Source organism: Musca autumnalis, unplaced genomic scaffold, assembly GCF_047663935.1.
Source record: "Musca autumnalis isolate F117 unplaced genomic scaffold, ASM4766393v1 scaffold_5, whole genome shotgun sequence".
Taxonomy (NCBI): Eukaryota; Metazoa; Arthropoda; class Insecta; order Diptera; family Muscidae; genus Musca; species Musca autumnalis.
The window spans coordinates 25,908,932-25,981,020 of NW_027412088.1; the positions used below are offsets into that span (position 1 = coordinate 25,908,932).

The 72,089-nt window shown below is 36.1% G+C and overlaps 5 protein-coding genes and 1 long non-coding RNA gene across 16 annotated transcripts in view; 3 read left to right on the plus strand and 3 right to left on the minus strand.

Moving 5' to 3' along the window:
* LOC141405562 (uncharacterized) overlaps positions 1 to 315 on the minus strand; it is a 9,758-nt gene extending 9,443 nt beyond the window's left edge. Inside the window, exon 1 of the long non-coding RNA XR_012413226.1 lies at positions 1 to 315. This exon is cut by the window's left edge and continues 410 nt beyond it. This is a non-coding gene — a long non-coding RNA (uncharacterized lncRNA).
* An 8,202-nt stretch (positions 316 to 8,517) lies between these two features.
* Positions 8,518 to 47,104, minus strand: ATPCL (ATP-citrate synthase). Of its 11 annotated transcripts, none has more exons than XM_073990050.1 (9): positions 46,940 to 47,104; positions 37,004 to 37,271; positions 23,837 to 24,022; positions 23,318 to 23,767; positions 22,672 to 23,257; positions 17,519 to 17,717; positions 10,537 to 11,770; positions 9,493 to 9,833; positions 8,518 to 9,417 (listed from the first exon to the last, which is right to left on the minus strand). In XM_073990050.1, exons 2-9 carry the CDS (start codon positions 37,160 to 37,162, stop codon positions 9,249 to 9,251), a joined length of 3,324 nt encoding a protein of 1,107 aa, XP_073846151.1. In that variant the 5' UTR covers positions 37,163 to 37,271; positions 46,940 to 47,104; the 3' UTR covers positions 8,518 to 9,248. The 11 variants fall into 11 exon arrangements, with proteins under 11 accessions (XP_073846151.1, XP_073846157.1, XP_073846161.1 ...); XM_073990056.1 differs by having other exon boundaries at positions 17,519 to 17,660; positions 46,940 to 47,072; XM_073990060.1 differs by having other exon boundaries at positions 17,519 to 17,660; positions 46,802 to 46,950.
* Positions 47,105 to 53,807: 6,703 nt separating this feature from the next.
* On the plus strand, positions 53,808 to 55,953 carry LOC141405560 (probable methylthioribulose-1-phosphate dehydratase). The gene is made up of 5 exons (XM_073990062.1): positions 53,808 to 53,971; positions 54,304 to 54,398; positions 54,470 to 54,583; positions 54,641 to 54,997; positions 55,723 to 55,953. Exons 1-5 carry the CDS (start codon positions 53,939 to 53,941, stop codon positions 55,808 to 55,810), a joined length of 687 nt encoding a protein of 228 aa, XP_073846163.1. The 5' UTR covers positions 53,808 to 53,938; the 3' UTR covers positions 55,811 to 55,953.
* Positions 55,954 to 56,089: 136 nt separating this feature from the next.
* Positions 56,090 to 57,028, minus strand: LOC141405561 (transmembrane protein 208). The gene is made up of 4 exons (XM_073990063.1): positions 56,880 to 57,028; positions 56,664 to 56,819; positions 56,464 to 56,600; positions 56,090 to 56,406 (listed from the first exon to the last, which is right to left on the minus strand). The coding sequence occupies exons 1-4, from the start codon at positions 56,883 to 56,885 to the stop codon at positions 56,184 to 56,186; spliced, it is 522 nt and encodes a 173-aa protein (XP_073846164.1). The 5' UTR covers positions 56,886 to 57,028; the 3' UTR covers positions 56,090 to 56,183.
* An 8,719-nt stretch (positions 57,029 to 65,747) lies between these two features.
* Positions 65,748 to 66,982, plus strand: Pex11ab (peroxisomal biogenesis factor 11ab). Its single transcript, XM_073989270.1, has 3 exons — positions 65,748 to 66,012; positions 66,101 to 66,216; positions 66,285 to 66,982. Exons 1-3 carry the CDS (start codon positions 65,951 to 65,953, stop codon positions 66,836 to 66,838), a joined length of 732 nt encoding a protein of 243 aa, XP_073845371.1. The 5' UTR covers positions 65,748 to 65,950; the 3' UTR covers positions 66,839 to 66,982.
* A 3,004-nt stretch (positions 66,983 to 69,986) lies between these two features.
* LOC141405837 (palmitoyltransferase ZDHHC3) overlaps positions 69,987 to 72,089 on the plus strand; it is a 9,105-nt gene continuing 7,002 nt past the window's right edge. Inside the window, exons 1-2 of the mRNA XM_073990581.1 lie at positions 69,987 to 70,442; positions 70,532 to 70,753. Coding sequence (XP_073846682.1) covers positions 70,176 to 70,442; positions 70,532 to 70,753 — 489 coding nt within the window. The 5' untranslated portion in view covers positions 69,987 to 70,175. The remainder of the gene's footprint in view (positions 70,443 to 70,531; positions 70,754 to 72,089) is intronic.

The following is a 72,089-nucleotide window of genomic DNA, read 5'->3' on the forward strand; positions in this document are numbered from 1 at the left end:
ATTGTCCATTTCGGTGATCAGCACTACACACACATCCAATTTCAGTAATGATTTCCATTTAATTTACGTTAAATTATTCGTATGGCCTTTATGTATGTTTAATTGCGCTTTATACTTTTTATAATACAGCTGAAGCTTTGCAGAATTAATTGGCCCAGAATTATCTTTCTATCAATTAATTTCACTTACTTTAGCTTATATTGGTCTGGCCTTGTGAGAGAACAAATGAGAATGAATTTCTTTTCTATGCCAGGGATATAGATATCAACAGGAATACCGATTTAAAGAAAAGATATTCAGTATTCGGTTTATAACAGGGTGATTCAGAGACTATCTAACTTCCCACTGACACCAAAGAAAAGAACGTTCGAACTGTGTTCTGAATATATACATATGTATCTTTCAAAAAAAAAAAAAAAAACCGCACATTTTTCCCTCCCATCCTTTGACAGGGATGTTTCAAGGATGGTTGGGTTTGTCCTGTGCGTTTCAAATTGTAATAGCGCCATCTATAGGACAATAGCAACATATAACCAGCTGACTTCTATGGTCACTTGACAGTTCGGACTAAAGTTTTATTTACATTCTGGACGTCAAGATGGTCTCCGTCGGAAGTTCTGAGATGACATGAGGGAAAAGAAACCTTCTTTTAGTGTAGAAGACAAAAAAATCTTTCCTTTTTATTCGATCTCTCAAGGCAGCCGGAGGTGAGCCATAGAAGGAAGTCATAACCAGTGGTCACCATTTCTACCAAGCAATTGAATTTCATAGAGAAGGAGATCTAGCAACATACCTGAATTCCCATGTGAAACGCAATGGAACTGAATTCGTAATAAAAAAGGCAATACATTTTTTTTTTTGATTGCTTTATTGATCTGTGCTGAAAAATAAAGTATTTAACAATTAAAAGAAACGAGTGCTAATTATTATCAGTCATTTGCTAATAACCATAAGCACTAAACAAACAAGCATAAAGACTATAATTAAATTATTGAAAGTAAAAATAAAATTTTGAATTAAGAAAGAACTATAAAAACTAGAACTGAATTAAGATTTAATAAAAACTCAAATCAAGTGAAATACTTCGAGTACTTGTTGCGGTCTAACTGCCGTCATCGCGCGGGCTCATCTCCCCTGCTGCAACGTTGGACCAACAATTTGTCAACACCTGCCAGCCGCGGTGTCCAGGTATCCTGTCATCATACACATACTTACACACTTACTTTTACACTTACATTTGACTCCTGAACTGACGAACGCACTTTATCTATAAATAAAAGTAAAAAAAAAAAAAGAAAAAAAAATTAACAGATTGGAAAAAGGTAGGCATTTTAGCATAACGTCCCTTATAAAATCCGTTTTGTTGCGGATTAGTCCCTTTCGCCACAGCGTGAGCTCAAGCTAGCCCGATAGGAATCCAAATAAACCTCAGGTGGTAGTGCCCTGATTGGTTGAAATGCCATCCTTCCTGGCTTAAATGTTGCCCCTAGAAAAAAGAAAAAGAAATACACTTTTATTATAGATTTAAACACTTAACTTACCTAAAATATACTTACATTTACTTAACCTATACTTACCTTCCCCAAACGGACATAAAAACCTCTAAGCGGCGCCTGCGGAATTCACCCAGCTGCGAGATCCTGTAAAGAAAGAAATTATTGAAATAAACATGAAATTTAAAGTAATCTATATGAATCTACTAGATGTAAAAGTAATATAAAGCCGTTTCTTAAAGACCCTGTGGGGTATTATATCAAATAAATTCCAATTTTTGTAATGTTTGAAGAAAATTATAAGATGTTGTCATTGGAGTAGAGGGAAGGGGATGAAGGGATAGGAAGGGGAACAAGGATGAAGAGGTAGGTATGGGGCACTTCATTACATTTAAGGTGCTACGGTGGAACCTAGCTTCCAGTGGGAGGGAATATCTCGGCATTTCATCAGCCGAGGTCGTATATGATTCCTAATAACGATATAAGTTGTGGTGCATATCAGGTGTTTGTTTATTTTATTCCTCTTTTTGGGCTTCAATTTTTTTTTTAGTTGTTTTTTTGTTTATAACAGCTCTACATAAAGCCTGGCATGAATGATTATTTTTGCTATTGTGCAACTGTGGTTAGTTGTCAAAAGGACCCCCCCATCCGGCGAGTACTAGCCGCGTATACGCCAGCATGCCAGCAGAGACAACAGACCTCACAAAACAGATTTAGTTCTTCACATTCCGACCCCGCACAGTACACAGATGCTGAAGAAATCCTACCAGAATTAGATAACGACATTACCATAAGCAATACAAGCTCCGAAGATGCGCATGAGGAAGAAGATTCTGAGTATTACTCTGATGAAACGGATTGCTCGCCATTAGCTGGTATTGATAATGGATCTGATAGAAATTCCGCTGGTCCATCTGGAACTAAAATCACATCACCACCAAATTTAAGACGGTCACTAAGAATTCCAAAGCCTGTAAAAAGACATGAATACGTATACAATGCTAAAGATACAAAGTAAGAACCCAAGACGGTGAAAGAGGCATTAGAAGGAACCTATAAAGAACAATGGAAAAAGGCAATGAACGATGAACTGAAAGCTCTGAATGAAAACAATACCTGGACTCTCACCAATTTACCAGAAGGGAAAAAGCCAATTGACAACAAATGGTGTATTAAGATTTAACGAGACTCAAAAGGTGATATCGAGAGAATTAAGGTAAGGCTTGTTATTAAAGGATACTCTCAGAAGTATGGTGTCGATTATGAGGAAACCTTTTCACCTGTTGTCCGATATTCCTCCATACGTTTGTTACTGAGCTTGGCAGTTCATCACGATTTGGATATTGACCAAATTGTCGTAGTGACTGCTTTCCTTCAAAGTGATTTGGATGAGGAAATATTTATGAAAATTCCTGAAGGACTTCAAAACTCTAATGTCCAATTTACATTAGCAACTTTTTCGTCATTTGGAGCTGTTTCGTCATTTATTTGCTAAAACAGGCAACATTTTGCGTCATTTACCATACAAAAATAAATGACAATAGCTGCGTCATTTATTCTAAACAACGCACGAAAACACCATACTATTATAAGCAGCCCAGTTTTTTTGTCATAAACTACCAAAAAATGCAACTGTTTTATGATGTCTTTGTTTGTTTGTGTGTGTTGTAGAAAAACAAAAATACTCAAACGATGACAAAAGTGAAAATAAATGTTTAAAAACTTGCAAAAATTATGTTTTTTGTTTTTAGAATTATTTAAGTTATTTGATACACATTTGTGCTGTGAAATTCCTATTTCTCTGAATAAATATATTGTGTGCGTGTGTTTGTGTTATTGTATAAGTGTGTATGTGCGATTGTGAGGAAGAAATGAGGAAGAAATTACATACGTAGACGACATCTTGATATTTACAAATAATGAAGAATCCAAACTTTTTATTAAGAAAAGCCTTTCAACAAATTTCAAGATGAAAGATATAGGTCAAGCTCATTATATCTTGGGAATGAGAGAAACTCGATATCGTAAAAATGGGAAGCTTTGGTTGGATCAGGAACTCTACATTCGTAACATTCTGCAGAGGTTCAACATGATAGACTGCAACCCTTTTTCGACGCCGTTAGATGTTAACCAGAAATTGTCAAAGCAGATGTGCCCAACAACAGAAGAAGATATAGAAGAAATGAGAAAAGTTCCATATCAAGAAGCCATTGGAAACTTACTCTATGCAGCACAAGTCAGCCGTCCAGATATTTCTTATGCAGTGGGGGTTTTGTCCAGATACAACAATAACCCTGGAAAAGCACATTGGCAAGCTGTCAAAAGAATTATGAGGTATCTCAAAGGTACTGTTGAATATAAGCTTCAGTTTGAAAAATCAGATAAAGAATATCTAAAGGGATTTTCTGACGCTGATTGAGCTGGTGATCTCGACGAAAGAAAATCGACCTCAGAATATGTCTTCAAAGTGGCGGCATTTCTTGGAATTCAAAAAAGCAAGAGACTACAGCATTGTCAACGACCGAAGCAGAATATATGGCTTTGTCTGCGTGTGTACAAGAAGCCTTATGATTAACATCTTTGTTTTATGAACTGGAAAAAGCATCACCGGTCAAAATTAAATGTGACAATAAAAGCGCGCTATTAATTTAACCGTAAACAGCCTACCATGCCAGATCAAAACATATCGACATTAGACATCATTTCATAAGAGAACTTGTGAAAAATGGAAAGATAAATGTTGAATATCTGTGTACAGAGGATATGGTCGCAGATGCACTTACCAAACCCTTGACAAGATTGAAACATGCTCATTGTTGTGAACTTATGGCATTGGGAGTACAATCTAGTGGGGGTGTTGAAGAGTGATATGAACTCCCAAAATAATACTTTGCTATATTAAATATTGTAACATCAATATATATTTGTATTCTAAGTTTTCAATTGAAAAATAAAATTTATTACTTCCGTTAAAACTTTTAACACAATAACATAATAATAAAATAAATTATTTAATAAATAAATAAAATTAAATAAAAATTTCAACGTCGATGCCAGGAAAGACCCGGTCCACACTACAATGATTTCAATTTAAAAAATTGCATGAAATTAGGCGTTCTTCATGGTTTAATAAGAAAGGTTAGCTATACACAATCTTTGTATGTGTGTGTGCTGTTTGAATAATATACCAAACAATTTTAAAAGCAATCGAATTCAATGGGTTTTAAAATAGTTTTTAGAACATTTGTGTGGAATAAATTTGTCAGCTTTTCATTGAAACAAACATTTTATCATATCCACAACTCGATTATGTTGAAAAACCTTGGCCTTTCATTCATTTTTCGTGTTTTTTTTTATAAAATGCTCAACATTGGTATTGTAAACAAACCCACTTGTTGCTTTTGTGTTTACTAATTTTGATGTTTTAGGAATTCAGGCAAAACAAGGGTTCTATAGATTTTTTCCATTTAAATCTACCTCTTTACCTATACCATGGCGTTCTTGGATCGCGTTCCATACTAAAGTAATTTTAGGAAATTGCTGTTGTGGGGAACTCGATATAAGAACGCCAATTTTAAGAAATTTGTTCAGTGAAATCGCTCTTGTGTCGACCGGGACAAACAAGCAGATGGTTTCTATTCGACTAATATTGTGAAGCAGAGCATCATCCAGCGCCATTTATGTTCAAAGAGAAAAGCAAGTTTTTGAAGTACGAGGACGATTTTCTAGTTCAAAATCGGAAAAATAGTTGCATCCGATCCGATCGAGTATTTGCTCGCGAATGAATGAATAGAAATATGAAAACCTTTTCGCGCCACCTTGCGTTCTAATAAAAGCCTCGGCACATACGGTCCGTTGGTCCCATGGGATCAACATTTTCCATTCCCACGCTTTCCATATTCTCAAGGACGTGGGAACAGCAAAAAATGTGAGATGAAAATTCGAAATTAGTAACACCAAATTATTATAGCATACAGTTGAAATCGAGTGGATTTCGTAAATCTAAACCAAGCATAATACAAAATGCATATTTGCATTGAATTTACGGTTTTTGAATTAGATTAGCAAATTCACAACTCACCTAATTCAACAACCGTGCATTGATTTATGGATTTTTAAGTGAATGGAGTAAAACGTTGGGTGGTGTTGTACTAGTAAGTCCATTTTCTTCAAAATGTGCGAACCTGGGACTCAATTCTTGTTCTATGAAAATTTGAAATGGAAACTTTTATAAAGGGAAAAACGGTCAAATGAAAAAAAATTATAAAGGAAATATTTTTCATTTCAAATTTTCATAGAACAAGAATCCAGCCCCTGGTGTAAGCATTTTTTTAATTAGTCCCAATTTACATTAGGCGAGTTTACTTGCGGCAATTGTCAGTTTGTAGGTGAGAAAGGGTGCTGAGAGGCAAAGGGTTACCATATGCCTCACCTCTCCTACAAAATGACAATTGCCGCAAGTAAACTCGCCCAATGTAAATTGGGACTTAGTAGGCAAACAAATTTTTGGGGTATAAAGTAATAGGAACTTTGGCTTAAATTTCCTTTAGCGGCACCTAAGGTATGAAGACAATTTTTTCACCACAGTTAGCGCTTTCTATTCTTATTCGAAAATACGAATAATTGACAAAAATTTTACAGAAATCGGCCTAGCCGTTCTCATTTTATGAATTACTATACATTTTTTACACCATTTTTATATATATATAGATATATAAATAAATAATTTTATACATTTTTCTAGGACAATTTCATTCCGAAATTATTGCTCAAAGTATTGTTCAAAGACTTCAAGAAATTATTACATTATTTCATTCATAATTTCGTTTTTTTTTTTAATTTTTGCTGTAAAATAAACACCACCATTTTGTTTCTTTTTTCCGCAGTTTAGTTAAGAGTTTCACTCCTTGGCCCACTTCCTTAGGACCACCATTTTTTACCTTCTTATTTCTTATAGTACATTTACGAAATCGAGTGGATTTCAATTGTCAATTCCATAGCGCAAACGTCAATTAAATCCTTATGAAGTGGGTTAACCCGGCAAAAACTCGAATGTAACCGTACTATAAGCAAGGGAATTAACTGTTGATATCGAGTGGATTTCGTAAATATAAACCTAGCACTTATGCTTGGTTTACATTTACGAAATCCACTCGATTTCAACTGTCAAATCCATAGGTTAAACGTCAAATGAAATCCAGATGAGATTTCATTTGACGTTTGATCTATGGAATTGACAGTTGAAATCGAGTGGATTTCATAATGTTCTATGAAGAACACATAGGTTTTCATAGTTCGATTTATTCATTCAAGAAGCAAACACTCGATCGAATGCCAAATACCATAATTAGGCCCCTGCAAGAATCTACACATTTTTACTACGATAACAATTTTTCCTTTATGTTACCAAAAAAAAGATTCTTGGAGTTCCGGAACAAGCCAAGTGATATACAAGATAGTACTATTTTGAAGGTTTAGGAACACAACTATAGTGTTAGAACATGCTTTGGTGTAAATCAAGATATATTTACCAGTGGTGAGATTCTCTAATGGGTACTTTACACGGTATGTTTTTTACATATGAGTTGTCACTTCTCCCATACAAAAGGTATATGCAAAGTGACAACTCATATGTAAAAAACATATCGTGTAAAGTACCCATAACTAATTTTTTGAGTTACCGACAAAAATCGCTAAAAAATAAAACGCAAAATTACAGAACCAATGTTATCTCTGCCCTACCCTGTACAACATCGAACTCCAAATTGGACAAATGGTGATTGAATTTTACTTACTTTGTTCCAGAACTACGACTTTTACACAGTTTACCAGAAAACCCGTTCCCGTACACAAAAAAGTTGTAAAATGTTCACTTCTCTTTAAACAAAAATGGCGCTGAATGACGCTCTCTTTCAAATCTATTTACTCGACAAATTTGAGCGTGTAAAAAATAAGCTCTGTTCCTTTACTTTTTTAATGGTAAGAGTGGTAAAAGAGAAAAGTGTCAAAATTGTTCGAAATTGCTCTCTCATGAACATTTTTACCAGAAAAGTAAAGGAACGGAAAAATTGTAGATCCGGCAGCAATGTGAGAAAAAAACATAAAAAAATCAATTTTCGTCTTTTATTTCACAGTTTTTAATTTAGTGTTGTCAGTGTTCGACTTTTTCTTCGGTTTTTCGTCCATTTTGTGAAATAATCGTCAAACAAAAGTCGAAAAATCAGTTCTGCCATTTTCTACCTGCAGAAATTTTGCTGGTATCCTGTGGTAGAAGAGAAAGCCATTTTCGCTCTCTCTCCCCTCTCACTCTCCTAAAAATTGCTTCCAGTTTTGCCACTTTTCGGCAGGGATGCCAACTGTTCCGAGTTAAAAATCGCTACAGCCACATACGCACCATAGGTCTGTAGCGATTTTTACCTTAAAACAGTTGACATTCCTGCTTAAACGGTGGTTTTTGTACGTCAAAAATCACAAGTAGCGGGAAAAGCACCAACTTGGCACCCCTGCTTTTCGGGGCTAAGGAACGCTTTGCAGGTTAAAAATGGTAACAAATGGTAGCCTCAGGTAAGTAAAGGAACACAGCTATAGTAACATGGATGCCGGCGTCTGATTGGCTGGTACGCCGACTTTGACATTTGTTCCAGCTTTTTTGACGTTTTTCCATTTTTGCGTTACCGAACTTTTTGAAAAAACTTTTGTGTGGCAACAATTTTTTTCTCTTTCTCTCTTTTACGATTTTTACTATTAAAAAGTACAGGAACAAAGCATATATTTACAAATATGCAAAATGCGTCATAACACACTTTGCAGAAGTGATTCAAAAAAAGTTTAATGCGTTGTAACGACTGTCCCAGTTAATATTAAATACATGATGTAAATATAGCATAAGGCAAACCAGTAACACTGTTGTCAACTTTTTAAACGTTTTGCGATTTAATCTCTTTAAGTGGAGTCGTGATACTATACTTAACAAACCATTTTTATTCCGTTGGCCACTTTTCAATAACAACAATTGTTTAATAAATATGTTTTATTCTTTTTATTATTATTTATACTCTTTCCTTTATAGATTTCTTATAATTTCTTAAAATTATTATCCAGACAAATAGTTAATAAGTATTATTTTAATTATATATAGATAAGAGTCCTAATTTGTTTATATATCGCGTTTTTGTATCATTCTGTTAATCTTCTATTGAACAATTGTGCTTTAAAATTATATATTTTTTTTTGCAAGTCAACAACAGTTACAATTTTCATTATTTGTTTATAAATTTCGAGTGCACTTTTCAAAAAACTTGTTATGTGTATGTGTTTGTAGTTGTAATTAAAAATATAGTATTTATAAATTCTTGTTAATATCAATACATGCATATATAATACACATTAAATTGTGTACATCAATAAGAATTGAGAGAATGAGAGAGTTTGAATTGAGGAATTAAGTAACGAATTAGAAAAAACGTATTTAAACTTATTTGAGAAAGAATTGATTGAGTGAAAAGTTTTATATAAATGCCATGGTAAATATGTATGTATGTAAAAATAATAATATGTAAAAGTAGTGGTGGCATAAGGAAATGATTTTTTTTTTTACAAAATAAAAGGAATGAAAAATTTATGTGACGACAACATGATTTTGCTTTATGGAGATACATATTTCCTAGTGTATGAAGCAGGGAGGGAAACATATATGCTTGCTCAATGTGATGCTGTAATGATTTGTTTTTCTGTTTAGCCTTAAAGGTCGACGATTTAATTAAATTGTTCTGGCATCACATAGGAAATATCATCCCAAGGATGACGGTAAAGACCCTGTTTCAAACGTTTCTGATCCATATAATGGCCAATGAAACCTATGCTTCGACCGAGCACAAACAAGGAATTGATGGCGCCAATATTAATGTACTCCTGGGCTTCCTCGCTGAAAATAAAAGAAAAACAAAAACAAAATTAATAAGAAAATTTGCTTTGAGAGCTGATATCAATGTTTAATTACCTGGTAAATGATCCGCAATTACGTAACATATCCACAAAACAGGTGGCAATAACACCATCAACATTGAGAATCAAATTGGGTTTTTTGCTTGTTGTAATTTTTTCAACTTCTAAAGCGTATTTGAGTAGTGGGCAGGCGGGGAAATTATCCAAAACAAATTCTTTGATGATTTTTACACGTACATCGGGATTATTGATGGACTTGACACGATGACCAATACCCATAATCAATTGACCCTTCTTACGCATTTGATTAACAAATTCCATGGGGTGTAGATTCGAATCATAGGCTTCGGAGAATTGGCGAGCAGCACCATCTAAAGCACCACCGAAACGATCACCCTACAAATCAAAAAATGTTTATGTATTGAGAAGTAATTTAAATCAAGATCTCGCCCTGTCATGGATTATTTGACGTATACAATTTTTAAACAACTTTGATCAAACGAATTAGGGGGCCTATTCTCTAACTTTTTAACAATTTTACTCATTGTTTATTTTACAACAATTTCATTTGGTTGTTTTATTGTTGTAACAAAAACAAAGGAAATTTAAACAATCAGGGTTATCATGAATAAAAATTCCGCGCGGAATTTTTCCCTTTCCCCAATTTCATAATTTTTTATTTCCATATTTAAGTCCAAAAAGGGAATATTTTTGTCAATTCATCAAGAATATTGCATAATTAAGTGATTCAAGTAGTTTTCAAATTTTTAAAAAACTGATTTTAAAGTAATTTCACTTTTTAAAATTATTTTCCTCGCGGAAAATTCCGAGGGAAATATTCATGATAACCCTGAATATCAATAGTTGTTAAAAGTTACAGAATATGCCAACAGGATTGAACAGATTCTCAGATTATTCATGCCAATTTATACATGAGAGTGGATATCTGGTAATAATTAAATATTAAAACAAATATTATGGGATAAAGCCTGACTTTTTTTGGAAAAATGTTGAAAAATGTTTCTGTCCGCATGGTTTAATTTGCAGTACATTTTTCCTAACTTAAATTAAAATAATAGTAATTCCAAAATCTACTTACAATTGTCAAAAGACCACTGACAACCGATGACACCAAATCCTTGCCAGCACGGGCACAAACAATGGTATTGTGGGCTCCGGATACAGCTGGACCATGATCGGCAGTGACCATCAAACACATCTCAAAGAATTTACAAACATAGGGAGGTAAGCAACGTTGGAACCACAACAGTGATATGACACCACCAATACCAACATCCTTGTTCAACACTTCACTAATGGGCATACCGGCATAGATCAATTCTTGACCTCTCTCATCACAAATGGATGTCATAAAACTGGCTGGTTTACGAATTAAACCCAATTCACGAGCCCATGCATAATCCATGGGTACAGTTGGTGGTGGCACTTCTTCACGTGGCACAATGCGACCCGATTTCACCAACTCAGCATAGACTTGTTGCACTAAATCACCCAATGAATCGAAGGAGTCTGGTACATAAGCACCGGCTTCTCTCAAAGCTCTATTCTTAGCTGTGGCAGTTTCACGATCCGAATTGGCACATGAACCAGCATGACCAAATTGTACCTCTGATGTGAACATTGAGGCGCAGGTACCAATACACCAGGCTACCAAGGGTTTGGTTATGCGGCCATCCTTAAGGGCAGCACACACCTCATATTCCTCGGTGCCACCAACTTCACCCAAAAGGACAATCAGCTTAGCATCGGGATCATTCTGATAACGCATAATGTGATCCATAAATGTGGTACCGGGATAACGATCACCACCAATGGCAATACCCTCCAAAACACCATCTGTTGCCTTGGAAATAATGTTGTTCAATTCATTGGACATACCACCGGAGCGAGAGACATAGGCCACACTGCCAGGTCTGTAGAGTTTCGAGTGTAGGATGTTATCCAACATACCACCAGTGTTGCCAATCTTAAAGCAACCTGGCTTAACACCACCCACTGTGGCGGGACCAATAATAGCCACACCCTTCTTGTTGGCAGCTAAAATCATTTTGCGTGTCATATTTTCGGGTATACCCTCAGCAATGATGGCCACCGTGCGAATTTGTGGATATTCCAAAACTTCCAGTGTGGATTCGTAGGCAGAACGCAAAGATGCGAAATTAACCATAACATCGACTTCTTTGTGTTTATTAATGGCATCGGACATTTTCTTATAGACAGGAATCAAAATTTCAGTATGGCCCCAGTAGAATTTTTGCTTATGATCACCGGTGAAGGGGTATACCATGGCAACAACGGAGGGTTCATCACGTCTGCAAAGAAAGGGAATTACAACAATTATTAAACAATTAAATACGTCATTACTCGGCTTTGACGGGGTACGGGGGGTGACCTCTGTCGGGGAGGTACCTAAAAAGTAGACCTTTATAGAAAGTTTTTTTGGGAAATTTTCTCATGAAAGTATGGACTTGCCACCGAAAAAAATTGTACCCTGACTAGTAAACTAGGACCGCACACAAAAAATGTTGCAAAAAAAAAAAAAACGATGGCAGACGAAACCTTAAACTGCACTCTTTACAAACTTTGTGTGGTACCCGATATAGTTATGGTGACCAATGTTTTGAATGAAAATAGAGTACACCTACAAATGTGTAAAAAGTTACAGGCCAAAAAGGGGGCAGAAAACCTTTGGAGGTCTTCTAAAGAACACAGAGGATTTTTGGAGGTCTTCTAAAGTCAACTGAAGAACTTTGGAAGTCTTCTAAATACAACACAAGACTTTTGGAGGTCTTCTAAAGACAACTGAAGAATTTTGGAGGTCTTCTAAAGTCAAAAAAGGCCTTTGAATGTCTTATAAAGACAATAGAAGATTTTTGAAGGTTTTCCAAAGCCAACAGAATACCTTTGGAGGTCTTCTTAAGACAACAGAAGACCTTTGGAGGTCTTCTAAAGACAACCGAAGACCTCTGGAGGTCTTCTATAGACAGCAGAAGATTTTCGGAGGTCTTTTATAGACAACAGAAGATATATTGAGATCTTCTAAAGACAACAGAAGTCCTAATGAGGTCTTCTAAAACCCAAGAATACATTTGAAGGTCTTCTTAGGACAACAGAAGACCTTTGGAGGTCTTTTAAAGCCAACAGAAGATCTTTGGATGTCTTCTTAAGACAACAGAAGACCTTTGGATTGATTCTTAAGACAACAGAAAACCTTTGGATGCCTTCTAAAGCGAACAGACAACTTTTGGTAGACTTCTATAGGCAACATAAGACCTTTGGAGGTCTTTTTATGAACACAGAGGTCTACTAAATACAACACAAGACTTTTGGAGGTCTTCTAAAGGAAACTGAAGAACTTTGGAGGTCTTCTAAAGCCAAAAAAGGCCTTTGGATGTCTTCTAAAGACAAACGAGGTCCCCGATAGACAGTAGAAGATTTTTTGAGGTTTTTTATAGACAACCTTTGGGGGTCTTCTAAAGCCAACAGAAGACCTTTGGAGGTCTTCTAAAGCCAACAGAATACCTTTGGAGGTTTTTTAAAGACAACAGATGACATCTGGGGGTCTTCTTAAGACAACACAAGACCTCCGGGGGTCTTCTTAAGACAACAGAGGACCTTTGGAGGTCTTCTAAAGCGAACAGAAGACTTTTGGGCATCTTCTTGAGACAACAGAAGACATTTGGGCGTCTTCTATTGGCAACATAAGACCTTTGGAGGTCTTCTAAACACAACAGAAAACCTCCGGAGGTCTTTTAAAGACATCATAAAACCTCTGGAGGTCTTCTAAAGACAACAGAAGACCTCTGGGGGTCTTCTTAAGATGACAGATGACCTCTGGGGGTCTTCTTAAGACAACAGATGACCTTTGGAGATCTTCTTAAGACAACAGAATACCTTTGGAGGTCTTTTAAAGCGAACAGAAGGGGTTTGGAGGTCTTCTAAAGAAAACCGAAGACCTTTGGAAGATCAATTGAGGTCTTCTAAAGACAAGAGAAGACCTATTGAGTTCTTCTAAAGCCAACAGAGTACCTTTGGAGATCTTCTTAAGACAACAGAAGATCTTTGGAGGTCCTCTAAAGACAACAGAAGACCTTTGGTGTTCTTCTTAAGACAGCAGACGACCTTTGGAGGTTTTCTAAAGACAACAGAAGATCTTTGGAAGTCATCTAAAGACAACACAAGACCTCCGGGGGTCTTCTTAAGACAACAGAGGACCTTTGGAGGTCTTCTAAACACAACAGAAAACCTCCGGAGGTCGTTTAAAGACATCAGAAAACCTCTGGAGATTTTTTAAAGACATAGGGTTCTACATAGGGTTCATTTATTTCACTGGATTACCTAGGTATTGACATGTATTTGTAAAACAAATCAAAACAACTAAAAAAGTGTCAGTCGGCTTTGCCTACAGATATATACCCTCAGCCAATGTGAAGCGAAACTTTCACCTCCGGACAGATCGAATGTATTTAAGATCTCTTCAGAATTTTGTGGCCATTTTTGGACATTTGAACTTGCCGAATAAAATGTGGATTAGGAATTAACTGCACTAAGACACAAATGTTGAACTTTTGTAGGGCAGGTACCCTTAGGGAGGACCGATATGGGCCATTTTAGAAGTTAAACTACATTTTGATAAAATATTAGGAGATCTAAAGTTTGGACCAAATTGGTTGCCCCATTCAAGTGATATCGTCCTAGCATTTTAGTGATATTTTTTTAAAGGCTTTGTATTGCATAAATGGATTAAATAAATAAATAAATATTGGGGAGAAGTACCGAAAGTTGTGGACCGGTATTGCCCATAAAACTAAGTTTGGATATAATATGACGAAGACCAAATGTTGGACCAAATCGGGTGAACAGTTCGAGAGTTATCGTGCTCTCCGACCGCCACATATGGTGACTTAGGGTTTTTTTACACCTTTCGGGCTGTTTGCCCAAGAAATATGGACTTGCCCCTGAAAAAACTTTTATCATCGTAATGGAGGTAGCGAATGCAAATCGCTTCAACAAAAATCAAAGTGATTCGAGAGCAGGTCTTAAAGTGAACTTATCCGAAATTTTGTGTGAGAGGTACCAGAAGGAGTAGACAAATATAGTCCATATTCGAACCTGATCTATATCTGGTAGATATATTAGGATGTGGAAAGTATTGATTACATCGGTCACTCCCTTCAAAAATGATCGTGCGCAAAAATTTTCCGAATATTTTTGAAGTTTTGTGGGGGAGGTACCTGAAGGAGTGGACCGATATAGCCCATTTTCGAATTGAAACTATGTTTTGATAAAATATTTCGAAGGCCAAATTTTAGACCGAATCGACAGATCCGTTCGAGAGTTATTTTACGCTCCAACCACTACACAAGGTGTTATAGGGGCTTTTTGCACCTTTCCGGCCATTTTCTCAGGAAGTATGGACTTGCCCCTGATGAAACTTGTACCGTCATATGGGGGGAAGGGAATATAAGTTGTTACAACAAAAATCAAAGCGATTCGAGAGCAGGTCCTTAACTGAACTTATCCGAAATTTTGTGTGGGAGGTACCCGAAGGAGTGGGTCGATTGAGTCCATATTAGAACCCCATGTGCAAAGTATAGACCAAATCGGTTACTCCCTTCAAGAGTTATCATGCCCACAAATTTTCCGAACATTTTGGAACTTTAACTAAGTTTGGACAAAATATTACGAAAGCCAAAATTTGACCCGAATAGGTTTATCCGTTCCGGAGTTATCGTACGCACCAGCCAGACAGACAGACGGACGGACATTGCTAAATCAACTCCAAATTGTCTGAAACACATTTCGTCCAAACATACTTGGGGTCTAAAACCATTATTTCGATGAGGCACATTTTGCCCGCATGAAAGTGTATATACCCTCTCTAGCCTAAAGGCTGAGGCAATAAATAGAGGACATAGAGTACGCCCAACGAAAAATAGAGGACAAATAGAGTAAATCAAACAAACAAAAAATGGAGCATGGACACATCTCAGGCGGGACAAGGGAGACTTCTCTCATATCAATGAGTTCACCACGATTCATATTAGCGCAATGATATGGGGACCTACTGTTTATAGCCGAGTCCGAACGGCGTGTCCTAAGACACCACTTGTAGAGAAGTTTTACATGGCTGATATACTCAGGAAATGTCGCCAACATAACTGAGGGGAATTTTGCCTCCGTTGAAAATTTTATGTTGCCTAGCCAGGGAATCGAACCCACGACCTTCTGAGTGCACCCCGGTGGCACCCCACCTAAAATAGATTACTGTACTCTATAATAGAGTACGGTTGGTCATAATAGGTATAGTCAATATTCGGACATAGTCCGAGTCTGTAAGAAATTATACGATACGATGTACAAAGTTTGGACTAAATCGAGAGTTATCTTATCCAGTATATTTGGTGCCGCTTGATGTGAACGAGAGTTTGTGCCCAAACCTCTACTTTTGAAAATATTAAAAACGTTTTCGTTTAAATTTCGAATTTATATTGAAATCTTTTATTAATTTTCTAGTTTAGAGTTAAGCATGATGATCGAAATTTGTTGCAAGTGAAAAGGAAAGCCAAGGACTCGAACCCACACAGCCACCAAAATATGTGACCGGTTTCGCTGTTAGTTGGGCAGCACTTCAAACATATCGACTGTGGAATGGCTTCTCTGTCCTATAACTTTTGGGTTTTCAAATGCAAATGTGTTTTTATACCCTCCACCATAGTATGGAGGGTATATTAAGTTTGTTTTTCCGTTTGTAACGCATTGAAATACTCATTTGCGACCCTATAAAGTATATATATTCTTGATCAGGGTAAAATTCTGAGTCGATCTGTGCACGTCTGTCCGTCTGTGGTAATCACTCCATCCACAAAAAAGGAGATAGGACGCTGAAATTTTGGGAAAATGCGTCTTTTGTTTGCAGGCAGGTCAAGTTCGATGATGGGCTATATCGGTCCACGTTTTGGTATAGCCCCCATATAACAGTACCCCCGATTTACGGTATTTTGACGTTTTTAGCTACATTTCCGGACCGATTTAGCTATAATTTGACATTTAGGGTTCTTAAGTGTCAATAAACTTATGTTACAAAAGTTGTGGACATATGTCCACGTTTTGGTATAGCCCCCATATAACGGTACCCCTGATTTACGGTATTTTGCCGTTTTTGGCTACATTTTCAGACCGATTTAGCTATAATTTGACATTTAGTGCTCTTAAGCGTCACTAAACTTATATAATAAAACTTGTGGACATAGGTCCACGTTTTGGTATAGCACCCATATAACGGTACCACCCGATTTACGGTATTTTGACGTTTTTAGCTACATTTTCAGACCGATGTAGCTATAATTTGACATTTAGAGTTCTTATGTGTCAATAAACTTACATAACAAAAGTTGTGGACATAGGTTCACGTTTTGGTATAGCCCCCATATAACGGTACCCCCCATTTACGGTATTTTGACGTTTTTAGCTACATTTTCAGACCGATTTAGCTATAAATTGACAATTAGGGTTCTTAAGTGTCAATAAACTTATATAACAAAACTAGTGGACATAGATCAATGTTTTTGAATAGCCCCCATATAACGTTACCGCCCGATTTCAGGTATTTTGACATTAAAGGCTCCCATCAAAAACTATCAACATAGGTCCATGTTTTATTATAACCCCTATATAACGGTAGCTCCCAATTTCTAGCCCACCGAAAATTGTCAACATACATAGTTAGATATAGGCACCATAAAAAAGGGCCTACCGAATGAAACATTTTATGTACATTATCTGACATTTTAACGTACCCACTTAAAGTTGGGGACAGGAATGAAAACTAATTATTCCATTTTAGTTCAGAATATTTTATGGTGGAGGGTATGAAAAGTTCGGCCCGGCCGAACTTAACGCTTTTTTACTTGTTTTTATATAATTACGGATATTTGGCCGTCAAATTGCTTTTTCTTCATGACAAACGCCTTTTTGCGCTGCCTTTGAGGTTATGAGTTTGGCTTTGAACTCTATTGAAATCATTTCTGTTCACATTTCCATTTTGTAACACCACTTACCTGCAAATGAAATCGAAATCCAACATCGATTGCACTGCTCTCTGCTGCATACCCCAGACGAAGGCTTTAGTCTTATTGGTGAAGAATTTGCGGGTTACATTAACGCAACCATCAGCAACGTCATTGTTGATTTTACCATCATCTGCCGAGATAGGTGGGAGTTTAATCGTTTGTTGGGGTGAACCTAAAGCTTTTTGTTCTTTTTTTGGAATTTGTTTCAATTAGGGTGTAGAGGTGTGTTTTTTTGGTGATTGATTTTGATATGATTTTGAACATTACCATACACAAAAATGAATGATTGTTGCAAAATAATTTTGTTTGAAGGGTATTAAAAAAGATTTGTTTTTTTGTATTGTTTTGCAGGCACACAACGCAGTTGTAGTATTGGACAATCACGATCAGACGTACACACGAGGAGACAACACGGCATTAAACGACAGGATTTGATACGATACATACCACGACGAACGATACCAAATAACGTAGGAGAAATGATGATGATAACAGTTGATTCAACAATTCATCAAACACACGGTAGTGGTGGTGGTGGTGGTAGGGAGGTAGGAGACAACATACACATAGATGGGAATAAAAGGTGGTACCAAAATAATAATCATAAGAAACAAATCAAAGGAACAAAACAAAATATAGACGAATAAAAAACACACAAAATGATCACAAGGGAATGGTTAGTATGATGAAGAATGGAATTGTTATGTAGGGGTAGATAATAAAATGGGAGTTGTTATCATAAAGGTAGTAGAAAAGAAACAATTATCACAAAATAAATTTGCCAAATTACAGAGTAATAGAAAGAAAAAATTCATAAATCAATTACATAAAACAAGAGGATACACATATAATATTTTCGTTCCAAAACATGTGAGAAATAGACGAAAAAGATGAAAAGAAATGTTACAATATATTCTGTATGTTATATGTATAAAAAAAGAGAGAATACATATTTTAGGGGAAATTATGTTTGATAAGAGAGCTTAATGAAAAGATTTCATGCCATTTTTAAATAAAATGTCCTCCTGGAAGACTAAGCGAGAAAGCAACTGCTTTCTATTTACTATTCACTTTCAAAATATCTTTATTTCCACACAGAACCATTAAACCACATAAAAGAGAGGTACGAAGGGTGCCACCCACTACATCAATTGATGTTCAAACAAGTAAGGAAGTATCAGTGTGCCCCAAGGAGGGGTGCTCTCACCGTTACTGTGGCTACTTGTTATAAACAATATTTTGACTGATCTGGACAATCAAGGTATAAAAATTGTTGCCTATGCGGACGACGTTGTACTACTGATTTCCGGTAAGTTTCCGTCAACCATTTCGGAGCTTATGCAAGGAGCATTATCGACGCTGTCGCGCTGGGCTAAGGCCAATGGCCTTGGAGTAAACCCTACCAAGACAGAACTGGTAATGTTCACGAGAAAGCGTAAGCTCGGCGTATTTGTACCACCAACACTGGTTGAAGTGCAGATTCAGCTCTCGCCCGAGGCAAAATACCTTGGCACAATCCTGGACTGTCAATTGCGAGGGAACAGGAATGCTGTGGAAAGGGCGAATTGCACTTTATTCATGTAAGAATTCTATTGGGAAAAGTTGGGGTCTAAACCCATCGATTATACACTGGTTGTATAACACCGTGGATAGACCCATCTTATCCTATGGTGCTCTTGTTTGGTGGCACTCACAGCGCCAAAAATCGACATCCGGTAGGCTCATAACTGGAGCCACCAGGAGCACACCACGGGCTGCTCTGAACGCAATGCTGAACTTAAAACCACTGAATCTCAGCATTAAGTGTCAGGCAACTCGCAGTGCCCTACGGCTGCATGAACAGGATCTATGGCGCGTTTGTACCTATGGGCATGGATGTATCCTGAACGAATCAGGCATAAATGTGAACCAACGCGGAAAACTGAGCGACTATATATCACCAGTCCTGAGATTTGACGATATAGACGTCGTTATACCTAGTAGGGACGACTGGAACCGCAGTAACCCCCCTCTGGACGGTCTGGCTTTTTATACATACAGGTTCCAAGATGGAGGAAGGTAGCGGGGCTGGCGTCTACTGTGAAAGGCTATCTCTTGAGTATACCTACAGGCTAGACAGCAACTGTAGTGTTTTCCAGGCTAAAATCTTCGCGATTTGGAAGGCAGCGGAATTGATAAAAAGTTTGAATGCAGAAATCTTTGAACCGGTGACTATCTTTGTGGATAGTCAAGCTCTTAAAGCCATCAAATCCTGCAACATCAAATCCGATGTCGTCCTTAAGTGTAGATCAGCCTTGGAAACGCTAACTAACGGCTTCCGGCTATGCTGGGTACCAGGACACCGCGACTATTTGGGTAATGAAAGAGCAGACGAATTAGCTAGACGAGGATCGCAGTCTACAGATCTATCTATCGCTGACTCTATCAAACCACCCATTTGTCATTTCTTTAAAAAAATTGAAACGTTCTCTGACGAAAGGGCCAGTGAATTGTGGCAAGATCCATATGGCCGTCTCTGTCAATCAAAAGAACGAACTCTCTGTTGAACCTGAGTAAAGCTGAAGTTAGAGTAACGACGGGAGTCATTACTGGATACTGCTATATCAGGGCCCATACCATCAAATTTGATGAGGATGTTACTGACTACTGCAGACTCTGTGAGGATGAGGAAGAGTTAGAGACGATCGAGCGCATCCTGTGTCGTTGTCCAGCCTTGGCTCGCAGACGGCATAGGTTAGTAGGTGTTCACTTTCCTCCGTGTCTAACTTTCTACTCAACTGTGGAACCTGCTGTGATCTACAACATCATCAAAAATCTGAAGTGGCTGGGACAGCGCAACCTGAACGCGTAAATTAATTCAACTATTCTGCCTACCATTAAAAAAATAAATTTTTTTCCTCCTCTAAAACTTTCTTGTAATTTATTCGTTCTTTACTTTACTAACAACTTCCCCTTTTTATTTCTTCCCCCTCTCCTCTCTTTTCCATCTCCTCTTTTCTTGCAGCTTTTTTCTACTGGATGATCAGAATGGACCGGAAGATCTCCGAGTGACGCTGTCACAAGTTAGTGGCTGCACATCCCCTAACCTAACCTAATCAGTGAGCTGTGTCGACAGAGATATACCCTCGGCCTCGGACCTAAAGTAAAGAAGTAAACACAACATTTTTGAGGTCTATAGGGTTTTTGTACCGTCGTAACTAGGACCCAGGCGAGCCCTAAAGGGCACTTTTTGCAATCTTTGTATGCGAGGAACCCGAAAGAGTGTTCCGATGTAGTCCATATTCGAAAATACTGCGCTGTAAGAAAAAATATGAGCTGCAGCGTTTATCCAAATCGGTTTCTCCTTTCGAAGTTTATCTTACATACTACCCAGTTTAGTTGGTGCCGGCAGTCTTTTTAGAGATTTTGGGCCATTATCGAAGGAAGCATGGACATGTTCCCCTACAAAATTACGCCGTTGAAACAGGCTGCTGCACTTTCCCTTAAAGTTGTGTGGGAGGTACACAAAGGACTGGAGCGATATGATTCACATTCCATCCTGACATTACTAGATAAAATAATACGATGTGCAAAGTTTGGATCAATAAAAAACTCCCTGCAAGAATTATCCTGCGGAGAGTTATCACTTAATCGCTTTGTGTGGGAGGTACCCAAAGGAGTGGATCGATATAGTCCATACTCAAACCCGATCTATGCCTGGAAGTGACATTACCACAAAAAAAGTTATGACCAATTCGATTACTCGCTTCGAGAGTTGTCGTGCGCACCATTTTAGCGAAATTTGTTGAACTTTTGTGGGGGAGGTGCCGGAAGGAGTGGACCGATATGGCCCATCTTCGAATTTACACTATTTTTGGGAAAAATATTACGAAGTGCAAAATTTGATTCGTATCCGTTGATCCGTTCGAGAGTTATCGTGTGCAGCAACCAGACAGGGGTAAATAAAAATTCGTGTGAATATCCCCAAAGAGGAGACTTTTCTCATAATAACCGCGTTATATGTGGCCAACAAGATTTTTATATCTGCATCCCAAGTGGTGCAGGGTAGGAACATGAGGACCGTGTTCCTTCCAGGCAGTCGAATGTGACCGCTATAAACTTGGGGTAGTTGGTGGTAGGAATTCTGTTACCATCGACCAGGATATTCAGTTCCAAGTTCGTCTAGCAGTAAATGCCGGGAACAAAGTTGGCGTAGATTTGATTTATTGATCGATGTTTTTATATTCCTTGCTCGGGAAAAAGTGATAAGATTGGCTAAATATGAGTTCAGCTTTTCACAAAAGACATATATAATTGATTGTCCAACACTTCAAAACTTCATTGACAGTATCAAAAGCTTTTAATAAGTCGAGCACCAAAGCAGTCCTTTCGCACGGCCTGTTCTGGTTGGGTAATCGACTAATAGGTGTGGAAATGGGGTACAGCACAGTTAAAGTTCTGTTTACGAAACCATCCTGATGATAGGCATTACCATGGACATTCCTTAGGGTCCAACGCTTTAGATGATTTAGCGTTCCTTATGGTATTTGTAACATCATTCATTGTAAGTTGTGGTGGTTCCTCTTCGGCAGTACTCGACACTAGCAAGGTGCTCGACAAATTGTCTATTAAATTAAATCGCTTGTGGCGGTTTTGTTTTCATGATCTTTCTCGCTGTTTTAACTACACAAAATATTCTGAAAAAGCGTTTATAGTTTAGTTTATCACCACCTTCCTTATTTCGCGCCCAAAATACCATTTGACTTAATTCGTTTCTACTGAACTAATTCATCTGTTTGGTCCAAAAACAATCTTGAATTCCTAGAATACACTAAACTGGGAATGTGCCCAGATCAAACCTATTCATCATACTCCTGTTCCCTTCCGTTACACAAGGCTTTCAACTCATATTCTTGCGTTTCTAATTTTTTTTTTTTCATTTACTCCCATCTCAACACTTATATTAAGCAAGCATTATGGGTTTCATATGAATATTGGCAATACATTATAAGCTCCATTTGGAGCAGCACATGCTATATGATATTTCCTGTTTCCAAAATATGTATGTACATGAAATCTTTTCTTTTTATCCTTAACTAAAATTTGATTAAAAATACAAAATAAAGTCAATCATAAATTTTTAATAGCTTTCAAAAACTTACCACCATTGACACAATCACCGGTTAGAGTTCTCAGCTCTGGTTGGGCATTCTGGCCGCCAGGCAATAAAAAGTTTGCAGTTGAAAATTCAGCATTAGCAGCTGTGGGAATGGGACGTTTACCCAAGGCCATACCACAAATAGCTGTCATGTGAGTTTCAGGGCCAAAAACATGCAATGGAATACCCAAAGTGCTACCAAATTCGCGCATCTTGCGTAAGCCCTCTTGATAATTGGGACCAGCACGACGCACAAAAATGGACACATTGTGTTCTACCAATTTGGGTTGGAATTCCCGTAGGGCGGTAATAATACCACGGAAAGTGGCTGCAACATTTGTGAAATTGGCAATGCCACCACCAGTGATCAAAACCTTCCCGTCAGGATGTTTGGGTGAGGAGGTCATTAGATTCAAAATTGTTTTGGCATATTCATAGGTTTGTTGTTCCGAGGGAGCGCCACTGTATTCGCCGTAATTGGCCAATTCAGCGGCACCACCTAAATCACAAATTGTATCCGAATAAATAACACTGGCACCGCCACCAGCAACCATGGTCCAGATGCGACCATTTCTGTTTAAAATTGTAAGCTAAAAAAAATAACAACAATAAATTCCACAAATTAAACAACAAAATAGTTTTGTTTTCACCTTCAAAGAAGCACCACTCTTGGCATCCAAATCAGCAATATAGGCTTCCTCAGGAAAAGCATCACGACCGAATGGTGGGGGATATTCAATATCACCCCATTTAGGACGGCAAATGAAATCAGCGGTTGAGTCCAGCTTAGCCGCCAAATCCAATATAAACAAATCGCTATCGGTAACAACCAATGGATTAATTTCCAAATATGTAAAATACAATTCAACATAGGTCTTGTACAGGGCATTAACAAAATTAGCAACACGTTCTTTTTTAGCAGCAGGCACATGAGTTAAGAGTTTCTCATTAATATCGTTCAAAGACAGTTCAGTGTTTACGGGAACATCCAATTTTAAGGCCTTGGAATCAACATCACCAATATCAACACCGCCTTGGTGATAAAATAGAATGGTATCAGCCGTACGATGAGAGTAAATGCAAACATACATTTCTTCGGCCTGTGGACAAAAAGAAGAAACATTTTTTAAACAATATTTTAAGACAATTCTTTATTAGTTAATACTTACATCTGTGTGTGGAACAAATGGTTCTATGATAAAGTTCCTTAACTTGCCAACGGCATTGCCAATTTGTTGATCTTTGTTCATGCGTTCGCCAACCCATTGTTTAACTTCTTCAAAGTTCTTTTTAACACCAACTAAACCCAATTTTCCACGTCTTTTGATGAGTTGATCTGGTTTTACGACCAAGGGCTAAAAGTACAAAATTAAAATGGGGAAATGAGATAAAATGTACTCTCAGAGTTTGACGTCAAATAGTGTTAGTTTGTATATAAAAGATCTAACGTAATATGACAGCTATTTAAGTATGCATTTTATTAAATGCCAAATCACAACATTAATAATAACAACACTAAACAGGGAAAACAATGTCTTATCGTTGCAAATAACACATACTACTATTGACCCATATGTCCGACGCAGCACACTCACACACCCCTACTATTGCAAATGCACACATCACCTGATTTAAGTCAATAGTTTTGTGTGTTTTGTTTTTCAATTCAAAACAAATATTTTTATAAGTTAGCAGAAAGTTAGCTTATGCCCAAGGGGAGTATATAGACTTTGATACGGTGAAAAATGTGCCCCCCATTGAAACAAAAATGTGCCGCAAACCTGTTTGAGGCAATTTGGAGACTAGGATAGCTGGTAGTAAAAAGTAGTAAGATAAAAGTTGATGGCATCAACGCTCAGAATTCAGGAGACCTCTCAACTATCAATGAAAGTATCCGGATTCATATTACCTCAATAATATGAGACCTATTTTTAGAACGCCGAGTACGAGGAGTGCCTTATGGCTCCACTTGCAGTAAAAGTTATACATGCTTGAAATACTTAGCAAATGTCGCCAAAATTTCGCTGACGGGTATTTCTACCGTTGAAAACGTTGTGTTGTTTAGGCTGAGAATTGAATACGTGCATTCAGTGTGTAAGTCGTCCAGCAGTCAAGCTAAATATACAAGTAGAAAACTACAAAGTATCTGCATCTGCACCGCAAATAATTAAAACAAACGAAATCAGTTTTGAAAATAGGCGAAGAATAATGTTAGCCAACAGAAGCTACAAACTTTGGACAAAGTGAACAATTGGTGGCCTATCGCTAAACAAAAATCACATTCTACATGGACTACTTGTAACATCTGCCCTGGCGGTGAATAACGGAGTCGTATAAATCACGGTGACGTAAGGGGTGGAAGATACCAAGGAACGGTCCTGACCGGTTTTAACATGGCAAAACCCAGGATTTATCTTGGTCCCTCTTTCATCTCAAGTGGACACTGACCTCCCCGTGGTGTCACCTGGGGAACTGCCTTTAACACCCGTTAAAGGTAGTGAGCTAACTTTGGTTTGGGCGTCGGGCTAGTAACCTTCCCTAGAAAAAACAGCCTACTATGAAAAAACGAAAGAAAAGAAAAATAAACCCCTCTAAAGTTGACGAACCCCGCAAACGTTTTAAGGACCATGATCTGCGAATCTGCACCTGGAATGTTCGCACTCTTTATAGAGAAGGTGCAGTCTTCGCATTGGCAGACGTACTTGTCGTACAAGGCCGATATTACTGCCATACAGGAAATACGATGGATTGGGAAAGGCGTCACAACAACACCTAAAGGTGACGCACTGTATTATAGCTGCCATGACGTAAATCATGAGTTTGGTTGCGGATTCGTAGTTAGTCGGAGACTAAAACATCTGGTATCCAGCTTCACCCCAGTGAATGAAAGACTTGCTGCAATTCGAATAAAAGCTAAATTCTTCAACATCAGCTTTATTTGCGCTCATGCTCCCACTGAAGAAAAGGACGAACAGACCAAAGATATATTTTACGAGCGCTTAGAAAAAACATATGACCTTTGCCCTGCCCATGACATTAAAATCATTCTAAGCGATTTTAATGCCAAAATTGGAAAGGAGAATATCTTTGGCCCAACAGTCGGGAAATTCAATCTCCACAGTGAAACATCTGACAATGGTATGAGGCTGATAGACTTTGCAGCTGCAAAAAACATGGTAGTTAGCAGTACCAGATTTAATCATCTCGATATTCATAAGGGCACCTGGCTGTCTCCAGGTAAAAGAACAAGTAATCAAATTGATCATGTTGTGATAGATGGAAGATATTCATCCAGCGTGTTGGATGTACGATCGTTCCGAGGCGCAAACATTGATTCGGACCACTACCTTGTTGCAGCAAAGGTACGTACCCGTCTAAACGTTGCAAATAAAGCACGAACAGACACAACGCGGAAGTTGGACATCGATAGGCTGCAAACACAACAGATAGCCACAGCATATTCCACTCAACTAGCCCAATTGCTTAACGCGAGCACTCCTTGTCCCGATAACATAACAACACAATGGCAAAATATTGCCCACTCCATGCAAACAGCCGCAAAATCCATACTTGGATTCCAGAGACCTCCACAAAGGAATTCATGGTATGACCAGGGGTGTCGTGCTGCTACCGAAGAGAAAAATGCGGCATATAGAGCTACCTTACAATCAGTAGCAACGCGTAGCGCACGAGAGAGATATCGGGAGAAAAGGAGAGAAGAGAAACGTCTTTTCCGCAAGAAAAAGAGAGAAATGGAAAAGCGGGAGTGCGAAAAAATCGACATGTACAGGAGCCAGAATGAAGTTCGAAAATTTTACCAAAGAGTGAAACATCAAACAGATGGCTTTGGTACAGGCACATCCTCCTGTAGAGACCAGCAAGGTTATCTGGTAACCGATACAGATAGCGTGCTCAGGATATAGAAGGAACATTTCTCCAATCTGCTGGTATCCAATAGTAGCGAAGACGATGATGCCACAGATCTAATCCCAGAAGATGGTATAGAATGTATACCGCCCGGCCAAGATGAGGTAAAAACAGCAATCAACCGGCTGAAGAATAATAAAGCAGCAGGAGCCGATGGCTTACCAGCCGAGCTGTTTAAAACCGGAGGCGATGCGCTGATAAGGTGTATGCATCAGCTAGTTAGCACCATCTGGCAGGAAGAACGCGTACCCGACGATTGGAACCTGAGCATCCTATGTCCCGTCCACAAGAAAGGAGATAAGACTGTATGCTCCAACTATAGGGGCATAAGTCTTCTCCCTATTGCCTATAAGATAGTGTCAGGGATACTGTGCGAACGACTAAAGCCAATGGTCAACGAAATAATTGGATCATACCAATATGGCTTTAGACCTGGCAAGTCCACCATTGACCAGATATTTAGAGATGCAGATCGACACATATAACCTTTTTGTCGATTATAGAGCACCATTCGAGAGTCCACTCCGATCAAAGGTATTCCATGCAATGTCTGAATTTGGTATCCCCGCAACGCTCATCCGGCTTTGTAAGATGACTTTAACTGATACTAGGTCCTCAGTTAAAATTGGAAAGAACCTCTCCGAAGAATTTTGTACCAAAAGAGGTTTCAGACAAGGAGACAGCCTTTCGTGTGACCTATTCAACATTTTGCTGGAAAAGGTAATACGAGATGCAAATGTCAAAAGAAATGGCACAATTTACACCAATAGCCACATGTTACTTGCTTATGCTGATGACATAGACATCATGGGACGCAGAATCTGCGAAAGTGGGTCTGGCGGTAAACGGCGAAAAGACCAAATTGATGGTGTCGACGCGCAAAGCGTCCATAGAGCTCGGACCAAATGTGGAAGTTGGTAGCTACAATTTTGAGGTAGTTAAGAATTGTATTGGCCAACAGATGCTACTATGGTTTAAGTAAGCAATTTAAAAACAAAGCCAGAAGCTCAGAAGCATGGGTACTTGCGCAGGCAGATAAGGCAGTGCTTGGTGTGTTTGAGAGGAAAATTCTTCGAAAGATCTAGGGGCCGATTTGCGTTGACGGTGAATATCGACGTCGTATGAACCACGAGCTATATAAGCTATACAAAGACATGAATATAGTTAAACGTATCGAGATGCAACGATTGCGTTGGCTAGGCCATATCATGAGAATGAGCGATGATGAACCCGCTAAAAAGGCGTATGAATCGGCAGGCCTAAGCTTCGATGGAGAATACAAGTGGATGAAGAAATGAAAGGTGCGGTATTCCAAAAAGTCAAGCGAAAAACAGAGAGGAATGGAGATCTTTTCTTAGTTCGGTCTATGGAACAAGTGTTCTGTAATGGCCAACTAAGTAAGTAAGTAATAAATCACGAACTGAACCATACTTATACGGACCGACATTGACATAGCTAAACGCGATTTTTTTAGAGATTTTGGAACATTATGACGGGAAACATGGACTAGGCTAAAATAACATTAAAACAGACAAAAATTTCTTTCCGTAAAAAATTCAAAGCGATCCTTCAAAAGTCTTTAATTTGCTTTTAATAGAAAATTTTCAAACTCTTGAGGGAGGTATCTCAAAAGGACATTCCTGGAACTTAATGTGCAAAGTTTCAGACAGAGCGGACATTCAATTTGGACGATATTGTGCTCATTCGTCATCCTAAGCAGGGGCTTAGGACGCATTATAACAGGAAGTACGTACTTGTTCCCTAAAAACATTGTGCCATCGTAATGGGACCGCAATGACAACCTACTGCTGCTTTCACTCATTTTAGGTTTTTATTTCGTAAAAATTAAAAAATTTAGTTCTTAAAGACGACATTGAAAAAACAACCTTAACCTTTTGTTTGTTTTGTATACATTCTTGCTGTATTTTATGTAGATTATATACAATTAAAATATTTAATGACACTTCAAATATCTCATACTTTGTGATTTAGATTTCAATTTTTTAGTTTCAATGTTTTATTTAAAAAAAAAATACCTTGTCTTAGAAGGTTTAGTGGAAAGATTTTTTAAATGGCAATAATTACCAATTAAATTCACCTCATTTAATTCAACCTTGTGTATATATTAAGTACAAATTCTATTGAATTCCTGTCATTGAAAGAGGTGTTATATATAAATTGAGAAAAACAAGGCAATTGCGCATTTTTGGTACTATTAACCGTAAAAAAATAATATAAAATAAGTTGTTACAATGTCACTGATCCCTATTAACCACGTAATAAGCCGAGATTAAAAAAATTGTTTTAAAATATTTTATCTTGAATTAAGCAATTTATATTCAGCTTTTGAAGAACGTCATCGGGAACATGATTTTTATCAGTTTATTTATAGAAAAATAAACGTCATGACTGGAGCATTTAAATTTAGTAAAAAAAACATTTCAATGTTTGTTGTGTCTCTTCGGCCCAAGAGAGACTGGGCCAACAAACTCGTAAAAAATATGAAGTATATTAAAAATAAATATAAAATAAATTAGAAGAAATTCCATTTCATTTAATTTCAAACAATTAAAAAAAGAATCAGTCAGCTTTGCCGATAGGTACTACCCTCAGCCTTGATTAAACAAAAAACATGAACATTCATGAGACTGAATAATAAATATGTCCCAAAAAGATCGGAATAGCACGGGAAGACCAAGTTTCCGATTGAGACCAGTGAAAATATGGAAAGCATTTTATGTGATTTTGGAGAGATAAAATAAAATATATTCAGATTTGGTGATCTATTCTCAGTTCATCTTATGGGACAAATGTTCCGTAGCGATCCGTCTAAATAAGTAAGGTTCTTAGAAGTTTCATTTCAAAACGATTCATTGAGCAATATTCCCATTTTTGTATCTTATAAAACAACACAAAATAACTTAAAATACTTTGACAATGCATGGACCCAAAAACCTACAATTTAAAAATACTTTTGTTATCTCTAAATTTGAGTGTCATATAAATGACATTTGTTCGCACTCTAAAAACTTGCTGGGGGGTAAACTATGCCGCCAAGAAGTATAGAACATTCGCTACATTTTCATTAGTCTTATCATTTTTCACTAATTGGGATGAAACTGTTGCCATCACTGTTTGCTGATAATTATAAAATTTGCTAACATAAAAAATGGCAATTAATTAAATAAAATGATTATGTTACTGTGCGCTATGAAAAATGAGAGACACACAAATAATAAATATTTTCGCTTTTATAGTTTGGATAGTGGAACCTCGATAAAGTCAATTAATAGTCGAACTCAGATGGTATTGATGGTGCAAGAGGGGCGTGCTAACCAACCATGTGCATCACAAAGGTAACCAAAATTAAAAACCAGTAAGGAAAGGATCAAAGTCGGGCGGGGCCGACTATATGATACCCTACACCAATGTGGTGAATAGGTAAAATATATATGGGAACTAAATCCAAATGTGAACCAGATTACGATGTAATTTGGCACATACATATATTTCTAGACCAAACATCGTCACACATTCCAAATTTCATCAAAATTAGACATACATAGCGTCTTTGGTGCATCAAATACCTTAAATCGGGCGAAAATATATATGGGAGCTATATCCAAATCCGAACCGATTTCTATAAAATTTGGCACTCTTATTTCTAGACCAAATTCCGTCACACATTCCATATTTTATTGAGATCGGACATACATATTGTTACGAATGTAACTGATAGGTTTAAGTTAGTTTAGTTTAATTTCCGTTAATTTAAAAATTTGAATTGTAACGTAAAGTTTTATTACGCAGTTACTTTATTTAAGCAACAACAATTATCATGTAGAATTATCTTCATTATTCTAGATGTTCTTTACCTTTCATTAATGTGCTTTTATTTTGTTTGCCATAGTCATGTAATTATTGTTTAGTTTGTCACTTCTTTTCTTACATTTATTTGTTGTTGTAATTATGTCATTGATCATCCCCCATGTATGTATGTGAGTATGGTTGTTCGCTTAGTGCGAATGTGCGTCTGTGTGTTCGTTGTACAGATTCGAGGTGTTGCCATATGCTCTAGATATTTCTCGAACAGGGAGACTTTGGGATATAAATACAGGGGAACTGGCAAGGACGGAGGAGTTGTGTTTTAAGCGTTGAACTGAACAGATCGGTTAAAGAAGTGCTGCGTGCTAACTAGAGACAAGCTGTGTGCTAAGTAATTAAAGTCGATTCCGAATAAGTGTAATAAAGTAAATAAAGCATTGTAGAAACGTAATCTAAAACGAACCCTGTTTTATTTGGTACAAATCGTATCGGTGAATAAAACAACGTCTACACGGACATTAGTTAAATCTAATTCCGTAACAATATATAACGTGTTTCGTGCACCAAATACCAAATATCAGCCAATAATATATATTGGAGCCATATCCAAATCTCAAACGATTTTGATATAATTTGGCACACGTATTTCTAAACCAAATTCCGTCACACATTCCATATTTCATTGAGATTGGACATATATAACGTGTTTCGTGCACCAAATACCAAAAATCGGTCGAAAATGTATGTGGGAGTTATATTCAAATCTGTACCGATTTTGATATAATTTGGCACATTTTTCTATAGACCTAATTCAGTAACACATTCCAAATTTCATCAAAATTGGACAAATACAGCGTCTTTGGTGCATCAAAAATTTCAAATCGGCCGAAAATATATATGGGAGCTATATCCAAATCTGAACCGATTTTCACCAAAAGCAATAGCGTTCTTCATTAGGATAAAAAAAAAAATTATCTTCCCCAATCTTCAGCCAAATCGAACAATAAATGCGATCTGTACGTTGCGAACGGATGGACGGACATGCATAAATAGACTCAGAAAGTGATTCTATGCATATCCCTAGAAGGAACTAAGGGTCTATCTCTTTTCCTTAGGCATGTTAAATACAAATGCACAGGGTGGTGTAGGGTATAAAAATCTGCAAGAACAAAGTCGCAATGGTTTTGTCATTTTGTTCCGATTTTATATAGTGCCCTTAAAATAGAGGTTTAACTGTATTTAGATAATGTCATATTCTAAAAAAATTCCCACTCTTCTATCATCTGTTGCGTAGCTCAGAAATTAATCTAAATAAGCATAGAATAGCTGTCGTTTATACACACAAACAACAATGAATGGCACACGATTTAAAGCACAAAAGCTACAGTTCTGAGAGATAGTCAATAACATCTGTTTAATTCCGTCCGCGTCGTACATTAGTGGTGGCGTGGTATACCTTTCGATTACAATTAAGCCATAAAATTATGAGGAGACAAAGCATTCTAAAAGTTTATATATATGTACAAAGCAAAACTGTAGAATGGCAAAGCCGGCCGGTTGGCCCCATTACCATGGGACAACAATTTATGTATACGACTGCAGCATTGAAAGAAAATGACAAAAAAACTATACCGCACCCTATAATCACGAAGTAAAATAAACAAATAACCTTGAATTTGATGAGGCGAACATTGAGAGTTCAATGTGTTGTCAGCAGCAGCAACACAAGTACGTCATTCTCAGGCTCCTTATAATTATTGTTTAAAGAATAAAACACATCGATTAGATTTAATCTTTAGGTCGCAGCTATTAACATTTCAAGTAGAGACACAATGACAACAAATGCAGAATATTTAAACTTAAGCAGAAACTATGTGTGGAAATAAGGATTTTAGTTTTATTTTTCCAGACCTCATATATAGTGCAGAATAAACACGTGTGCAGTGATAGCTTACGCCTCCTTTCTGCTTCTCATAGAGTTTGCAGAAAATCAGCAAAATAAGTTGATTCCTTTGTAGTACAAGTGCATAATTCATTCTGCAGTAGGCTAATATTATCATTGCAATGCAACGTGAACAACACACGATTCCATTTTTAGACTTATCGCATCTTCAATAAAGTTAATATTTATTATTGCCCATAACAACAATGATAGGTTGTGATTACCGGTAGTATTATAATCAATTTAATGGGAAAATACAATCTTTATCTATATTTATATTTTGATATTGACCAATTGAAGCGAATCAAGTGATTTTTGGCTTAAAATATTGTCATGCTTTTTATACTAAAATGAGTCATGGACAGTTGGTAACTTGTAGGGATAGGAAGATAAGTTAGTAAGTTGACTACATTTGGGGTCAATTGAATGGAAAAATTAAAATTATTAAAAACTTTCGGAACATTATTAGAAATTATAAATCTAATATCCGAAAATGGATATTTTTTCATGTCATTACAAAAATAGCTAATTTTTCGGAAATTATGTTAAATTATGATTTTAATCACAATGACTCACACTCCTATTATTTTGATAAATCTATTTCGTTAAAAACACATAATTTCAATCGTTTTATATTTTACCGGCACCCCTCTAATTTTAAATGCAGCTGTATATATTAGCATCAAATATCATAGTCGACCTTCAATTTATTTTATTTTATTAGGATTTATTTTAAATAAGCTTTCTTCTTCTTTTAATACTTCCCTTGGACTTTAGAATGATCTAGAGTGTTGTATATTGATTTGATTTATCACAAAATCAAAGTTATTAACACAATTCACACGAATTATTATTTAAAATATGTATGATATTGTATAATATATTATAGCCTAAATATGGTTTAACGGTGGTTGGTTATTGCTTTCACTGTTGTTAATAGTACGTTTTCGTTCATTTCGTTTATTTTTTTTTTTTTGCAATAGTAAAAGAAATTTGCCCATATCTAATTGATGAGTTTTTTTGTTTTGTTTTGCGTTTTTGTCTATTTCATTGATTATTATGCAAGGTTGTTTGCGGTGGCAAATGTTATGCTTCAACACACATTCCATATATTATTGTATTGCTGCTGTTGTTGTTTCTTCACTTTTCAACTGTTAACTCATGAATCCATTATGATCGCGCTTTTTTGCATATAAATTAAAATTTATTATACATATATGGCTTTACTCATCACTTTTTTTGTCATAGTTTGATGAATGGTGGTCATTCAATCGATATTTAAAAGACATATTTTATGTAATTTTAATTTGGGGTATCTGTTACAGTCACAGTGAACTGCATCACGTCTTGTCACTGGAACAATAAAAAAAATTCATCAGGCTACGATTTATATTCAGATTGGTGGTCTTAGACACTAGGCTAATTTTGCTGTAAAATCAAAAACTGGTAGCGTCACTTAATTTTGCTGGGCAATATTGAGTGAAATAGGATTGTTAATGAACTAACTAGGAGAAGATGATACTAATCGTCTGGACATTATGGTGGAGGATTGTTAGTTTTGTTTTTCCATTGAAAAAACTCATTGGGGGTTATCATGATCGGCAATTCCCCAAAAGCGGAAAGGCAAAACTCACGGGGAAATTTCATTCATGATAACCCCCATTATGTTTTATTGTGCGAAAGCCGTAGACTTGGTTTAACGAACCCGATGCAAGGTGGTATAGAGGTTGTTGTTGTAGCAGCTTCTACAAGTACATGTAAATCTTTATTTTATTGATTCGGCTCTGCCACCATCTCCAAGTTCAGAAAGGATGCCACCTGAATATAATTCGTCCAAAGAGAGAGTGGAGTTAAGTTAGTCGGGTTTGCTGGGCAGTTAAACAGGTGCTGCGTAGTATGCGGACCGGTGCCACATGCAGGGCAGATATTCCGCTTGCCATCAATCCTGGCCCAGTAAGAATTGAGGCGGCTGCACCAACCAGATCTAAGTTGTGCCAACACGACTCTCGTTTGTCTTGACAGCTGTTGTTCTTCCGCTGCCACGGGTGGTGGATGATCGTAGAGGGCGATATTCGCACTGTAGGCTGCCAGAGCCTCTGCAACCGCATCAGTGTGAATGTCGTTAAACCTGCCTGGTATGCAGGTTGATCTAGAGGTTCTCTTTTATATCTTTGGACCTCTCTCTCCTGATGTCGATAATCCTCCCTAACATGCTTGAGCTGTAGGCTGCCAGAGCATCTGCAACCGCATCAGTGTGAATGTCCTTAAACCTGCCTGGTATGCAGGTTGATCTAGAGGTTCTCTTTTATATCTTTGGACCTCTCTCTCCAGATCTCGATAATCCTCCCTAACTTGCCTGGGGGGTTCAGGCATATCCACCAGATGGTGATTTGGTTGGTCTTGCCTATAGCATCCAAGCAAGTACTGCATCGTCAACATCCTGTTGTGACGTAAAAATTTCAAAATGTTCTATAAATTTGACATTTTTTGAGAAAGTTACCCCTAGGTGTGATCCGATAAAGACATTCCTGGAACAGTAAATCGTTTGAAAAAACATTTTCGGAAAAAATCGGATACTCAATTCGTATGTTATCGTGCTCCTCCTAAGCTATTTAAAGTGGCGTTGACAGGGGTTTTTTGAGTTTTTGGACCTTTATCTCAAGGGGTATGTACTTGTCCCCCAAAAAATTTTACCGTCGTACGAGGGCTGCTCGAAAAGTTTCCCGTACATCAAGAAAAAAGGTCGTGGTCGACGATTTTCGTCGCTAGAAGGTGCTGTTGAAGCTTTCAAGACCCTTGTTTTGGAAGCGTCTCATTCGGAGGAGAAAAAATGCTTCTTCAATTGGATTCAGCGCATGCTGGAGAATACTTTAGAAAACAATAAGACTATTTTTGATGATAAATATTCGCTTTTTCATTATTAGTCTAGAAACTTTTTGACTAGCACTCGTCATAGCGGTCGCGAGGACAACCTTAAACTGAACATTAACGAACATTTTTTTGAAATTTTGTATGTAAGGTATCCAAAGTAGTTGACCGATATAGTATATGTTTGGAAGACATATACATATTCCGGCCAAATCCGAAAAATTTTGAAATTTCGTGTGGGAGGTACCAGAAGGTCTTTGATTTATGACATTCGTCTGTGCCTAAATCCAACACTAACCTGGAATACAAACCCAATTTCCCTAAGATTTGTGTTTAATTCTTATTTTAGGTTGTTGAGCGTTGGAAATATTTCGACCACAGTTAAACCCTTCGGGCATATTGATATGGGTAACATTGTGAACCACTTAAGGTCCTAATTACAACGATACAATTCAAGTTTTTTTTCTAAGTAGCCGGCCTTCGGCCGGGGATTTAAGACTTTCTCCTATGGACAGGAGCCAATTTAGGGAACGGGAACAACATTTTTTTAATTTAAATTTTTTTCTTACTTTAACAAGGGAAATTTCGGAACTTCAGAGGCCCATATCTCGGGAAATATGGACTTCCCCCCCAACAAACTTTATATTTTTGTAATCAGGACGTTAAGATCTACCTGTGGTAAACATTTCAGATTTTTCCGCCAACTGGTAGAGTATTCAATTTATGCCCAATTCTATTCTAACATGATCCGCGTCCGGCTCTAAAACGGCCTTACACGTGTTAAATAAAAAACATTTCCTTGATTGGTCTTTAAGAAGACCCATAACTCAAGAAGTGTGGACTTTCTTAAGAAAAAACAAGTAAGAAAACGTTAAGTTCAGCCGGACCGAACTTTTTATACCCTCCACCAAAATTAAATTAAAAGAGAATGGAATAATTAGTTTCCTTTCATCTACGAAAGTACTTAGCTCCGCCTAATTACCAAATTTCAACCATTTTGGTGGGATAATGAAGCTAAAACCTTCAAAATACCGAATATTGGGAGGTACCGTTCTATGTGGGGCTATATTAAGGCGTGGACTTATACCAACAAATTTTAGGTGGAACGTTTTATATTCTCAACGAAGACTAATTACCAAATTTCAACCATTTTGATGGGATAATAAAGCTAAAACCTCCAAAATACCGAATATCGGGAGATACCGTTTTATGGGGGCTATATGAAGGCGTGAACCTATACCAACAAATTTCAGGTGGAAAATTTTATACACCCAACGATAACTAAATACCAAATTTCAGCCATTTTGGTAGGATAATGAAGCTAAGACCTTAAAAATACCGAAAATCGGGCGGTACCGTTCTATGGGGCCTATATCAAAACATGGACCGATATATCCCATTTTCAATACCAACCATCCTGCAAGTAATAAAAACTTCTGTAACAAATATTGACTCTCTATCTTTAAAATTGCGAGCTGTATCTTGATTTCTACAGACAGACAGACGAACATGGTTATATCGACATAGAATTTTATGCTGATCAATAATATATATACTTTATAGGGTCTCCGACGAATATTTCGATGTGTTACAAACAGAATGGCAAATTTAATTATACCCTCCATATGTTGTACCCATGGTCTGCTTGTGGTAAACATATTAAATATTCCGCCAAAGGGTCTTAAAAGGAGTCGTGCATTGAACCTTCTTTAATAAAACTTCCTGTAAATCTACATCCCAAAATCTATATAAATTCTATGAAATAACAACTTACCATATCCAAAAGCCATGGCTGTTCAACAGCCAATTGAGACCAATCGGTTTTGGGGTTGACTGTGGCGAAACGGCATGTCTGGAAACCAGCACCATTTGCATTCAAATGACGATTTAGAATATCCTTTCCGGTGGCTTCACAAATAGCCTTTGCTGACATTTTATGGACTGTTTTGTTGTTGACTTATGCGACGCAATTGAGGGGAGTGGAGATTTTTATTTGTGAAGAATATAAGAGTGCGACTTTATTTCCTTTTTTGATACGTGTGCTGGAAAATAAAGGAATTTCATTGAAATTAATTACTTATTTTCTTTTTGTTAATTTATTTAAACATCTACAGCCCAATTATGAATGTCAACTCCCCGTGAGTTATCTCACTTACACCTTTAAGTTGAAACGGCAGAAAGGCAAAACTCACGGGAAGTTGACATTCATAATCGCCCTGATAGTAAATTCCATAGGAAAGCTACTATCTCTATGCAATTATAAATAATTCAAATGACCTTTGGCACTTTTTGTGTGAATTTCATTTCATATTCATATTTCGAGAAAGACGTTATAGGGAAATAATCGATTATTGTTAATGAATGTCTGTCTGAATCGGATTTAACAACACAACGAATGACCAATATTTGTTATCAAAAATACCAACACCACTCGCATGATCATGTCACCATCATCATCACAACATCTCATGCCATTGTCATTACTCAAATGCAACGGTAAATAAATTTCTCTTTTTTCTTTATTTCATTTTTCTGCCGCTTACGACACATCGATTTTTGTATAAATTAATTTTCAACACCACACAAAATTTCCCCAGAAAACAACTTGTCAAAGAAATAACATAAATCCCTTCTTCTTTTCTTCGGTATGTACTTCTCCCCAAACGGGCATTTGGGGGGTAAGGCATTCATTTCTTCTTGGTATGTGCAAAGTTTAAAAGCGTGTATTTTCTTATTTTTTTAAAATTTCTTCATTTTTTTTCGTTTCTTTTAAAACAAAGTTCACACAAACACACACTTGGTGGTAATTCGTTTTAAGCGTAGCAGCACAACAAAACCAACCGTTTTGATTTTTTCTTCAAGTGACTGTCTCAACAGGTAAACGCTGTAAACGCTCCAACACGATCCACACCTTTGACGAGTTAAATTAAAACTGAATGGTGTTGTTTGCATGAACCTAGTAAAAAGTGGCATGGATTGCAATCAACGGTACGGTGCTGGTGGCGCGAGCTAAACATGATTTTTGTTGTTATTGTATTTGTTGGACTGACTGACTATGTGCGTTGTTTTGGGAGGGAGTGAGAGCCAAAAGCTGAGATTTGTATATTTGCTGACAACAACCTTTCAAAGCAGTGGAAAACACTGTAGGTATTTTTACTCAGAGACAGGTTTTATTTCTAGTATCGTCATTATTCGGTCATTCAAGTGCAAGGTTACCAGATGCGGTTAATCCCAAAAGTAGGACAATGCAAATTAGCTGTGTTTCGTGAGTAATTTATACCTGTTGCTGTCAACACATAAGATCAGTAGAAGAATATTCTAAACCAAATGTAAGTTGAAAACAAACAAAATAATAAAGTCCTGAAACACCGGTTGTTTGGAGATTTTCAGTCGAACGAACTCTGTAACGTAGCACTTGGGAACCGACGAATTATAGAGAAAATTCTTTATAGAGAGATAATTTTGTGCGACAATTTCCACTTGTTTGAAGCATAACTTCGTTATAGAGAAGAATTCCTTACAGGGAAGCTCATTATAGAGCAGTTCGACAGTACAACGTAAACATCATTTTGGTAGCCAAATGAAATAAAATTTTTCTTCAGTAAGTATTCCACACTAATCTTTTGGAATTGGCTCAAAGTATAGCTTTTGAGGTTGGACAAAGCAAAACTACATTCATTGCCACACTGAGGAAGTACATTATTTAGAAAATAGTTTCCGTATATTATTTCATTATTTTTAATAGAACATAGGTTGTTCTTGGTTTTCAACAAAGTTATTCATTCCATTCTTATAATACTATATTTCATTCAACATTTTTGTTTTCCACCTTGCGGATTTTATTGAAAAGCTGCTCGATTGGCTTTCGCAGCTGCATACACTTTCTTCGTTTGATATGACTCTTGCAATTGCTGTTTCTTTAGTCTATGGAGTATTTTAAGAATGTTAAGAATTTATTTACTTGGCTTTGAACCTTCTGCAATTTGTACCCACCCATAAGGTTGTTGGATTTTCAAACATACATAGCAGATTCTAAAGGTGGACGTCCATCTTCGTCAATACTTTCGGAAATAGTCATCATGGAAAAATGTCATAATAACAAAATGAACTGACAAGCTCAATGTATTGGTTTTCTAATGACAATGCTATAATTTTGCTATTGTTTATGCAAATTTGCTTTTGTTTTTTTTTTTATAATATCGGCGCTTTGGAAAGGGTTAAAAGTTCATTTTGCTTCCTTTGGATTTTAAAGCGTAGAAAAATGCCGTTAATTCCATAAAATTATATTCCATACAGCTGGTATACAATTCATTTAGAGGAAATTTTAATCACTACCATATCCATTATGCCAAACGAATACAATTTTCGTAGGTGACAAAATAAGTTTTGCAAGTTACAATTGTGGGGTAGGATATTAAACGGTGGGCCTCACGAAAACTACTAGCAATTTTAGAGCAAGGAATGTATGAAGAAGTGGTCCCAAATATTAGGACATTTCTGGGCCTATAGCTTAGCAAATAATGGCTTCCCCCACAATGTTGTAGTCAATATCACAAATATTGCCCTCTATTAGAATTTCGGCACGATCCCCGATATAGACTCACTTAAACTGGATTAAAGAGTAAACATTTTACTTTTTTGCGGATGAGTCAATCATTGCTTTTGATAATTGGACACCGTAGGAATTAGAGTTTCTTGGTCTTTATGATAGAAAGCCAGGGACTTGCCAAAGAAAACAAGTAAGAATTCGGACGTTGATTTCGGACTGGCCGAACTTTTTATACCCTCCACCACGAAGTGTATTGAAGTGAATTCCAAAAATTCCGAAAGTTGAGAGTTATCGTCCTATGGGGGCTATATAAAGGCTTGGACCTATACCAACAAATTTCATTTGGAACGTTTAATACCCCAAATGAAGACCAAACACCAAATTTCAGCCATTTCAGTGGATTAATGTGGCCACAACCTTCAAAATACCGAAAATCAGGAGGAACCGTTCTATGGTGGCTATATGAGGGCGTGGACCTATACCTACAAATTTCTAGGGGAAGTTTTGTACTCCATACGAAGACTAAATACCAAATTTCAACCATTTCGGTGTGATAATGAGGCTAAAACCTTCAAAATACCGAAAATCGGGAGGTATCGTCCTATGGGGACTATATCAAAACGTGGACCTACATAAACATTTTATGGTAGAAATGTTTCTTAGCCTCTGTAAACACAAAATACAAAGTTACAACCGATTCTGTGGTCAAATGGGACTAATACATTCAAAATATCTTAAAGTGACGCGTACTATATACGGGGTGTTATATGGGGGCTATACCAAAACGCGGACCTATATAAACAAACTTTGGTAGACATATATTTTAGTCTCTGAAAAGACATAATACCAAATTACAACCGATTCGGTGATCAAATGGGACAAATATCTTAAAAATTTCTTAAAACGACGACGCGTCACTTTGTATGGGGGCTATACGAAAACGTGGACCTACATAACCCGCTTTCAATACCTAAAGTCATATATATATCGTCACCTGAAATGCCCAAAGACGTAACCCTCAAAGAGTTACGTTGAGGGTTACGTCTTTGGGCATTTCATGTGACGATATAATAGATTTTACCAAAATTTCATCCACCTACTTCAATCCGTTCGGACGCTAGAGTGATTTCCACAGACGGACGGACATGTCTATATCGATGTAGAATTGCACGCTGATCAAGAATATATATAGTTTGTGGGGTATACAATGATTATTTCGAGTAGTTACAAACGGAATGACAAACTTAATATACCCCCCCATCTTATGGTGGAGGGTATGAAAATTGTTTTGTTTTAATCTGCCTCACAGGGATTACCAACGATGAAAATTTCAAAACAATCGAACAACAGTCTAAAAACTACACATAAGGGAAAATTTCGAAGATTTGAGAGGGAAGTACTTAAAGTAATTGTTCGATAGTCCATATTCGAACTTGATTTAAGTTTTAGAAAAACACTACTATTTGCAGAGGTTGGATCTTTTGATAGTTATCGTGCCCACCAGACATTTTAGTTGGTCACCGTAGGTTTTTTTTGGATATTTTTGGTTATTATGTCAGGTAGCATAGACTTGTCAACAATAGGCATTATATCGCTGTTGGAAAAAAATTAAAAACAATCGGATATAAAAACTTAAACTACACTTTTTTGAAAAAAATTTAAATTTAGTGTGGGAGATACACGAACGTTTGAGCCGATATACTCCATATTCGAACCTGATCTATGTCTGGAAAAAATATTACAGTGTGCAAGTTTAGTTTTTAACTTATGTAGGGGAGTTACACGAAGTTTAAATTTAGTGTGGGAGATACACGGAGGTTTGAGCCGATATAGTCCATATTCAAACCTGATCTATATTTGAATAAAACCGAGTGCACCAGTTTAGCGAAAATTTTTAACTTATGTAGGGGAGTTACCCGAAGTAGTGGACCAATATGGAACATATTTGAACTTAAACTAAGTTTGAACCTAATATGAGATTAAGTTTCAATGTTTCGACCAAATTGATTGATACGTTCGAGAGTTACTATGGGTAATAGACTGACTGACCGATAGACGGCCGGACAATGCTATTTCGACTCCGAAAGTATTTTGTCGAAAAATAATTGGGGGTCTTAAACCGATCGTGTCACATTTTTTATCGTATCAAAAACGATCCAAATCCATTCCAACAAACAAAAGTATCAGTCGACATTGCCGACAGAGATATATGTACATACCATCAGCCTGTGTGGATTGAAATAATTTTTTTTTCAAAAAAAACTTACTATTTAAGGGGGTTTTCAAAACAATATGGATAGGATTAAAGCGCAAACATTTGCGGGGATATCGATAGGGCTTTTTAAAACTAAGTTTCGACAATATTTAGCGAATATTTTCGAACTTTTGTGGGGGAGGAGGGAAATATTACGATATCCAAAGTGTGGAAGAACGCAGTATTCGGTTCGAGCTCTCCAGTCACTACATATGGTGTCTTAGGGGTTTTTACAACTTTCGGGTTTTTTTCTCAAGAAGTATGGACTTGCCCTTGAAAAAAACTTTTACTGTCGTAATTGAGACAGCGATTGCAAGTTGCTTCAACAAAAATCAAAGTGATCCGATAGCAGGTCTTAAAGTGAATTTATCCAAAAATGTGTGTGGGAGCTACCCGACGGAGTGGACAAATGTAGTCCATATTCGAACCTGACCTATACCTGGTAGATATATTAGGATATGTAAGGTATGGACCAAATCTGTCACTCCCATCAAGAGTTATCGTACGTACAATTTTTCCAAACATTTTTGAACTTTTATGGGGGAGGTACCTGAAGGAGTGGACCGATATGGCTTATCTTCGAACTTTAACCATGTTTGGACAAAATATTACTAAGGCCCAATTTTAGAGCGAATCGGCAGATCCGTTCGAGAGTTATCTTGCGCTAAAACCACCTCACACGGTGTCATAGGGGTTTTTTTGGCACCTTTCAGAATATTTTCTCAGGAAGTATGGGCTTGCTTGCCCCTGATGAAACTTGTAACGTCGTATGGGGGACAATGAATACAAGTTGCTACAACAAAAACCAAGGCGATTCGAGGGCATGTCCTAAACTGAACTTTTCCGAAATTTTGTGTGAGAGGTACCCGAAGGAGTGGACTGATTGAGTCCATATTGAACTAAGTCTGGTGCACATTTCAGGATGTGCAAAGTATGGACCAAATCGGTTAGTAACTTCAAGAGTAGTGCGCACAAATTTTCCGAACATTTTCGAACTTTTGTGGGGGAGGTACCTGAAGGAGTAGACCGATAAAACCCATCTTCGAATTTAAAATAAGTTTGGAGAAAATATTACGAAAGCCAAACTTTGGACCGAATCGGTTGATCCGTTTGAGAGTCATAGGTGTTTTTTGCACCTTTCAGGCTATTTTCTCAGGAAGTATGGATTTGCCCCTGATGAAACCTGTACCTTCGTATGGGGGGCAGTGAATATAAGTTGCTACAACAAAAACCAAGGCGATTCGAGAGCAGGTCCTAAACTGAACTTTTCCAAAATTTTGTCTGGGAGGTACCCGAAGGAGTGGACCGATTGAGTCCATATTGAAACCTTATCTAAGTCTGGTGTACATTTCACGATGTGCAAAGTATGGACCAAATCGGTTAGTAACTTCAAGAGTAGTGCGCACAAATTTTCCGAACTTTTGTGGGGGAGGTACCTGAAGGAGTAGACCGATATGGCCCATCTTCGAACTTAAACTAAGTTTGGACAAAATATTACGATAGCCAAATTTTGGACCAAATCGGCTCATCCGTTTGAGAGTTATCGTGCGCACCAGCCAGCCAGACAGACGAACGGACATTGCTAAATCGACTCCAAATTATCTGAAACACATTGCGTCCAAGTCCATCCTCCCCGAAATGCGGGCCTTTAAAGTTCCAAAATACTTTCTTTTATTTTTATTTTGTAAGTAGCCAGTCTTCGGCCAATGGATATGTGTAAGCTTCTGGCATGTTTTTGTAAAGTGGCCTGCCTTTGGACGGGGTGTTGCTTCTATGGACAGGTGTAAACTTAGTTTTTGGTAATTAACAGTGCTTCGGTCGGCGATTCAAGTCTTTATCCCATGGTCTTTCGACAAATCTTCGATCAGGATTTATGACATTAGCGTTAGCGTATAGACATTATTATTAGAAAGCTACTCTCTTCAGCTTACAATAATACCCATATTGCTTATTCCGTTAAAAATATCGATGTAATAAAACGAGGAATTTGGGGAATTTAGAAAAAGTACAGACATTCCAAAAAAAAAAAAAAAGAAACTTTATTCGTAATCAGAACAAACAGATCTACCTGTGGTAAAAATTTCAGATTTTTTCCGCAAGCTGGGACAAAACTCAACTCAAAACTGGAGAAAACTTCCAAACTAAGCAAAATCATTTGATGGGTTAGTGGGTACCCATTATGACATTATAACCGAATATTGTCATGGGCATTTTATCCATTTGGACCATTTGGAGTAGAATACCAACAAATACTTTGACTTCACTATGTCATCTCAGTGTGCAATTCGTATGCTAATGCAATATCCGAACACCAAAGCATTGTATAACATTTTGGAACTCAATTTATTTTGTAATAATTTCTCCATCACTAAAGTCAATAGAAATGAAGCTAATCCGAATTTCAAATTCAGGATGGTGTTGAAGAACCCATGTAAATACAAGAGGAACCAAACCTATTGTAATATTTTCTAGCCACTAATGTCAATAGAAATACTGCTGATCCCAATTTCATATTCTAGATGTAGAGGTTGCACTTATGTAAAACAGATTTCCACTCTCTTATTCTTAAACATGTAAATATTCAATGACAAACAAAAGATGTTTCGATGTTTCGTGTTTGGGCGAGGTGTTATAATGGCTATTGTTAAGAAAAATTGTATAAACAAAAAACCTTATTTCCCCCACAGTTAGGCAGTCAAAACTTGTCCCAGTGGCAACATACAAATTTATTCCCACCGGTTTTGGGTTTTGTTTACATGCTGATTATTATCAAGATACGGTTGCACGAGTATTGGTAGACATGAGAATACAACGCGCGACACAGCACATTATTCATACCTTGCATACTTTTAGTAATTTCTACTGTTATTGTTGTTGCTGTTATTATTGTTTTGATGTCGTACGATATTGGTCTTTCGATAGTTGTTGTTCTTTATTACTCTTCAACTTCCCAGTTGTTGCTTACTGACAGCGACAAGCGGGATGGCTAACCGCTAAATGTATTTTTATAATTTATTGGCTACAATTCAAGTAGAATATTTATTTATACATATTTTTGTATATAAACTAAGAGTTCCCATTAGTTATTTGTTAAGTATTTAGCAACAAAAATATAATCTTTTCAAAAAATATGGGAAAGTTGCATTTCCAAATTGCCAATCTCTCAAATTGCCATCATGGAGAGAACGTGATTTTTATTTCATTCTCAATTATTAGCAAAACGCACCTATTATCGGGTGTTCAATCGGATGATGTTTGTTATGATGTGACCGATCTCAAATGAAACCGGTGCAATTGTCAAAGATAACAAAAAAATATATGTATCAACAGGTGGAAATTATTTGTATTGTAATTGCTCTACCAAATGACATTTGTTGATTATAGTTTAAGTGATCATCAAATATTAGCATGAACCATGGTATCGTAAAATGTTGAATATGTTAAGTCAAAACTTTCTTTATGTTGTTGGGGAAATTATAACAAAAACAATTTTTTTATAAAGGGATTTGACTTTTCATATTCGATCAGCTGGTGTGATACCACTACCTGGTAGTTCTGCCATGGCATGAACTATGACATTTTAATCTAAACTCTTTTTATGGATGAGTAATATAAATAATATATATGCTCTATCTAAACAAATGTAGCATTCTGACTGGAAATAGGATGTAGATTTACAGAGGAGATTGAAAACGGCTGTGACCAGAAGCAATGCCTACATTTACGGAATAAATATTTGAACTCTGAGGGAGCCAGGTCTGCGCAAACAACATAAACATACAAATAATGGAAACAAACAAAATCCTTCTGCTCCGGCGACGTTATAGAAAATGATTTGTTTATTGGCTTTTCTTTCGAGACATTCTAATTGAAAGGAAAACAATGTTTTATATGACAGACGCCCTTTAACTATTATAGTACGTTTATATATATAACCCACTAGGTTTCAAATGTCAATTCTATTACTTATATTTCAAATAAATCCTCATAAAGAAGGTTAACCCTGCAAAAGGCTGTAATATAAACATGACCTAAGTCACTTGTTTGGGATGTTGTTTTCGGTTATGAATGACAATATAAAGGTTAAAATGCAAACTAGACATAGACAGTTGGTCGAAACCTTTTAAACGATCAAAGTCTTTATGGACATTGTTGATTAAAAACTATTACATTTTCAACACAAAATTGTTTATAGAAAGAAATAATGTACGAAACATCCTACTTTATTGATTTTTCTATTTTTGTAAACCCCTTCAACTGTAGGGCACTGTGAACGCAAAACACAACAAAAACAAGAAAACGGGAGAGCTGTTTTCGTAATAAAACTTGAGACAGAGAGGAGAGAGGGAGGCACAGAAGAGAAGAAAAAATGTGTACACACGTCATGCAATAACAAATTAGTTAGTGCAAATTTTAAGCAAAAAATTAAAAAGCCGACAACCAAATACACATACACACAATGAAACAACACGCAGCTCAAAACGTGAAAAATGTCATTTATTTCTTGGACGATATATTACAAAATCTCTTTTGCAAGCCAAAAGTGAAAGTCATCGTTTGCATAAGCCGAACTTAACACACAAACACGCACAAACATTCACAAAAAATTAAAGAAATTCATTTGTTGTACCCATCGTATGTAATTACGAATTAAAGAATTAAAATAATAATCATTTTTCTTAAGGAAACAAATGAATACTTCAAAAGGGCCTTATTTCCCTTTTTTACAATTTAGCATATAAATTCTTTGACAATTTTCTTGTTTTTACAATAGTTTTCTATTTGCACAATCAATTTTTTCTTGCAGTTTTTTATATAAATATAATAAATATTTATTTATTTGCTTATTTTTATAATAAAATGTCCACAATTAACAAAACTTTAATTTATAAATTAGGTATACTAACAATTTTTTACTGAGCCGTCGTTTTTTTGTGTATTTGTCACTTAATTTTTTTATTTTTGCAAATAGACAACGAAAAACGAAGCCAAGTAATTTTTTTAACAACGCCGATGTTTTCATTAAGTTTCGTAGCCAACGACGTTTGTTTGCCAACACAATCAAGGCGTTTAGTGAAAAAGTATTAACCCATTATGGGTACTTTACACGGTATGTTTTTATACCCTCAGCCTTTAGGCTAAAGAGGGTATTTACACTTTGATACGACCAAAAATGTGCCTCATCGAAATAATGGTTTTAGACCCCAAGTATGTTTGTACGATATCCGTTTCAGACAATTTTGAGTAGATCTAGCAATGTCCGTCCGTCTGTCTGTCTGTCTGTCTGTCCGTCTGTCTGTCTGTCTGTCTGGCTGGCTGGTGCGCACGATAATTGTCGAACAGATCAATCGATTCGGTTCAAATTTTGGGTATCGAAATATTTTGTCCAGATTCGATTTAAGTTCGAAGATGAGTCATATAGGTCCACTCCTTCAGGTACCTCCCCCACAAATGTTCAAAAATTGTCGCAAAACTTGTGCGCACGATAACTCTTGTAGGGAATAACCGATTTGGTCCATACTTTGCACATCGTGTAATTTCTACCAAACTTAGATGAGGTTTCAATATGGACTCAATTGTTCCACTCCTTCGGGTACCTCCCACACAAAATTTCGGAAAAGTTCAGTTTAGGACCAGTAGTGGGATTCTCTAGGGCATTTTTTGGTTACCAACAAAAATCGGTCAAATTAAAACGCAAAATTATGAATGAAAAGTTCAAATAAAAGTTGACATCGCTGTTGCTATCGGTAGAACTTTGCGACTACTTTCTATTGGTGGCTAACTTACCGAATGATATCGTTAATTACCGAAATTATACGCATTTTAATTTTAACGATTTTTGTCGACAACCCAAAAATGCGTTAGAGAATCCCACTACTGGTCTCGAATCGCTTTGATTTTTGTTTACTCAAGTTGCATTCGCTGTCCTCTATACGACGCTGTAAATTTCATTAGGGGCAAGTCCGTACTTCCTCAGAAAATAGCCTGAAAGTTACAAAAAACCCTAAGACACCGTGTGTAGTGGTTGGAGCGCATGATAACTCTCGAACGGACCTGCCGATTCGGTCCAAAATTTGGCTTTCGTAATATTTTGTCCAAACTTAGTTCAAGTTCAAAGATGGATTATAACGGTCCACTCCTTCCGGTACCTCCCCCACAAAAGTTCGAAAATGTTCGGAAAATGTGTGCGTGCGATAACTCTTGAAGGAAGTAACTGATTTGGTCCATACATTGCACATTATGAAATTTCTACCAGACTTAGATGAGGTTCCAATATGGACTCAATCGGTAAACTCCTTCGAGTACCTCCCACACAAAATTTCGGAAAAGTTCAGTTTAGGACCTGCTCTCGAATCGCCTTGGTTTTTGTTGTAACATTTAGTATTCACTGTCCCCTATACGAAGGTACAAGTTTCCTCAGGGGCAAGTCCATACTTCCTGAAAAATAGCCTGAAAGTTAAAAAACAAACCCTATGACACCATGTTTATGGGTGGAAGCGCAAGATAATTCTCGAACGGAAATGTCGATTCCGGCCAACATTTGGCCTTTGTAATATTGTTTCCAAACTTACTTCCTTCAGGTACCTACCCGACAAAAGTTCAAAAATATTCGGAAAAATTGTGCGCACGATAACTCTTGATGGAAGTGACCGATTTGGTCCATACTTTACGCATTCTCATAATATCTACCAGATATAGATCAGGTTCGAATATGGAATTTGAAGTGGACAAATATCCACTCCATCCCGTACCTCCCATACAAAATTTTGGATAATTCACTTTAAGACCTGCTTTTAAATCACTTTGATTTTTGTTGAAGCAACTTACATTCGCTGCCTCAATTACGATGGTAAAAGTGGTTTCAGGGGCAAGTCCATACTTCTTGAGAAAACAGTCCGAAGGGTGTAAAAACCCCCTATGGCACCCCCATGGTCTATGTCGGTCCATTCCTTTAAGTACCTTTTCCGCAATATTTTTGAACTTTAATCCTAATCAACATTTTTGTCGGTTCATACGATCAAAATTTTGAAACCCCCTAAATACATAAGTTTTTTTTTGTGAAAAAAGTGTTTCAATTTGCACAGGCTGAGGGTATATCTCTGTCGGCAAAGCCGACTGATATTTTTTTACTTGTTTACATATGAGTTGTCACTTCTGTCATATAAAATGTATATGCAAAGTGACAACTCATATGTAAAAAACATGTGGTGCAAAGTACCCATTAGAGAACGCTGACATAAGTTACGTACTAATGGCCTGTTCCCGTACTTTATAAAGTGGTAAAAGTCGTAAACGATTTTCATATAAATTTTGTGTACGGGAACGCAAAATGTGTAAAAGTGGTAAAAATTGTAAAAACTTTTTAGTTCTGGAACAGAGCTTAATTTTTCATTATAGAACGCAATTAGAAACACAATAAACGACATTTACACTGGCACTTATTAATATATTGTTACGAATGTAACTGATAGAGTTGACGTAATCTAGTTGATTTGAATTAATTTGAATTGTAACGCAGATTTCTATTGAACAGTTAATTTAATAATTTAATTGATCCACAAACATCCCAGGGGGACAAGGGAGATTTCTCTCATATCAATGAGCGCAACCCGATTCATATGAGCTCAATGATATGGGACCTACAGTTTATCGCAGAGTCCGAACGGCGTGTCTTAAGACACCACTTGCAGAGAAATTTTACATGGCTGAAATACTCAGGAAATGTCGCCATCATTACTGAGGGGTATTTTGCCACCGTTGATTTTTTTGGTGTCGAACCCACGACCTTCTGCAATCTTCAATCGAGTTACAACAACAACTATTGTATGTCGATGGTCAAACTAGCAATGTTTCTTGAAACCAATTTCGTCAAAGTTTCTTTTCAAAGCTCTGTTCCAGAACTAAAAAGTTTTTACAACTTTTACACATTTTGCGTTCCCATACACAAAATTTATATGAAAATCGTTTACGACTTTTACCACTTTAGCTGTGTTCCAGAACTAAAAAGTTTTTACAATTTTTACGACTTTTACACATTTTACTCGAAAAAGCGTTCCCGTACACAAAAAAGTTTTAAAATGTTCACTTCTCTTTAAACAAAAATGGCGCTGAATGACGCTCTCTTTAAAAACTTTTTACAAGACAAATTTGGTCGAGTAAAAAATACCCAGCAAAATGTTTGCATCCGCGGATGCAGTTAAATCACTAGAACAATTGCTGCTGGAGTACATCTTTTACTATGAATTTTACAAGAGAGTGCGCAGCTAGGATGCACTCCATTTTGCTTCCACGGCACACAGCAAGGATGCACTCCACTGAGATGCGCCAATTTTCTTTTTCGCGTAAAGTATTTCTTGAGAAGTTTCAACATTTTGCAATCGGTAGTAGCTGACGTAACATTTATATTGCCTTACTTGAATAACGGTCGATCTGTATTGATTTTAATGTCTTGATATTATCAACAATAGGTAACTTACAGAATAACTTATACATTTGGCAGGGGAGCCTTTTTTCATCATAGTTCTGTTTAGAATATTTAAGTGTTAATATTGAATTTAATGCTTAGTTTACATTCGTCGTCGTTTCGTGATTTCGCGCGGAATCAAGCTAAATTTATCATGATTTCGCATACAAAAATGAAATCATCTCATTTCGTGATTTCAGCGAAATCAACATCGAAATCACAGTACACATGATATACAACCCTGTTTTTGCCTAAAAAAGTACCAAAAGTTGCAACACTTTTCACGTATTACAATAAACAAGGTAGATGGTCAATTGCTGCAACAAAAAAATTTAGTATCAAAATTTGTAAACAATGTGAAAAAAATATTAAATTTTTAATGGTAGTGTTAGAAAAAAGAGCGAATAGTCAAAAATTGCTTCCCTATACAAATTTTTTAAAAAATACGGGAACGGAAAAATGACGGAAATTGCCGGAAAATGTCAAAATCAACGTATCAGCTATCATATAAGATGCCAATGAAAATACTTGCTGATAGTTTCTACTAGGCCAAAATTGTATGGCAGAAAACTGGAAGAGGTGTTATTCGGCGCTATTTTTGTTTAAAGAGAAGTGCAAGTCTTGCTACATTTCGGAGTACGGAAACGCATTTTTAGCACACTAAACGGGAAAACTACTGCAAGTACTAATATTATGCAGGTTCTGAGCACAACTTTTATCTATCAAAATTTTTTATTATAATGTCTCAACGATAAAATCATTTTTTTTATTTTTTCATTTGTTAGTACTATACACAATTAATACAATATATAGATAATTTTACGATCATTTTCCAAATAAAGTTCTATATTTTTATATTTTTGATGATTAATTCAATTTACAACAACTTGTGAAAATTCATGTTCGATCAGCTGCGCATATGCATCTACCTTGATCATTGTGATATGTTTGAAATCAACAAAAAATAAGTGTAAACACCGGGGTGTATTTCAGGATTTCGTGAAATCCAGTGGATTTTGGAGCGCTAGTGTAAACTTGGCATAAGACTGTTTTGTAATGCCAAGAAGTATGATTTTGTAGTAGTTTGAGCGTTGGGATACATATAGGCTTGCTAGCTTCTTCATCGCAGTACACATATAATAAATAAATAAATGAAAGAAAATGGAAGAAAAAACTTGCAACGAATAACAAGAAGAGGCAACACAACAAACACAGAAAACCATGTACATCGGTTTCACTACTTCATATCCCTCGCCTATAAACTTGACGTCGCCATGTTGAAATCGTGCTAGTCTGACCATCGACGATGCAGTTGAATCACTACAAGTGTACGGTACATTTGCCGTTGGAGTACATCTTTTCCTATGAATTCACTTATTCCAAATCACAACTTAAGATGCAGTGCTTTGAATTGAATTTATATTCATTATTCGGATTGCATTTTTAATCATTCTAAAGATGCAGTTAAAATGCAAGCCATTGCGAAGTATCCCAAAATGAATAAAATGCATTTATTATTTGTGTAAAACAAGAACACAAAGAACTTTATTATACAAACACAAACTAAAAAAGTTTCCATTAAATTCAATCACATTTTAGCTTACATCCTCAGTTCTCGATTTAATCCAAGTGAATCTGATTTTCTTTCATCATCCTAAAGTTTTTTTTTATGTTGCCTTCCAATCACTAGTTCAGCTTTCGACATGTACTTCAACTCCACTCCATTACAAATGTCCGTCTCGTGAATTACCGCAAAAATGTTCGCAATTTAAGTTGTTATTTCTTTATTTTATAACAAATTCTTCGAAATACACACTTGCTTATCTTTGGAAGAAATGTGTAGGGATCAACCAACTGTATTTTTTTTCTGTGGGGATCTCTACAGCAACTGCTTATAAAAGCTTTGTTCCTTTACTTTTTTAATGGTAAGAGTGGTAAAAGAGAAAAGTGTCAAAATTGTTCAAAATTGCTCTCTCATGAACATTTTTACCAGAAAAGTAAAGGAACGGAAAAATGGTAGGTCTGGCAGCAATGTCAGAAAAAAACATAAAAAATCAATTTTCGTCTTTTATTTCACAGTTTTTAATTTAGTGTTGTCAGTGTTCGACTTTTTCTTCGGTTTTTCGTCCATTTTGTGAAATAATCGTCAAACAAAAGTCGAAAAATCAGTTCTGCCATTTTCTACCTGCAGAAATTTTGCTGGTAGCCTGTGGTAGAAGAGAAAGCCATTTTCGCTCTCTCTCCCCTCTCACTCTCTTAAAAATTGCTTCCAGTTTTGCCACTTTTCGGGGTTAAGGAACGCTTTGCAGGTTGAAACTGGTAACAAATGGTTAAAATGGTAACCTCAGGTAAGTAAAGGAACACAGCTAAAATGTATCGAACGAAGTGCATTTTTCATAACTCTGTTGGACTACATCGAAAGATGTTGTGAAATCATAACTCCAATTGCACAACTTCCAAAATTTTTTCCTGGGAATTGTCGCCGTGCCACATATCACTTGATATCTTGACGTATGCATTCAGCGTTTCAGCCATGGCAGAACTACCAGGTAGTGGCATCACACCAGCTGATCGAATATGAAAAGTCAAATCCCTCTATAAAAAAATTATTTTTGTTGTAATTTCCCCAACAACATAAAGAAAGTTTTGACATAACATATTCAAAATTTTACGATGCCACTACCTGTTTAATTGTGCCATGGTTTCAGCCAAGGTATATTCATATAAGGTAAATGCATGAATTACAACAACTAACAAATTTACAAAAACAACATTGTTGTTATTGAAAATTAATTGTCAAAGATAAATATTGAATAATAGGGTCGTTCTAAATTTTTTCTCAGGAAAAACATAAATACATTTTGAAAATCCTCTTAAATAGAACAAATTTGAATCAAAATGTAAATATAAAGCATACAGAACTGTCGTAGTTCATTGTTATTACACGTTTACGGTGAAAAGAAGAATTTTATGGTAGCAAATTTCGAAGTTTTAAATTTCATGAGTAGACCCTATTACATTTTCAAAACTAAATTTACAAAAAAGTAAGAATACAGCTGATTTCCACTTCTACCTTGTATAAATATGCCTTGGTTTCAGCGTAACGTCAAACGTATAGCGTAGCGCAAATGACACTTTTGAAAATTTGTTTGTTTTGTTGTTAACATGGTACAAATACACAGGTAGCCGCATCGGCAATTGTTGGCAACATCAGATGTCAAAATTTGACATAAATTCAATGCAATTGACACATTATGTTACCATCAGCTGGCATGATAATGCTACCTGTATTATTGTACCATGGTTGTTAACATATGATATTTATTTTGAATCAGCAGTTCTGAGATTTTTTTCTTATCAACCGCTTATCGGTGGCAGTGAACTTGTTTGTCTTGTTTGTTAATTACCCCGTTATTATTTGTTTAAAGATAGTAATTGGAAGATGTCTTCATCTATTTATAACGATTTGCCAGTGGTAAGTAGGGTTTTTATAAAAATCTGTCTGATTGAAGTTTAGTATCGTAAGAAGTATGTTCAGGGTCCTTTACCAAACTTGTTTTTAAATTATGATCTTTTTATTATAAACTCAATGACCTTTTTAAAAAAATGGTTGATAAGGAAATATTTACAAAAGTAAAATCAAAATTCATATTTTTTCTAAAAACGTGTTTAAGCCCACTTAGCTTGTAAAAGGGTAGATCAAATCTGAATAAAACTTATTGCATAAATTTAAATGAATTCCCCGCACCAATATAATGCTAAGGTAAAGACTTTTTTAAAAATATTTACTTTTTGCTTTCTTTAAAGGAACATCCACGTAAACTTATACCAGCTTTATGTCAACAATTTTATCATTTAGGATGGGTTACTGGAACTGGTGGTGGTATCTCAATGAAACTTAAGTATAATAAACTGAACATTAATCACACCTACATAAATTATTAGTAATCCAAAAACTTGTATTTATTTGTAGTGATGAAATCTACATAGCTCCATCGGGCGTCCAAAAGGAACGCATACAACCTGAAGATTTATTTGTGCAGAATATTGAAGGTCAGGATCTACAATTACCACCCGATTACAAGCAGTAAGTCCTGAAATATGTAAATTGTAACAGTTCTTTAATTCCAATTTATCTTAAAAGTTTATCGAAAAGTCAATGCACTCCATTGTTTATGTTGGCATATCGCCATCGAAATGCTGGGGCTGTTATACACACACATTCACAACATGCCGTTATGGCTACCTTATTGTGGCCAGGTGAAGTTTTCACTTGCACACATTTGGAAATGATAAAAGGCATTTATGATGATGAACTGAAGCGTTATCTACGGTATGATGAGAAATTGGTAGTACCAATTATTGAAAATACACCATTTGAAAGAGACTTGGCTGATTCTATGTATGCTGCAATGATGAAATATCCTGGCTGTTCTGCAGTGCTAGTTCGTAGACATGGTGTTTATGTTTGGGGTCAAACATGGGAGAAGGCAAAAACTATGTAAGTCAAGCATTAAGTCCACTTTAAGGCACCTACGGATAATGTTTACTTTTGGTAGTCCTTGGTGGTTTGATATAAACGATACATATTTTTTGCTTAGGTCCATAAATTGCGAAATTCCGATAGTGTCCATGATTTTATGTGAAGGTAATATAAGAGATTTTGAGGATTTCCCACGTTTTACTATGTTGGGCATTAAGATATTTACAATGGTACCCATATTGCCCTGTTTTTCGAAACAATGAGAAGAGTTGGGCAATTGAACGACCTAGTTCACAATCTAGTTCATTGAACACCGATCGTTTGTATGAACAAAATACGTATACTTAATATCTCACTATAGTTTGTATGATGTTCTCATACGTATTTGAACTAGGACAGTTAACTAGGTCGTTCAATAGCCCAACTCTACAATGAGATTACATCAAGGACACTTACGAAACTTTGAATGCCCATATGATGCAAAGCATAAGCATCCGCAATAAAAAATATGGGGGTTATCATGAACGGCAATTCCCCGTGAATTTTTTCACTTAAGTTGCAACGGCGGAAAGACGAAACTCGCGGGGAAATGTCATTCATGATAACCCCCTATATCTCGTTACAATCAGGGCCCAAATGACTATCAAGGTAGACCAGACAAAGATATCCGGTAGGTGGCTCTATGCTGGCCTTGTTCCAACCGACGCTTAGTTTAGACGATTTTCCCTCTCTTTTTCTAACAGGGCTGAATGTTACGACTATTTGTTTTCCTTGGCCGTGGAAATGAAAAAATCCGGCCTGAACCCCGATGATTTTCCCACCAATGCTTAATTCAAACACACAAAATTAATTTTTTTACTTAAAAATACAAAATACTTGTATTTGTTGTTAAAAAGGAAAGATATGTAAAAAAAATAAAAACAAAAATCATTTAAACATGAAAATATTCTAGAATTATGTTTAACATAAAATAACCTTTTGCCTTTTACTAATGACTTCAAGGAGATTAGAATGAACCAATTACTCCTCCATGAAAAATGACATGAGTATAAACGAGGAGTTTGTCCGTTTTTTTGTACAACCATTTAGCAAAATAAATAAACGGCACCGTCCAGAAATCTCTTTAATCTTAATTACAACAATGCATAGGAAAACATACAACTATACCTAGAGCCAAAAAAATAATGCCTCAACAATAAAGTTTTCATCTTTGGCGACGCATTCTACGTTCCAATTTGCGCTGCTTCTTTTCGTTGATTTCAGGTTCTTGGGCCTCATTCTTTTGGGCCAACCATGGCTTAATAACACTGCCCCACAACATATACAAAGCCCGAAAGGGAGCCAAAAGTAAAAGGAACCAGAAATAATTGGATATAATGGAAAGCAGCATTGTTCCAGATGTAAGGATAATCAAGTCCTTGACATTTCTATAATAAATATCAAATTAATTCAAGAAATCCCTTTTTGTCACAACTTCTACTTACTCAGCAATGCCACCTTCCATATTCAAATCATTGCCAGAATCCAATAAAGCCCCAGTTTCTGAATATTTTGCCTTAGACATAAAGGCCATAAATTGATATGCTGCTCCCAATGTGATCAATGATAAAATGCTCATAATCTACAAAGAGAAATCATCAATGAAATGGTTACTTCACAACATCCTGAATAATCTCGTACATACCACCATCACTTTCCCAATATCGAAGAATATACAATTAACCAATATTGAAGCTGCTGCACTTCCCAGAGCCATATTCCTATAAAAGACCAAGGTGGATTTGTTTTCTTCCACAATTTGCTTAGCGCCTTTCGTCCCCTGTTTTCCTTTTTGTTGTGGCTAAAATATACGATTTTCGTGGTTATTTTATTTCCTTTTGAGAGGACATGTAATACTTACCGCCATTTTTAATAATTCTATAGAAAAAGTTGTAAAAATCTAAAAATTTCCTATAAGACAAAGGTTTTACCACTTTCCACTTATAAATTTTTTCAAGGTTTGGTGTATTGGCAATGTTTACGAATGAGTTTTTGACACGCGTACACGTCAAAAAACGAAGCAAAATGACAGCAGATGTCATTTAACTAGGGTTGCCATGTTACAGTAAAGGGGGTTGACCTAATAAAAAGGTGTGCGTTGTATTCATTTTAAAATGTAGAAATGTGTGAAGCCAACAACGTTTCATTAAAGTTGGGCGTCATTTTTGATAAAATAAAAGAGCAAGGGCAACATAGTTCGATTTTTTCTTTATTCTTTTATCAGAAATAATGCCCAACTTTAATGAAACGCATGGTAGAACAAGAAAAGGTAGCAGCAATACCCAGCTGACTGAACTGGGTTGTAGTGTTAGTGTCAAATTCCATTCGACATTTTATGTATTTATTTCTATGTTCGATGTATATTAGGGATATATATTTTTGAAGAACAAATTTATTCATCAGAAAAAAAAACTATTTCCCATAAAGACGGCTTCATATCATTGACATGTAACCTCCTCCAGGTCCGAACGACATGCCGCACACTAAAACACCGCTTATAGAGGCGGTACAATATTTGTTAATATGTGTGGTATTTTGTTAAACTTGAAAAGAATAAAGCCCTAATAAACATGTGCTTTTTTGTTTTCAAAAGCAAATGATTGAAACATCTTCTCTTTTTTCAATGGATTACCAGCGACCCGAAACATTTTTGCAAGTATTCTACTTTCTGCGAGAAATTATGCATTTAGTGGAATGATATGGAAACATTCAAATTGAAAATCTAACGAGTTTTCATTCATGTTTTCCAAAATATTCAATCAAATGTGAAAAATTATTAGTTTTTTAAATTCCAATAATTTATAGACATTTCCTTGTTTTGTTTACATTTACGTTGACACTAAGGTTTACAAACAAAAACAAATTTCTTTGTGGTTGTTGTTCGAGTTGTATTTGTTGTAGTATTAACTTTACCTTGTATTTGTTCTACCATGAATGAAACGTTTGATGTGTTTTCAGTTTAAAGGGCAAAATGCAATCACCTTGTCGCTTGCTTTGATTAAGTTTTGGCCTTAAAACGCCTGTAAGATTATATACTATTAGGTATGTACGAAAACCCAAAAGTTTGTACAAATTTGCACAAACTTTTACAAAATGCTGTTCGATAACAAACTTCTAAAGTAATATCATGTTCACACGAGAGTTTCAATTTCGTTGTTTGCCTGTCGAACGACGTACACGAATTAACCCGTTTCCACGACACTATTCGTAATTAAGAGAAACATAAACAAAATTTCCTTCATTTTTGTGTCCTTGTTTTCACGAAAATGTGAACCGAAAACACATAAAATATACATTAAATGAATAGGAAAAGTAATAGACTTTCCTTCAAATGTATCTTCTATATTTAACTACACACATTTCATTCATTTTTTCCACAAATTCCGAATAATTTTGTATTTTCAATATATTTTTTATGTTTCTGTTTTCAAAATTAAAGAGAGAGAGAGAGACATGTCAAAACAATGTTTGTTTATAAAGACTTTCAGTTATTTGTTTCCTTTTTGTTTCTAATTTATTACGCGATTTTGAACTAATGGGTGTTTGGAATTAAGAAGGAAACACAACCATCTTCCTTCTGTATCTATATAAAATGTTTAGTTCATTAATTTTCATTCATCTTTTTTCCTTTTTTCTAAAAATTTTTGTGTTTTCAACAAATTTTTCATTTTTTAATTTAGACATGTCATTCGATAAATTCTCTCATTTGTTAGAGATTGGACATACTTATTCGTCGTTCGGAGAGTATTTCTAATCGAACAACGTAGAAAAATCGTCGTTCGTTCATAGAATTTTGTGTGGGGAAATAAGTAATTTATTCGTAGTTATGGGTCGAACAACGAATAGAGAACGAACGACGTACCGTGGAAACGGGCTATAAACAATTGCTTATAAAAAATAACGAACAGAGCTTATTTCCACGACTCCGTGTGAAATGTATCGAAACATGAAGTGATATTACGACTCTACATTACACAGCTTTCAATTTTTTTGGCTTGGATGTGATGCAAGTATTAATTCTAAAGCCCTCGGCACATACGGCGGGTTCAGCGTTGCGTTACACTAACCACATGAAAACTTCAAGAACAAACTTGGCGTCACTTACACATTTTTCATGTGGTTGTTGTTTTCAACGCACAACGCGTCGCACAACGGACCGTATGTGCCGAGAGCTTAAAGGCCCCGGCACATACGGCGAGTTGAGCGTTGCGTAACAACAACCACATGAAAACTGCAAGAACAAACTTGGCATCACTTACACATTTTTCATGTGGTTGTTGTTTTCAACGCGCAACGTGTCACAAAACGGACCGTATTGGCCCCGGCTCATACGGTCCGTTGTGCGTCGCGTCACGCGTTGTTAACAACAACCACATGAAAAAAGTGTAAGTGATGCCAAGTTTGTTATTGAAGTTTTCATGTGGTTGTTGCAACGCGATGCTCAACGGACCGTATGTGCCGGGGCCATAAGTGCCGAGGGCTTTATGGTAAGACGCGTCGTGCGTTGGATGCAACAACCACATGAAAAATGTGTAAGTGATGCCAAGTTTGTTCTTGAAGTTTTCATGTGGTTGTTGTAACGCGACGTTCTCCGGACCGTATGTGCCAGGGAGATAAAAGATAAATGTAAAGGGGAGAAAGTTCTCATTCCAAAAATTCGTATCTGAATCTTGAAAATAATGTAAATTAACGGAGTACATGCACTTAACTGGATTTAATTATACCCACTGGGTTTCAAATGTCAATTCCATAGCCCAAACGGCATGGTACAAATACAAAGGTAGCCGCATCGGCAATTGTTGGCAACATAAGAGCTGTGTTCCAGAACTAAAAAGTTTTTACAATTTTTACGACTTTTACACATTTTACTCCAAAAACCGTTCCCGTACACAAAAAAGTTGTAAAATGTTCACTTCTCTTTGAACAAAAATGGCGCTGAATGACGCTCTCTTTAAAAACTTTTTACACGACAAATTTGGTCGAGTAAAAAAATAGTAACATGGTTGCCGGAGTCTGATTGGCTGATACGCCGACTTTGACATTTGTTCCAGTTTTTTTTTGACGTATTTTCCATTTTTCCGTTGCCGAACTATTTCAAAAAACTTGTGTGTGACAACAAATTGTTTGCAGTTCCCTCTTTTACGAGTTTTACTATTACAAAGTACGGGAACGAAGCTAAGATGTCAAAATTTGACATCAATTCAATGCAGTTGACACATTATGTTACCATCAGCTGGCATGATAATGCTACCTGTATGTATGCCAAACGGCAAATAGTCCCAATTTACATTAGGCGAGTTTACTTGCGGCAATTGTCAGTTTGTGGATGAGAGAGGGTGTTGAGAGGCAAAGGGTTACCATATACCTCACCCCTCTCTCCATCAAACTGACAATTGCCGCAAGTAAACTCGCCTAATGTAAATTGGGACATATATAGCCATAAAGAAAGGTTAACCCTACAAAATTCCCTACACCTTTTTCAGATGTAATTCGAATCATTTTAGTTGTAATTCGAGAATTCCATTTGTAAGTCGTAACATTTTATTTGTAATTCGAGAATTCCACTTGTAATTCGAAAAAAAATACGATTTCTCGTACGAACAATAGCGTAAATGTAAAACACCACTAAGTCCTTGGTAAGTCTTATGCCACACGCTGAAACTTGTATTTCCCATTTTATAGGGGTTCTAAAATCGAGTTACCCACTACAGTAAATTAATAAAATTACTCTACACCATTTTCACATGTAATTCGAATAATTTCAGTTGTAATTCGAAACATTTCACTTTTATTTGTAATTTGAGAATTTCATTCTGAGTTCGGATTATTTCATTTGTCCAGGGCCACACTACAGTAATTTCATTGAAATTTTAATATGAAATTATGCGTCTCTAGATCGACGTCCATAGTAGAGTAAAATCATAAAATTGTTGTAGTGGGGAATTCGATTTAAGAACACCTAATTTCATGAAATTTTTAATGAAATTCACGCTAGTGTGGACCAGGACCTATTTACACATAAAAATTCAAAACGACCTAACCCTAAACAAAAATTATACCGGACTGCAAATACTACAAAGTAACTTATGTTAGCTGTGGGTATACTTTAAGAGATCATTGTATTTTTATACCCTCAGCCTGTAGGCTAAAGAGGGTATTTACACTTTGATGCGACCAAAAATGTGCCTCATCGAAATAATGGTTTTAGACCCCAAGTATGTTTGTACGATATCCGTTTCAGACAATTTTGAGTAGATCTAGCAATGTCTGTCCGTCTGTCTGTCTGTCTGTCCGGCTGTCTGGCTGGTGCGCACGATAACTCTCGAACGGATCAATCGATTCGGTTCAAATTTTGGGTATCGAATTATTTTGTCCAGATTCGATTTAAGTTCGAAGATGGGCCATATAGGTCTACTCCTTCAGGTACCTCCCCCACAAATGTTCAAAAATTGTCGCAAAACTTGTGCGCACGATAACTCTTGTAGGCATGGTAGAACAAATACAAGGTAAAGTTAATACTACAACAACTACAACTCAACAACAACCACACTGAAATTTGTTTTTGTTTGTAAACCTTAGTGTCAACGTAAATATAAACAAAACAAGGAAATGTCTATAAATTATTGGAATTTTAAAAACAAATAATTTTTCACATTTGATTGAATATTTTGGAAGACATGAATGAAAACTCGTTAGATTTTCAATTTGAATGTTTCCATATCATTCCACTAAATTCATAATTTCTCGCAGAAAGTAGAACACTTGCAAAAATGTTTCGGGTCGCTGGTAATTCATTGAAAAAAGAGAAGCTGTTTCAATCATTTGCTTTTGAAAACAAAAAAGCACATGTTTATTAGGGCTTTATTCTTTTCAAGTTTAACAAAATACCACACATACATATTAACAAATATTGTACCGCCTCTATAAGCGGTGTTTTAGTGTGCGGCATGTCGTTCGGACCTGGAGGAGGTTACATGTCAATGATATAAAGACGTCTTTATGGGAAATAGTTTTTTTCTGATGAATAAATTTGTTCTTCAAAAATATGTATCCCTAATATACATCGAACATATAAATAAATCCATAAAATGTCGTATGGAATTTGACACTAACACTACAACCCAGTTCAGTCAGCTGGGTATTGCTGCTACCTTTTCTTGTTCTACCATGTCTTGTAGGGAATAACCGATTTGGTCCATACTTTGCACATCGTGTAATTTCTACCAAACTTAGATGAGGTTTCAATATGGGCTCAATCGGTCCACTCCTTCGGGTACCTCCCACACAAAATTTCCAAGTTGTATTCGCTGTCCTCTATACGACGCTGTAAGTTTCATTAGGGGCAAGTCCATACTTCCTGAGCAAATAGCCTGAAAGTTACAAAAATCCCTATGACACCTTGTGTAATGGTTGGAGCGCAAGATAACCCTCGAACGGATCTGCCGATTCGGTCCAAAATTTGGCTTTCGTAATATTTTGTCCAAACTTAGTTTAAGTTCAAAGATGGATTATATCGGTCCACTCCTTCCGGTACCTCCCCCACAAAAGTTCGAAAATGTTCGGAAAATTTGTGCGTACGATAACTTTTGAAGGAAGTTACCGGTTTGGTCATTACTTTGCACATTATGAAATTTCTACCAGACTTAGATGAGGTTCCAATATGGTTTCAATCGGTACCTCCGACACAAAATTTCGGAAAAGTTCAGTTTAGGACCTGCACACGAATCGCCTTGGTTTTTGTTGTAACATCTTGTATTCACTGTCCCCTACACTTAGGTACAAGTTTCCTCAGGGGCAAGTCCATATTTCCTGAAAAATAGCCTGAAAGTTGAAAAACAAACCCTATGACACCATGTTTATGGGTGGAAGCGCAAGATAATTCTCGAACTGATCAACCGATTCGGTCCAAAATTTGGCCTTCGTAATATTGTTTCCAAACTTAGTTTAAGTTCGTAGATAAGCCATATCGGTCAACTCCTTCAGGTACCTACCCCACAAAAGTTCAAAAATATTCGGAAAAATTGTGCGCACGTTAACTCTTGATGGGAGTGACCGATTTGGTCCATACTTTACACATTCTCATAATATCTACCAGATATAGATCATGTTCGAATATGGACTATATTCGTCCACTCCATCCCGTACCTCCCACACAAAATTTTGGATAAGTTCACTTTAAGACCTGCTATTGAATCACTTTGATTTTTGTTGAAACAACTTACATTCGCTGCCTCAATTAAGATGGTAAAAGTTATTTCAGGGGCAAGTCCGTACTTCTTGAGAAAACAGCCCGAAGGGTGTAAAAACCCCCTATGGCAACCCCATGGTCTATGTCGGTCCATTCCTTTAAATACCTTTTCCGCAAAATTTTTGAACTTTAATCCTAATAAACATTTTTGTCGGTTCATACGACCAAAATTTTGAAACCCCCTAACTACATAAGTTTTTGTGAAAAAAGTGTTTCAATTTGCCCATGCTGAGGGTATATCTCTGTCGGCAAAGCCGACTGATACTTTTTTAATTGTTTAAATTAAAAATAACTATATATAGTTATAGATTACGCACATAACGGCTATCATGTTGGGCTATCTTTAAAATTGATTGTCATGATTTAAACAGTTTCAAGGCATTACAACAAAAATGCAACACCTTATGGGTACTTTACACGGTATGTTTTTTACATATGAGTTGTCACTTCTCCCATACAAAATGTATATGCAAAGTGACAACTCATATGTAAAAAACATATCGTGTAAAGTACCCATTATCTATAACATTGATTTAAAATAATAAATATTTAATGTATAACAGAATATATAATATAAAATGGTTGAACGAACATTTTTCTTCACCAAGCATTTCATTGGCTTGTTTAAAAAAGTGTGAAACAAAATTCGTCACATTTATCTTTCAGTGCAACAATAACACATTTCTTCTGCCTCTTTAAGGGATGTTTATAATAGTCCATTGTTTTGCATTTGTTTACTTAGTAGGCGGATGATATCACATACTAATTCCCACCTTTAACAATACCCCATTTATAGGAGGATAACAATAAAATTGCTGTTATTAGCCCCCCCTTCAAACTTACCGTAAATAATACAAAATATTTTTGATTATTTTCTCCAACACAATTGTTGACCCACGGACAGTGATGATCCATTTTGCGAATACATCGCTGACACACGGAACAATGATGGACACGATCTGGTTTAATGCTGCAACATTTCGGACACTTGAATATCATTTGCCCCTCACGATAACCCATTTGTTCGATCATTTCTTTGGTGGCATTGCCTCTGGGAACAGCACCCTTTCAATTAAAGGTATCCCGGCAAAAAAGGGAGATATAATTAAATTAGTAATGTTAAGTAGGGCTAATAATCCTCTAGTTATACCTACCGGATCTGATAACATGGTACGTATGTGTGAGGCAAAAGCCAGAAAAGCCAATGCCTGGAAAATTATTGTGTTCACTGTACTAAAAACTGGATGTGGACTGGGCAGGAGTATCACACGCATTACAACAAACTCAGTAAACAGTATCAGTAGCCATGTAAGTTCGAATTCTTCATTACGCCAATTTCATGATTTTACTCTAGTATGGAACTCGATCTAGAAACGCATAATATCATGAATTTCTTTCAATGAAATCACTCTAGTGTGGACCGGGACTAAGAAGACACTTCAATAAGTATGTGTTTAGACGTTCAAAGTTAATGGGAAAGAAAATTGAGTTTATGGGAGAGGGAGTAGAGAGGAATAAGAGGGGGTGCACACACCCCTGTACTCGAAAATTCTGTTTTGTTGCTTCATTCTTTGCAGTTTTTTCTGCATTTCTTTCGTATTAGCTCTGTTCCTTTACGTGCAAGAGTTTTACCACTTTTTACTCGAAAAGCGTTCCTTTACATCAGGCACCATACAATTCATATATAACCAGTCTACAATTTTTATTACTTTTGCCGGTTTTGCCATTTTCAAAAGTAAAGGAACAGACCAATTATTTTCTCCGCCGGCAAATAAATAAACAACAACGCATACGTTTGAATTAAAAAGTTTGTGATGAAAAATAAATTGTATAAAAAATTATCAGTAAAAATGAATAGTAAACATATACATATGTATTTATTTAGTTTTTAATTAAATTTAATTTAATTTCTATAAGAAATATCGCCTTAAGGGGTGTTTACACTAGCCATCATTGTCATATGACCCAAAATAAAAACATTTCATATCTGCTCACACAGACAATTTGAAGACGTAATTTCGCTGCATTTTTGCTGGTGTGGACTCAAGAAGTAAATGGCGTAAGGAAACTCCCCAATATTGCACACATTAGCGACTGTATAACGATGGAAAATTTAACGATGAAAATTGATTGCTAGTGTAAACACCCCTTTTGTATTGCCATTGAAAGATCAAATGAGTGTGAAGAATCAGAAAATTGACAAAAACATTATTTGCTGTCTAAACTGCAAATAAATTTTAAAGAAATTGAGAGGAAAAATTGCCCTTCCAGTTTGAACCTATAAACACGGACTAAAACATGCCCACACCTTTGACATTTTCAACTTTGTGCCAACCCTTTTGCTATGCTACACTTTTCTATCTATAAAAACCTATATTATTCTGCATTTTTGTTTTGATTCCAAATTTATTAGCCATTCCAAGTTTCTTTTTTGTTTCTTCGTTTAGCGGCGTCGTTTTTGCAAAGCATCGACTTTGTTATAACAGACAACAACAACAACTAGTATAGTGTTTGTTTATCATTTGAACCTTGTACTTATTTGCGGAGAGAGCGGGTGTTAATAGAAAGTGAGATAAACCCTATAGTACGTATTAGCTTCCGTAGAACCTAGAACTGGCTATAATATCAGTGATTAGTCGCAAGATTGTTATTGGATTTGTTAGACAACTCACAATTAAACAACCATGAACATGGACAAATGGGTGCAACTAAATAATCAGGCTGCTGGCAGAGATAAAATAGCACGGTATTTATAGTTTGAAAGATGATAAGACAAAGATAATAATAAATAATAATTCATTATATTACACATTGTTTTATTAATAATTTATTAGTTTGATACAATATGCATCTCGTGCCCTATGGGATTCTCTGGAAGCTGCCGACAAAAGTCCGGCTATGGTTGAAGATTTCAAGTCTTTGGAATATATACTGAGTACATTCCGCAAATGTAAGTAAAAAGTATACTGCATAAAGAGTTAAGTATATAGACATTTAAAAATATTTCGTTTTTTACAGTGCTACGTTTTGGCAAATGTTTGGATGTCTTCTATGCCAGTTTAAGAACCATACATTATCCCGATTTGGCAATACGTATTACCCTCACAGCCGGTAAATTATCACAAGCCTTGTTTTTGTTTGCGGATCATTTCCTCTGGCTGGCACGTACCGGTCTCTTTAAGAGCATCGATGCCAAGAAGTGGGGCAAATATGCCAACAAATATTGGTTACTCTCCATAATCATGAATCTGTGTAGAGATTTTTATGAAATCGTACGTTTATTGGATCTGCACAAAGCCTCCGTGCGTAGTGGTATTTCACGCAGCATTCCATGTCAAATTCGTTCAAGCAAAGATCTTAGCCGTTTGGCTTTGCAATCGTATGCTTTGATTTTGGGCCACAAAGATATATTTGTCGATACTGTAAAGAATGTCTGCGATTTCTTTATACCATTGACTGCACTGGGTTATACCAAACTAACACCTAGAACTATTGGTGTTCTTGGAGCGATATCATCAGTAGCTGGTTTGGTTGCAATGATTGAACCTACGGCTAAGCTAACACCTGCTTAAAGTAATTGTTGTGATGCTACGACGATATTAATGTTTTTGTTTAGAAAAATAATGAAAAAAGTTTTTCAATAATTTAGTTATATGTCTATTGGACTGTAATTTAATCTATTTTTTATATAAAAGAAATTTAAAAAAAAAAACAAATTTCTAAATATCTGTAAAGTAAAGGGCTATTCTTGAATCCTTTTGAAATTTTTAACTGAATATAGGTTTGGGTTTCGTTCTGACTGAATCCGCTCAACCATAGTCTGCGACCTCCCAATTTTTTGTACTTTCATGGCCCATATCTCGCGAAGTATAAATTTCCCCCAGATAAAAATATATTTCTGCTTTCAAATTAATAACCCTAATCTGTAGTAAAAAAGTCAAAGAAATTCCGAGGTTACTTCTATACCGGACTTACAGCTGGTTAACATTACGAAATCGAGTCGATTTCAAACTGTCAATTCCTTTGCGTATACGTCGAATGAAATCAATTCGATTTTATTTGACGTTTGAGCAAAGGAATTGGCAGTTTGAAATCGACTCGATTTCGTAATGTAAACCAGCTATTAGGCTTGTACTATGTTTACATTTACGAAATCCACTCGATTTCATCTGTCAAATCCTTTGTGTATACCATGGTTTAGTAAGAAAGGTTAGCTAAAGCTTTCAGTCAATACAATTTTTTTCTTTCAACTGTTCCTAAAACGTCAAAACAATATACACAATCTGTGTATGTGCTGTTTGAATAATATGCCAAACAATTTTAAAAACAATCGAATTCAATGATTTTTAAAATTGATTTTAGAACATTTGTATGGAAGAAGTTTGTCAGCTTTGCATTGAAACAAACATTTTATCATATCCACAACTCGATTATGTGGAAAAACATTGAAACTTCATTCATTTTTCGCGTTTTTTATAAAATGCTCAATAATGGTATTGTAAACAAACCCACATGTTGCTTTTGTGTTTACTAATTTTGACGTTTTAGGAATTCAGTAAAAACAAGGGTTCTAAAGATTGTTTTCATTTAAATCTACCTCTTTACTTATACCATGGTGTATACGTCATATGAAAACTCATCTGAAATCGATTGATTTCATTTGACGTTTGAGCAATGGAATTGACAGTTAAAATCGAGTGGATTTCGTAAATGTAAACAAAGTATTGGTTTACATTTACGAAATCCACTCGATTTCAACTGTCAATTCCTTTGCGTATACGTCAAATGAAAACTCATCTGAAATCCATTAGATTTCATTTGACATTTAATCATCGAAATTGACAGTTGAAATCGAGTGGATTTCGTAAATGTAAAGTTACTATAACCCCCATTTTTATAAGTCTCCTTTTGTTATAGTTTGGATTTACCGAACAGATTTATAGCGTTCCTATTAACTTAAAGTTAAAAGTAATGATTGAATTTCAAAGAGGAGCTTCTTGGCATTAACTTTCAATGTTAAAATCATATTTGTAATGCCTCCAAATTGGTTTATTTTGGATTTTCAAATCCATCAGATAGTAAAAGAACTCATGTAATAATGGCCCTAAGTCTAAAAAAGTTCTTATAGCCTGTTTATTTAATAGCTTTTTGAGGATTTATTTAACGTATACGAAATGACATTTTATTAAATCCGGTTTACGTACGTTTATATATAACCGGATTTAACAAACCCAATGGGTTTTAAATGTCAATTCCATTGCATATACGTCAAACAAATCATCATAAGGCAGGTTAACCCGACAAAACCCTATAATATAAACAGCTTATGTAAACGTACTATTATAATTTGTAATATTTCGTCAATAGTCGGCCTTTGGTCGGGGATTTAAGACTTTCACTTATGGACAGGTGCAAAAGTCGGGTACGCGAACTGCATTTTCTTATAATAAATTATAAGATAGTCCTAATTGTCGTCATATTTCCTCTTCTCCACAATTCAGTCCTTGATTTCAAAACATTTTTGTTGTTCAGTTACTTTGCCGTAAGTCATGGTAGAATAAGAAAAGGTAGCAGCAATACACAGCTGACTGAACTGGGTTGTAACGTTAGTGTCAAATTTCATATGACATTTTATACATTTATTTTTATTTCGATGTACATTAGGGACATATATTTTTTGAGAAAAAAAATATATCATTCGGAAAAACCCATTTCCCAGAAAGACTTCTTCATATCAATGATATGTAACCTCCTCCAAGTTCGAACGATAAGCCGCGCAGTAAATCACCGCTTGTAGAGGCGATATAACGTTTGTTAATATGTGAGGTATTTTGTTAAAATTTAAGAAAATAAAGCCCTAATAAACATGTGCTTCTTTGATTTCTAAAACAAAATATTGAAACAGCTTCTCCTTTTTCTATGAATTTCCAGCGACCCCAAACTTGTCTGCAAGAATTCTACTTTCTGCGAGAATTTATGCATTTAGTGAAATGATGTGGAAACATAAAAATTGAAAATGTAACGAATTTTCATTCATGTTTTCCAAAATATTCAACCAAATGTGAAAAATTATTAGTTTTTTAAATTCCAATAATTTATAGACATTTCCTTGTTTTGTTTACAAATACAACTGGCAGTAACGTTACAAACAAAAACAAATTCCTTTGTGGTTGTTGTTCGAGTTGTATTTGTTGTAGTATTAACTTTACCTTATATTTGTTCTACATAAAATTATGAAAATTAAACCAACATAAACGCATAACATTTCTATTTAAAATGTATTTTTGCGAAAAATCTTATTTAATTGGTCTGTTCCTTTACTTTTGAAAATGGTAAAACCGGCAAAAGGAGTAAAAGTTGTAAACTGCTCCCATATGAATTGAATGGTGTCTGAAGTAAAGGAACGCTTTTCGATTATAAAGTTGTAAAACTTGAAGATTCTTGCACGTAAACATGGTACAAATACACAGGTAGTCGCATCGGCAATTGTTGGCAACATATGATGTCAAAATTTGACATCAATTCAATGCAATTGACACATGTTACCATCAGCTGGCATGATAATGCTACCTGTATTATTGTACCATGCACGTAAAGTAACAGAGCTAATATTTTCACGTAAATGGCAACCCTACGTTTATAAGAAAAAAAGGAAAAAGAAGGTATCAAAAACAGCTGTTCAATCAGTTCAATCTATTAAACTCTAACATCGTTTCTTTTGTTTTGATTCCCTGTTCTTATCGGATGTTTTCTCATTCGACATTGTTTCTTATTTGTATTACGACGACCTTTTAACAAAACTTTGGCTTTGTACTCTGCGAGAAGTTATCATAAAAATACGCGACAGAAACTAGACTTTCCAAATCTTCTTCCTTGCGAAAGTTTCACCCGTTTCTTGGAACACACGTAATGTATACGCCTCTTGGTGGTGGAAATCCCAACAATGATCCTCACAATCGCTCCTGTGGCGGACGTTTTTGGTGTGTAAAAGATATATGTGGGATATTCTGTGCAGTCCTTACATGGCTGCTGATACTGTTTGCTGAGTTTGTTGTAATGCGTGTGATACTCCTGCCCAGTCCACATCCAGTTTTTAGTACAGTGAATACAATAATTTTCCAGGCATTGGCTTTTCTGGCTTTCGCCTCACACATACGTACCATGTTATCAGATCCGGTAGGTATAACTAAAAGATTATAAGCCCCACTTAACATTACTAATTTAATTATATCTTTCTTTTTTGCCGGGATACCTTTAATTGAAAGGGTGCTGTTCCCAGAGGCAATGCCACCAAAGAAATGATCGAACAAATGGGTTATCGTGAGGGGCAAATGATATTCAAGTGTCCCAAATGTTGCAGCATTAAACCAGATCGTGCCCATCATTGTTCCGTGTGTCAGCGATGTATTCGCAAAATGGATCACCACTGTCCGTGGGTCAACAATTGTGTTGGAGAAAATAATCAAAAATATTTTGTGTTATTTACGGTAAGTTTGAAGTGGGGCTAATAACAGCAATTTTATTGTTATTCTCCTAAATGGGGTATTCTTAAAGGTGGGAATTAGTATGTGACATCATCCGTCTACTAAGTAAACAAATGCAAAACAATGGACTATTATAAACATCCCTTAAAGAGGCAGAAGAAATGTGTTATTGTTTCACTGAAAGATAAATGTGAAGAATTTTGTTTCACACTTTTTTAAACAAGCCAATGAAATGCTTGGGGAGGAAAAATGTTCGGTCGTTCAACCATTTTATACATTAAATATTTATTATTTTAAATCAATGTTATAGATAAGGTGTTGCATTTTTGTTGTAATGCCTTGAAACTGTTTAAATCATGACAATCAATTTTAAAGATAGCCCAACATGATACATTACTTTGCAAAATGTAAAATATCGCCGGCCGTTATGTGCTTAATCTATAGCTATATATAGTTATTTTTAATTTAACAAATACAATGATCTCTTAAAGTATACCCACAGCTAACATAAGTGACTTGGTAGTATTTGCAGTTCGGTATAATTTTTGTTTAGGTCCTGGTCCACACTAGAGTGAATTTCATTAAAAAATTTCATGAAATTAGGCGTTCTGAGATCGAATTCCCCACTACAGCAATTTCATGATTTTACTCTACTATGGAACTCGATCTAGAAACGCATAATTTCATGTCAAAATTTCAGTGAAATTACTTTAGGTGTGCTGATCGCATGCATATACATTTTCTGGAGATGAAATTCTTAGGGCCATTATTTGTAGGCATTTAAAGTATGATTTTCAAATGAAAAGTTAATGCCAAGAATGTCCTCCTTGAAATCTTACGATAATTTTTATCTTTAAGTTTACCGGAACGCTTTAAATCTGTACGTAGAATCCCCAGCGGCCGGTGCATAGGGATTGACTTGGAGAAATATTCGACTAGGAGCCGTCACTCAACAATTATGGGTTTGCGTTCGTATATTTTTCTCACTGGGAGCAGGTATATATCCCTTACACCGAGCTCTTCTTTTCCGTGCCGTAGTAGGGATGAACCATGGATCTGTTCCGTCAACACGAGCCGTAATAGTCCCAAGAAAAATATTCTTTAAAAATCCACCAGCCGTAATAATCCCAAGAAAAATATTCTACAAAAATTCACGAGCCATAATAGTCCCAAGAAAAATATTCTTTAAAAATCCACCAGCCGTAATAATCTCCAGAAAAATATTTTTAAAAATCCACGAGCGGTAATAGTGCCAAGAAAAATATTCTTTAAAAATCCACCAGCCATATTAATCTCCAGAAAAATATTCTTTAAAAATCCACCAGCCGTAATAATCTCC

Excerpts from the sequence above, each read along its gene's own strand:
- ATPCL (XM_073990050.1), bottom strand. The coding sequence starts at position 37,162 with ATGTCAGCAAAGGCTATTTGTGAAGCCACCGGAAAGGATATTCTAAAT. Across the intron at positions 24,023-37,003 it reads AGCCATGGCTTTTGGATATG|CCCTTGGTCGTAAAACCAGA; the intron begins GTAAGTTGTTAT and ends TTGTACTTTTAG. Across the intron at positions 11,771-17,518 it reads GATTTCGATTTCATTTGCAG|ACGTGATGAACCCTCCGTTG; the intron begins GTAAGTGGTGTT and ends CTTTCTTTGCAG.
- LOC141405560 (XM_073990062.1), top strand. The coding sequence starts at position 53,939 with ATGTCTTCATCTATTTATAACGATTTGCCAGTG. Across the intron at positions 54,399-54,469 it reads GGTATCTCAATGAAACTTAA|TGATGAAATCTACATAGCTC; the intron begins GTATAATAAACT and ends ATTTATTTGTAG. Across the intron at positions 54,584-54,640 it reads TTACCACCCGATTACAAGCA|TTTATCGAAAAGTCAATGCA; the intron begins GTAAGTCCTGAA and ends TTATCTTAAAAG.
- LOC141405561 (XM_073990063.1), bottom strand. Across the intron at positions 56,601-56,663 it reads ATATTGGGAAAGTGATGGTG|ATTATGAGCATTTTATCATT; the intron begins GTATGTACGAGA and ends TTCTCTTTGTAG. Across the intron at positions 56,407-56,463 it reads ATGGAAGGTGGCATTGCTGA|AAATGTCAAGGACTTGATTA; the intron begins GTAAGTAGAAGT and ends TATTTATTATAG.
- Pex11ab (XM_073989270.1), top strand. The coding sequence starts at position 65,951 with ATGAACATGGACAAATGGGTGCAACTAAATAATCAGGCTGCTGGCAGA. Across the intron at positions 66,013-66,100 it reads GGCAGAGATAAAATAGCACG|TTTGATACAATATGCATCTC; the intron begins GTATTTATAGTT and ends ATAATTTATTAG. Across the intron at positions 66,217-66,284 it reads ACTGAGTACATTCCGCAAAT|TGCTACGTTTTGGCAAATGT; the intron begins GTAAGTAAAAAG and ends CGTTTTTTACAG.